The sequence below is a fragment of the Netta rufina genome (genome assembly GCF_964035555.1).
Source record: "Netta rufina genome assembly, chromosome: 1".
In the NCBI taxonomy this organism is placed as follows: domain Eukaryota; kingdom Metazoa; phylum Chordata; class Aves; order Anseriformes; family Anatidae; genus Netta; species Netta rufina.
In genome coordinates, this window is record NC_140123.1 from 42,498,712 (window position 1) to 42,570,800 (window position 72,089).

The following is a 72,089-nucleotide window of genomic DNA, read 5'->3' on the forward strand; positions in this document are numbered from 1 at the left end:
TAAACTCACTAAAGAGGTTAAGATTAAGGAGGCAGTCTGGGCTGCAGTTACCACACCCTGGTTGAGTTTGTGATATTGAATAATATGGGTCTAATGAAGAGTAAAGTCAGGACCCTGAACTTTCAAAGAGTGAACTTCAAACTATTGAAATACCTAGTGAATGAGATCCTCTGGAACACTGTCCTCAGGTTCAAAGGAGCTGAACAGACCTGGCAACTCTTTAAGTGTATTTTCCTTAGAGCACAAGAACTCTCCATTCCCCCATGTGAGAAAATGAGGGGGGAGTAGGCAGAAAACCAAGATGGCTGAGCAAGGAACTGTTGGTCAAACTGAAGTGCAAGAAGGAAATGCATGGGGAGTGGAAGCAGGGACACATGGCCTGGGAAGACCACAGGGATGCTGTCCATATGTGCAAGGATGAGATCAGGAAAGCAAAGGCACAGATGGAACTGAGCTTGAAAAGAGATGTAAAAAATAACAAGGGATTCTAAACAGACATTTTCAATGCTTAAGTGAGGCTTATAACAAAGTTGGAGAACAACATTTTGCTTCAGCAGAAAATGGCAGAACAAGGGAGAATGGCTTCAAACTAAATGAGGGGAGATTTAGATCAGATATTAAGAGGAAATTCTTCACTGAGGGGGCTCTGAGGCACTGGAACAGGTTGCCCAGAGAAGCTGTGGATACTCCATCCTTGGAGGTGTTCTAGACTAGGTTGGACGGGGCCCTGAGCAACCTGATTTAGTGGGTGGCATCCCCACCCATGGCAGGGGGATTGGAACTAGATGATATTTAAAGTCCCTTACAACCCAAGCCATTCTATGGTTCTATGGAAATGTGAAGCTTTAAAACAAACAAACAAACAGACAAACATACACACAAAACAAGTGATGCATGTTAAAGGAGGTGGTATATCGGATGAGGAATCTCTTATCTGGATAACAAGAGAGAAAATAATTTGGACAGCTGTTGAAGATAAAGTCATTAGCCTTCAGTCAAACAGGGTTTTCTCTATAGAGCTGACAATGCAAACTAGTTATACTCCTGCAATACAGCGTAATCTAACCAGCAAGAGATCATTATTTTTTTTTTATGACTAGAAACAGACAAAGAAAATGTATATATATACTTAGAACTCCTTAACAATTGCTTTGCAACACTGAAATGATTTTATCATCCTAATGCTTACAGGCATCACTTGAGATAAAGTAGGATGAAAATTGGTTAAGATAAAGTAGAGTGCAATAAAATAAAATGTATTAAATTCACGTACAAGCTTCTTTATTATAGCACATATTAAATCTTTATTGAAGAGCTGTTCAAGAGAAGTACGATAGAAACACCTCCACAGCACATACTAAAACATACTTTTACTTGTAAATCACAAAACTATTTAATATAATCAACCTGAGACTTTGTGGGTGACTTAGTAGACTTTTTAGTTCTGCTGCAAACTCCTTTTATAGAAGTTTCTTTTTCTTTAATATGTTACCTGTTTTCATTAGCTACTAATTATGCTTCATAAGCATAGGGGGATGTGTGTCAAAGTCTGATGTTCTGTGCAAAAATATATGCCTTGGTGGTAATGGTGGTAATTCCGGCATATTATGCCAGAAGAGAGTCACATAAGATCGGTTAAAGTTATTTGAAAAATTAAAATTAAACTATGATGCAGTATCAGTTTTACAGCTTATTTCTAGGAAAAAAAAAAAAAGGCAAACCAAAAACCCAACAAAATCCAACAAAAATTTATTGTTTTATATTTTTTATAAATAAATTACCAAGTATTTGATTATATGTTTGTGGTGGTTTTACCGTGCTGGGCAGCTAAACCCCACAACCGCTCTCTCACTCCCCCTCCTTTAGATAAGGAGGGGGAGAAGTAAAGCAAAGAACAACTCACGGGTTGAGATAAGGATAATTTAATTAAAGGGAAATAATTATAATAATTAAATAAAGACTACCATGAACTAAACAATTTAACTAAGGGGAAATAAAAGGGAAAGGGGAAAAAGGGAGGAAAACAAACAAACAAAATAAATGAAAGCTATATGGAAGTGCAGAGGAAAGAAATTACTCTCTACTTCCCACAAATGAGCGATGATTGACCACGTCCTTGAAGCAAGGCCTCGACGCACGCAGCCGGTGTTCGAGAGGAGGACCGACGTCTTCTCAACGAGAGCCCACCCCTCCCCTCTTCTTCCTGTTTCCACCTTTTATTGCTGAGTGTGACACCACATGGTATGGAATATCCCTTTGATTGGTTTAGGTCAGCTGCCCTAGTGACGTTTCTCTCCTCACTTTTTTGCCCACCCCCTAGGAGGGTTAGAGAAAGGCCCAATGCTGCGCCACTGCTGCTCAGCAGTAGACACAACACTGGTGTGATAACACTGCTGTTCCAGCTACAAGTACAGAGTACGGCACTGTATGGTCTGCTGCCGGGAAAGTTAACATTCCAGCCAGACCCAGTACAATGTTGCTGATAAATAATATCCTACTCTAGTCTGTTCCTGTATGATGCTACCAATACAGTCAAAGTTTTCAGTCAATGAATTAAAAAACTTAGTTTATATCACAAAGTTAACTTCAGGGTACTGTCTATGCTCATGTAACATTTAAGTTCTTTTGGAAACGTTATTGTCATTATGCACCAATTTTATGCACCAATATGTAGATTATATGCCACATGAAAACTGTCATTTTATGAGTGATGAAAAGATTTTTTCAATTCTTCCAAATTGTCTATTCTAACTTACAGTACAACAGAAAACTACTGTTACATTACATTTCTGACTAAATGCATCTTAACATGGTAAGAAGTCATACAGAAGTGAAGTGTATGGAAGTGGATAAACTTTAGCAATTGCATGTGGCTTAAACAGATATTTGTCTGGGTTATGTTCTTACTGTTGAAAGACTGAACAGAAATTTCTTCCATTTTTGTTGGATCAAACTGTACTTTGAAAGTACTGAAGAAGAAAAGTCTCAATTTTTCATCAGTGTTCCTCCTCAAATCAGCAGCCCAAACGATATAATAAATTATACAGACATTCTGGGCCATGCAGAAGAGTATTGTGTTCCCATAAAAGAAATGTATAATTGGAATATTCGGTCATATGAGTAAAAACAAACTTCAGTTTGTTAAGTGCTAGGACTTAGAGAGACTTTTAAAGGAAATTTGAATTTTGTGTTGTTCAAGGTGGTAGAGGTGATTCCCGTACTGCTCTCTATCATCTTTGATAGGTCTTGGAGAACAGGAGAGGTACCTGAAGATTGGAGGATAGCCAATGTCACTCCAGTATTCAAAAAAGGGCAAGGAAGATCTACTACAGGCCAGTCAGTCTCACCTCTGTCCCTGGAAAGGTGTTGGAACAGCTTGTTCTGGATGCCATCCGTGCTCGACCAACCTCGTTGCCTTCTATGATGGCATCACCAGCTGGGTAGATGGGGGGAGAGCGGTGGATGTCATCTACCTTGACTTTAGCAAGGCTTTTGTTACTGTCTCCCATGATATCCTGCTAGCAAAGCTGAGAAAGTGAGTAAGGTGGTTTGAGAACTGGTTGTCTGGCCAAGCTTAGAGGGTGGTGATCAGCAGCGCAGAGTCTGGGTGGAGACCTGCTACTAGTGGTGTTCCCCAGCAGCTGGTGCTGGGTCCAGTCTTGTTCAACATCTTCATCAATGACCTTGATGAGGGAATAGTGTTCACCCTTAGCAAATACGCCAATGATACAAAGCTGGGAGGAGCGGCTGACACACCAGAAGGCTGTGCAGCCATTCAGCAAGACCTAGACAGGCTGGAGAGCTGGGCAACCCTCCTTGCTAGGGTGAAGATTTGATGCAGACAGAACATCAGATGACAGATAAAGCCCTTCAGGTCCCAGATGACAGGGAATTTCTGTGATCTGTCTCTGAAACCAGGTGAGATAGTCCCCTGTTCTGCAAGAGTTGTGCCATCACGTGGAAGATTTACAGGAGAAAGTGAAGTTATGCATCATAAGAGAAGATGAAAAGGAGATAGACAGAGTCTTCTCTGAGACACAACAGCCTCAAGAGACTCAGACCTCAGTTGCAGGAAAGAGGCAATTTCCATACCTGTTGTTAAGGTAAGTGTAATCTCCAGAGATGTGGGAGGATAGAAGCTGGTGACTTCTGGCATGAAGAGATCCTGCCCCAACTAGAGTCTCTGGCCTCTTCAAAGATCTACTTGGCAGAGTCTCATGGGATAAGGTCCTGGAGGGAAGAGGAGCCCAAGAATGCTGCTTAATAGCATAGATCACGTTCTCCAAGTTCAAAAGAGGTTCATCCCAAAGTATAGAAAACCAGGTAAAAATGCCAGGAGGATTGTGTGGACAAAAAAGAGTTCCTGCACAAACTCAAACACAAAAAGAAAACATATACTAAACACAAAAAAAAGGTAGAAGACAGGACAAGTAAACTGGAAGAAATACAGAAATGCTGTCCAAGCATCCATGGATGAAATCAGGAAAGCTAAAGCCCAGATATAATTCAGTCTAGTCAGGGATGTCAGACAACAAGAAGGGCTTCTTTATGTACATCAATGACAAAAGGAACACTGAAGAAAATGTGAGACCACTGCTGAATGAGACATGGAACATGATTACACAGAATAGGGGAAAGGCTGAGGCACCTTCTTTGTCTCATTCTCTAGTATCAAAACTGGCCTTCAGGAATCCCATGTCACGGAGGCCAGGTTGAATGGCTGGAGCAAGGAAGCTACAGCCTTGGTGAAGGAAGATCAGGTCAGGGAATACTTACCTAACTGGACATGCATAAGTCTATGGGCCCTGGAACAATTGGCAAATGTAATTGCAGGGCCAACCTTGAGAATCTTTGATCAGTCATCACCATGACTGGGAGAAGTACCCAAAGACTGAAGAAAAGCAAATGTCACTCCAGTCTTCAATAAGGCTAAGAAGGAAGACCTACCCACTGGAACTACAGACTAGTCACCATCATCTCAGTGATAAGGTGATAAAAGCTAATCCTGGAAAGCATTTCCAGGCACATGAAGGAGAAGAAAATCATCAGGAGTAAAATCATCATGGATTCACCAAACAAGTCATGTTTGATCAACCTGATAAGCTTCCACAATGAAATGACCAGACTGGTGTGTGAGGGGAGAACAGTGGGCACAATGGAACAGGTTGTCCAGAGATTTTGTGGAGTCTCCCATTTTAGAGATACTTAAAAGCCACCTGGACATGGTCTTGGGCAACCTCATTTAGTTGCCCCTGCTTTAGCAAGGAGGTTGATCCAGATGACCTCCAGAGGTCACTTCTAGCCTTAACCATTCTGTGTTTCTGTGATCTCACCTAGCTCTCTGTGTTTCCTAACAACATTTCAAGAAAGCTGGCTGAACACTTGAAAATGACAATATTGAAATTGATCCTGAATCTTAGACTTTGTATGGGTTATTTCATCCTGAAAAGCTGTTTTTTAAAACATTACTATTTAATACAAAAAAAAAACAAAAACAAACAAACAAACAAAAAAATCTCAATGTTTTGTCATCAAGTGAACAAAAGGCAGAAAATGCTAATATTTAGATTGCATGTGCATTTTTATTAAAAAACAAACAATACAATTATATATTTATTCTTGATTACATTCAGTTGCAGGATCTCATTTCGTGGACTTCACTTTGCTAATTCATGTGCAGAATTCCTCCAATATTTCTGGACATATTGTCATTACTGTACCCCTCAAAAAAAAAAAAAAAAAAAAGGTTTTGGTAAAGGATTGGAAAAAGAAAACAAGGACCAGGAATAAGTAGCACGTTCTATGCCATGGTACCTCTAGAAAGAAAAGCATATTCAGAACATGAGCATAGATACTGATGCATAGAATTAGTCAAATTCTTAATCAGGTTAGTTGGATTAAAGACTTAGATTAGAAGAGATTGAATTAGAATACATCTAGAAGACATTAAATTAGGACATATAGCATTAAACCAAATTGTGTGATATCATGAGTTAATAATTAATGTTTGAATAGATCTTTTTAATATTAGATATGTTGCCTTTAGTTATATCAAGAACATATGACAGTGAATCATAAAAAATATCAAGAGAAAATCTAAGAAACACTAAATTTTAACAGAAAAGTACGAAGAAGAACTGATATTGATTTGTGTAGTCATTGTGCATGCTTCAGATATTCCAAAAGGAAAAAAAGAAATCTGAAAAGTCTGGATATGTAGTTTTGCATATTTTTTTTTTCCTCATTTAATATTTAACCATTAAAAACTCCTGTATTTAAGCGATCATAAAAATAATAAATAAAATAAAATGAATAAAATAAATAAAATAAATAATAAAAAAAAAAGTAAGATTTGCCAGTTGTTAGAAAACCTTTGCACCTATGTAAATACACACAGACTTGCAGAATCTTGGTTTTAGGTGTCCTTCTTAGAATCACAGCAGTTTAAATGAGGCAGTATTTTATTTTACAGCTTTTAACAAGATTTCACACACACAGAAAAAGAGTTCAAATACTGGTATACAGGGAGCAGGAGATCAGGATTCCCTCTGTAACACACAAAAACAGACACCTAAACATTGGGAGTGCTTAAAGATAACTAAACTGCAATGCCAACAGAGGCAATGGTGCATAAGAAATAATGGTGGGACTGCCATGAATTTAAAGGCAAGGATTCCATTTCTTACAAATGCCATATTATAATAACTGTCCTTCATCTGTCCTGAAAAAAAATGTGATGCAAATTTACAATTTACTAATCCCACTGATCATTTGTTTCATTTGCAATGATGAAAATGGATAGCTGTTTGTAAGGAAAAGGACAATATTCCAACTCTGGAGAACATGACATTAAATCAACAACTGATATCAGTGGAACTTACTAAATAAAAAAAGCATGGGTCAATGATCTTTCTGTATTCACTTATTGCTTATTACTTGTATATCCCTTCACATGTGCTGGAGCTTCTGAATGGGTTTAGCAGAGAGATTCTGGAAAGTGTAGTATTATAAAAGTAATACAAATCCAAGATTCAAAAGAGCTGTGCACCAAAGCTCCCATTCAGTTCTAGATGTTCTTATTTCGAGTGTTAGGCTGTCCTGGTTTTGGCTGGGATAGAGTTAATTTTCTTCATAATGGCTGTTATGGAGCTGTGTTTTGGATTTAATAGGAAAATAATGCTGATAACACACTGATGTTTTAGTTGTTGCAGAACAGTGTTTGCACAGAGCCAAGGACTTTCCAGCTTCTCACACTGCCCTGTCAGGGAGGAGGCTAGTGGTGCACAATAAGCTGGAAAGGGTCAGAATGAGGACAGCTGACCCAAATTGGCCAACGGGATGTCTCATACTGTATGGTGTCCTGATAACAATAAAGCTGGGGGGAGCTGGCAAAAGAGGCTACTGTTGTGCTTGGGGACTAGCTGAGCATCTGTTGGTTGGTGGTGAGCAATTGCCTTGTGCATCACTTGTTTTGTGTATTCTTTTTGTTGTTGTTGTTTTTTTTTTTTTTTCTTTTTTTCTTTTTCCACCTCCTTTTTCTTTCCTATTCAACTCTCTTTGTCTCAATTCACAAGTTTTATGACTACAGGGTGGGGGAATGAGCAAACAGCTGCATAGTGTTTAGCTGTCTGCTGGGTTAAACCACAACATAGGCTCTTGGTTTTTTTATGCTTATTTTTATGTTGCCTTTTAAGCTGATTCCTAAATAATTTTACTTTGTTTGTCTGTTTGTTTTAAGCCAGATGAGATAGAAAAATCTGTAGAAAATCTGTAGAAAAATCTGTAGATGAGAATATTGGCTAAGATATGTACATTTCAACATGTAGACTGATGTAAGAAAAAAGAGGTTACAGTTATTTTTGAAAAATGTGTCTGATAGGGCCAATGTCATCCACAAATTCAACTTTTCATAGGACTGAAAATAAAACAAAACAAAATAAAAAGAATCAACCATTGTAATATTTAACTTCAAGTCACAGCCCTAAAAAAAATGAGTTAACTTCTTAAAAAGAAAGAATGAAAGAAAGAAAGAAAGAAAGAAAGAAAGAAAGAAAGAAAGAAAGAAAGAAAGAAAGAAAGAAAGAAAGAAAATAAAAATATTAAAAGGAGCAGCCAAAAGTGTAAAAATCTGATGATAGTATGAGTAGTCTTTCAAGACCAGAGAACAAATGTATGATATTCATCAAAAAAATCTTTAAGAGGACTGAGAAAACAAAGATTTACTAAAGCTTTATTCTGATTAACTGTCAAATTAAAGGAGATGTTAGAAGTTAAAAAATAAAAATAAAAAATATGTCAAAAAAATAGAAAGCATGTCCAGATGTATAAAAATAATAATAATAATAATAAAATGGCAAGACAAATGTAAATCCATCATGAAACTGTGGGTCTTTTGTTTTAGAACAACTCATTAAAGCCAAAATAACTAACGATGAACTTTCACAGAATCACAGAATCACAGAATTTTCTAGGTTGGAAGAGACTTCAAGGTCATCGAGTCCAACCTCCAACCTAACGCTAGCAGTCCCCACTAAACCATATCCCTAAGCTCTACATCTAAACGTCTTTTGAAGACTTCCAGGGATGGTGACTCCACCACTTCCCTGGGCAGCCTGTTCCAGTGCCTCACAACCCTTTCAGTGAAGAAGTTCTTCCTAACATCTAACCTAAAACTCCCCTGGCTCAACTTTAGCCCATTCCCCCTCGTCCTGTCACCAGGCACGTGGGAGAACAGGCCAACCCCCACCTCGCTACAGCCTCCCTTGAGGTACCTAAAAAGAGCGATAAGGTCACCCCTGAGCCTCCTCTTCTCCAGGCTGAACAAGCCCAGCTCCCTCAGCCGCTCCTCGTAGGACTTGTTCTCCAGGCCCCTCACCAGCTCCGTCGCCCTTCTCTGCACTCGCTCAAGCACCTCGATGTCCTTCTTGTAGCGAGGGGCCCAAAACTGAACACAGTACTCGAGGTGCGGCCTCACCAGAGCTGAGTACAGGGGGACGATCACCTCCCTAGCCCTGCTGGTCACGCTGTTCCTGATACAAGCCAGGATGCCGTTGGCCTTCTTGGCCACCTGAGCACACTGCTGGCTCATATTCAGCCGACTATCCACCATCACTCCCAGGTCCTTCTCTGCCTGGCAGCTTTCCAACCATTCCTCTCCCAGCCTGTAGCTCTGCTTGGGGTTATTGCGCCCCAGGTGCAGGACCCGGCACTTGGCCTTGTTAAACTTCATGCAGTTGACCTCAGCCCATCGGTGCAGCCTATCCAGATCCTCCTGCAGAGCTTTCCTACCCTCAAGCAGATCGACACACGCACCTAACTTGGTGTCATCTGCGAACTTACTGAGGGTGTACTCGATGCCCTCGTCCAGATCATCGATGAAGATATTAAAGAGGACCGGCCCCAGCACCGAGCCCTGGGGGACGCCACTAGTGACTGGCCTCCAACTGGACTTGGCTCCATTCACCACGACTCTTTGGGCCCGGCTATCCAGCCAGTTTCTAACCCAACGAAGCGTGCGCCAGTCCAAGCCAAGAGCAGCCAGTTTCTTGAGGAGAATGCTGTGGGAGACGGTGTCAAAAGCCTTGCTGAAGTCAAGGTAGACCACATCCACAGCCTTTCCCTCATCCACCCAGCGCGTCACTCTGTCATAGAAGGAGATCAGGTTCGTCAGGCATGACCTGCCTTTCATAAAGCCATGCTGACTGGGCCTGATCGCCTGCTTCCCCTGCAAGTGCTGCGTGATGACTCTCAGGAAGATCTGCTCCATGAGCTTTCCTGGCACTGAGGTCAAACTGACAGGCCTGTAGTTTCCCGGGTCTGCCCTCCGGCCCTTCTTGTAGATGGGCGTCACGTTTGCTAGCCGCCAGTCGATTGGGACCTCCCCTGATAGCCAGGACTGTTGATAAATGATGGACAGTGGCTTGGCCAGCTCCTCTGCCAGTTCCCTCAGTACCCTTGGGTGGATCCCATCCGGCCCCATCGACTTGTGCACATCCAAGTGCCGTAGCAGGTCACCAACCAGTTCTTCATGGATAATGAGGGCCGCATCCTGCTCCCCATCCCCTTCCACCAGCTCAGGGTACTGAGTATCCAGAGAACAACCGGTATTGCCGCTAAAGACTGAGGCAAAGAAGGCATTGAGCACCTCCGCCTTTTCCTCATCTCTTGTAACTAAGTTTCCCCCCGCATCCAGTAAAGGATGGAGATTCTCCTTAGTATTCCTTTTTGTGTTGATGTATTTATAGAAACGTTTTTTGTTATCTTTAACGGCAGTAGCCAGATTGAGCTCCAGATGAGCTTTGGCCTTCCTAATTTTGTCCCTGCACAGCCTCGCTACTTCTTTAAAGTCCTCCTTAGTGGCCTGCCCACTTTTCCAAAGCTTATAAACCCTCTTTTTCCTCCTAAGATCAAGCCACAATTCTCTGTTGAGCCAGGCCGGTCTTCTTCCCCGCCAGCTCGTCTTTGGGCACGTGGGGACAGACCGTTCCTGTGCCATTAAGACTTCCCTCTTGAAGAGCGCCCAGCCTTCCTGGACCCCTCTGCCCTTCAGAACCACCTCCCAAGGGACTCCACCAACCAGTGTCCTGAGCAGCTCAAAGTCAGCCCTCCGAAAGTCCAATACAGCGGTTTTACTGGTCCCCTTCCTGGCGTTGCCAAGAATAGTGAACTCCACCATTGCGTGGTCACTCTGCCCAAGACAGCTCCCGACGATCACGTCCTCCACCAGTCCTTCTCTGTTTGTGAAGAGAAGGTCTAGCGGGGCGCCACCCCTGGTAGGTTCACTAACCAGCTGCGTCAGGAAGCTATCTTCCATGCTCTCCAGAAACCTCCTAGACTGCTTTCTCAGGGCTGATAACTTTTTTCCAAAGATATCAGAAGCACAACATATTCAAAATGCTACAAATAGACTAAAAAGAGATTTTTCCAACTTGACAGAGAGAAAATAAGAAAGGCTATTTAAAAACATAATATTGTGGAGAATTGAACATATATATTTGTGAATAGGAGATGATTATTTTGATTATTTCTCAATAAAAATCTTGGGAACATCAAATAAAAATGAATTATTATTTTCTCACAATGCAAAGTAATATATTAAAGATGATGGATATGAAAAAGGTGTTAACACAAAAATTAATACATGGAAAAGCCTAACAGAAGTTGTTAAATACAAAATAGTGATAAAATTTGATCACGGACTGATCAGCCGTTTACCCTCTGATGATGGGAAACAGCACTGCATGCGTATTTATGCATGTGTCACTAAGTACAGGATACAGGTACAGGATCTAAAGTATGGGTTTAGATGAATGAAGAGTTCATTTGATTTAGGAAAACCACAGAATCTCTTCACAGATTTTAATCTTCAGTTTTTTAAACCATCTTCCACCTTATCAGAACTTTTATGATACATAATAATTTGACCTAGACATCAACAGATGCAACAGATTAACTGAACAAACTGTAGTTTATTACTTCTTTTTGACATTAACTAACATTATTTATTTGAATGTGAATAAATATCATATATACCCACAAATACTTAAATCTCATAGTTTCATCCGTGGTTCGTTTTATAGTCAATGGAGTAATTAAGTACCTACTGATGTAAATTCCAGTCCAAAATGAGCTTCTTAAGTCAGATGAATCACCCTCTACATCATTTAAATTTTCTTTCTAAATTTTTCTTTCTCTTTTCACAAGGAGACTGCAAGGCAGTAGCTATGCTACTAAACTATAAGCTACTAGAGGTGTATCAAGAAGGATTACAGAGCCCTGGGAGCAGCAGTAAAAGATGCATCAATGCAGATAATTTTTTCATTAATCCTCCCAGTCAAATGGAAGTGGTTTGAAAAGGCCATTCTAATCCAGTACATCAACAGATTGTTCAAGGACTGGTGCCACAGACAGGAGTTTGGCTACTCATTTTGATAAACCTGGTCTGCTGGGAGCAGATGGGATCTACATCTCAGAGAAGGAGAGGAACATTTTGGTTCCTACCGGCTTGCTAAACTGATGAAGAGGGTTTTAAGCTAGAACTGTTGGGCGAGCGGAACCTCAGTCTATTCCACTCCTCCCAGTTTGATGACAGTGTCAGTGATTGATGCCCAGAGCCTGGAGAAATATTATGGGTCAGTAGAAGAGCACCTGATGAACAGCACAAAGAAATTCAAACACTCCAGCTTCAAAGAAATTCAAACACAGTCAGATTCACTGTGGGCCTAACTTAAATGTCTTTATGCTAAAGCTTGTAGCATATGGAATAAATGAGGAGTTAGAGATGTATGCATGACTGTAGGGCCATGACCTCATTGGCATTATGGAGATGTGATGGGATGGCTCCTATGTCTGGAGTGTTGGAGCATAAGGATACAGGCTCCTTAGGAACGACAGGCAGGGGAGATGAGGAAAGATGTTGCCTTCTATATCAATGATTAGCTGGAGTGCATGGAGCTTGGCTTGGGGATGGATGAGGAGCCGACTAAGAACTTATGGATCAGGATGAATGGGAGGACAGGGACAGATGATGTTATATTAGGGGTCTGCTACAGGCCACCCAACCAGGAAGACTGAGTGGATGAGACTCCCTATAAACAGATAGGAGCTGGTTCATGTTTGCAAGTCCTGGTCCTCATGGTGGCCTCAGGGTGGTCCTTCAACCCCCCTGATATCTTCTGGAGGGACAGCACAGTAGGGCATAGGGAATCCAGGAGATTCTTGGAATGAGCTGATAACTTTTTCTCCAAATGATAGAGGAGCCAATGAGAAGAGCTGCTGTGTTGGACCTCATTCTCACCAACAAGGAGGTGCTGGTGGGGAATGCAAAGGTGAAAGGCAGCCTTGACTGCAGTGGCCGTGAAATGGTGGATTTTAGAATCCTGAGGGCAGTGAGGAGGGCACACAACAGGTTCATTATCCTAGACTTCAGAAAAACAGATTTTGCCCTCCTCAGTGATCTGCTTGGTAGAGTACTATGGGAGAAAGCCCTGGAGGGAAGAGGGGCCAAAGAAATCTTATTAATATTCAAGGATCACCCCCTCCAAGCTCAAGAGCAATGCATCCCGACAAAGAGGAATTCAGGCAAAAATGGATTTCCTTCTAGCCACAAATCCCAAATCTCAGAAAGCATAGGCAAAGGTAAAGGGACTGGGAGAATGAAGAACTGTAGCAGAAGATCAGATTTGAGGCCATCTAAGGAACCTGAAGGTACACAAGTCCATGGGACATGATAAGATATAGGAACCTAAAGGAACTGGTAGAGGTAGCTGTTAAACCACTCTCTTTCATATTTAAGAAGTAGTGGCAGTCTTGTGAAGTTCCCAGTAACTGAAAAAAGGGATACATATACACACACGGACACACACCACTCAAAAAGGGAAAAAAGGAAGACCTGGGGAACAACAGGCCAGTCAGTCTTACCTCTGTGCCCATGAAGATCATGGAGCAGATCCTCCCGGAATCTATGTTAAGGCACATGGAAAATAAGGAGGTGATTAGTGACAGCCATCATGGCCTCACTGGTGACAAACTGTCTGACAAATCTGGTGGCCTTCTTCAACAGGGTTACAGCATAGGTTGATAGGGGAACTGTCACCATTTACCTGGACTTGTGTAAAGCATGTGAAGCAGCAACTGCCTCCACCAATGATATTCTCATCTCTAAATTGGAGAGACATGGATTTGACAGGTGGACCACTCAGTGGGTAAGCAATTGTCTGGACAGTTGCACTCAGTTGCAATCAATGACTTACTGTCCAGGTGGAGACCGGTAACAAGTGGTGTTCCTCATGGGTCAGTACAGGGACTAGTGCTGTTTAACATCTTTGTTGATGACATAAACAGTGAGACTGAGTTCACTCTCAACAAGTTTGATGATGACAAGGTGTGTGGTGTGGATGACATGCTGGAGGGAAGAATGCCATCCAGAGGGACCTGGGCAGGCTTGAGAGGTGGGCCTGTGCGAACCTTATGAGGTTGCACAAGGCCAAGTGCAAGGTCCTGCATCTGGATTGGGGTAATCCTAAACACAAATACAGACTGAGTGGTGAATGGATTGAGAACAGTTCTGTTGGGAATTGGCATAATTGTTCGATCTAAGCTTGCTTTAAGCAACCAGAGGTAGGCCTTAGAAATCTCAGGGCCTGCTGTAGCTGAGCAAACCAAGCTGCCAGAGTAACTGTGAGAAGCTCCCACTGCAATGACTCCCACATCACCCAATTAAGGAACTCAGATAATATTGTTATCAGCAACTGGCCTCAAGGACTAGGTCTACGTGACCGTTAAGCACAAAGGGGGTTGTTTTCCTAACTTCTAATCAATAGGGGGGTTCTTTTCTTGCAGGTGGTGTTATTTTCTTAACAGTTTGTCTGAGTGCTTTTGACCAATAATCTTGTGTGAAACACTGTCCACCCCTGTAAAATTCACTATAAAAGTTGGGCTATTCGGGCAATAAAAGGGTGAAGCATGATCTGACTCTGCTGGTGTCTGTCGTGCTTTCATCCGTACTTCGCAACACAGTTCTGAGAAGAATGAACTGGAGGAGATGGTTGATGAAAAGCTTAACGAGCTAGCAATGTGCTGCAATGTGCAGTATTCAGAGACTGTATCCTGGGCTGCATCTAATGAAGTATAATCAGCAGGTCAAGGGAGGTGATTGTCCCCCTCTACTCTGCCTTTGTGAGGCCCCACTTGGAGTACTGCATCCGGGTCTGGGGCCCCCAACACAAGGAAGATGTGGACGCATTACAGAGAGCCATGAAGATGGTCAAAGGGCTGGAACACCTCTCCTATGAAGACAGACTGAGAGAGATGGGAATGTTCAGCCTGAAAAAGAGAAGGCTCCAGGGAGACCTTATAGTGGTCTTCCAGTACCTAAAGGGGGCCTACAGGAGAGGGACACATTGTCAGGGACTGCAGTGATAGGACAAGGTGTAGTGGCTTTAAACTAAAAGAATATAGATTTAGATGAGATATTTGGAAGAAATTATTTACTTAGAAGGTGATGAGGAACTAGTATAGGTTTCCCAAAGAAGTGATTGGTTCCCCATCCTTGTTAGTGTCCAAGGCCAGGCTGGATGGGTCTTTGAGCAGCCTGGTGTAGTAGAAGGTGTCCCTGCAGGGAGGTTGGAACTTTATGACCTTCAAGGTTCCTCCCAACTCAAACCATTCTATGGCTGTATAGTTTTACCATTAGACTCCTAAGTTAACATAGATAGACCTCTGTGAATATCTGTCACAATTAAAGGCAGCAAGTGTACCAATGCATTGATCATTGCATTTAGATCCTTACAAGGAAGGAAACTACACAATTAAATACTGCTGAAATTGCCAGATGCATGATAAATCCAGTAACATTTAAAAATTCTCTCTGAGATGTTACTTAGCATTATTAACATAACAAAAATGAAAAGATTTTTTTTCCTTGAGTATTTTTCCTTTTGCTGTAGTACCAGTTCCCAAATATTCTCTAGACAGGTCAGCTGAATTTTACCACAGTGTCTCACTGAAACCACATGGGACCTTTCCTAGACTTGTAATTACTCTATGTGCCTACCTCTACTAGAATCAAACTTCTGTACTTACCATCAAAAAAACTAGATGACCTCTGCACTACATGTAAAAACTTGTTTGTCTCACCATCCCTTAAAACTTTGTAGTAGTTCATCACTTTTCTGATGATCTTTATTCATTAGTTAAAGGAATTGAAGTTGCTGTTAGCTGACATCACACCATGGGTTCAATAACTGAATGAGAAAATATTTGCTCTGCAAGTAAAACATTGGGAAGGACTCACTGAATTCGATATTATTAACATGAAAGACAAGAGACTTAAAGGTTACTTTTCTTTCCTATTCTAGCTACCCAATACCTGGCCTTCCTCTGATGCACTCTGCACACTCTTTTAACAACTAACTTCTAATTTATATGGACTTTATTAGAGTAAGAAAATTTTCTCTCTTTTGGTTCTGAATCACACTGCATGAATAATGAGAAATAGTTTGATTCCATCATGTTAACAAAACAGACTTGTTTATAGCCCTATTATAGCCCAGGTATAGCTTAAACTGCAACCTTGATGTCTGAACTTTTCCAAATGCTGTGAAAACATATTTAGACTCAGATTTCAAGATCATCTCATTTTGATACAAAGTTTTTTTGTTTTGTTTTAATATAAAGAACAATCTTTAAAATTTCAGGTTAGATATCTAACCTGAAACATTGAGGCTGCTTTGTTGACGAATCCTGGTCCATAATGCAACCTACTTAGAGGAAATGGATATTCTTAATCACAAGATATATTTTTAATAACCTTAGATACTGAAATTATCAAAAAAAACCAACAACATTAAAACTAAAATTTTACACCTTTTTCCTCATCCGTACTTAGGGTGCTTTTTATGTCTTAAAGCTAATGAATAATCAGTAACAATATATCAATATTGTCTTCTTCCTAAAGATGGTTGTTATTCTGTGCATTCATGTATACTTCTGGCAGAGATATTCTTTCCTTATTCACATAGAGATTAGAAGGTATTTTTAATTAAAATGATTACTGTTGTGGTTACATTATTGAGTAATATTTTGGTATAAATATGTTCAGTGTTAGAAGTGTAATTCTACTTTTCATCTTCATGCTAAATAATATTTATATAGTTCAACCTTAAACTGTGTAAAATTGGACTTGATCCCAACTGCTAGAAGGTGTTGTTTTTAAAACAAGGCTAAGCAAGCACAAAAGTTTATATGAAGATACAGATTTGATTAACATTCAGACAAAACAAGTTCAGCCAGGTTGGCTCGTGCAGTTTTTCCAGTCTGACTCCAGTGACTTTCTACTGCTTTGACCTTTAAATAGGGACTGTAGTTTGTTACATCCTATATTGCTTTTGAAAGAAAGAAATAGGGTGATATGATACAGTGTGCATCATAATGGTTGGTATCACACATTCAGCAATCTCTTACAGACGTTTGCATTGGAGACAATTTATTAACCATCATAAACGAGCTTATTAGAAATTAAAAAGAAATGTTAACAAACAAAAACTAATTATTACAGTCTGTCTTTTTTAACACCAGTCCCTAGGAATATTCAAAATACTCATCAGTTTAACATCTCCCTTCTTGAAAGACAATATGCTGAAGCAGCAATGCAAGAATTATATATAAAACTCTATTGAATCAAAGCTAATGCAGTGAGTATTAGTATGGCATTTTCATAATAGTCTGAAATCTCTACTTCAACCATGAGAAACTAGGCTTCATGCAGAATATCACAGAATCCACTACTAATATGATAATATATAGAAAAATTTCAAATCTAGAAAACCAAGTAAACACAAAAAAGGACACTCAGTGTATGCTGAAACAAACAAAACAAAAGATAAAAACAAAAAGAACAACAACCAAAACCAACCAACCAAACCAAACAAACAACAACAACAACAACAAAAAACCAACACATGCCATTAACAATGTGCTCTCCAAAAATAATGAAGACATTCCCACTGGAATGCACCACTGGAAAAAAAGTCAAAACCAAGAACATTAAGTTGCCTGTCAGTGGTGCAAAAAGCCATCTGTGCCAGCTTTTCATTTGTTTGAGATTAAACACTGTCCGAATCTAATCCTACCAAATACTTCAATGGAGCACTAGACAGGATGCACTATCTTAGTGTTTCAGATTGGATGGAGCTTTAAGCACCCTGATCTAATGAAAGATGTCTCTGCTGGGGAGAGTGAAGTGGTCTTTAAAGGTCCCTTCCAACCCAAAGCATTCTATGATTCTATAAAAGAGCCTCTTCCAGGAAAGGGACAAACAGATGTAAAATAATGTTTTTTTTTTTTTTTTTTTTTTTTTTTTTTTTTTTTTTTATCACAGTCCAAGGGAAAACTAAGAAGACTTATGCCATTGTACTCTTTGATAAAGAGGCAGAATGAAAGCCAAATTTCAATGTTATTACTAAAAGGGTCTCACCCAGAGGTAAAAAGACACAGAAAAGATGTGTCCAGGATATTTTATTTCATGCGTCAACTACTGCCTATTCCTTCCACCTGGTCTTTCAAAAGTCATGCCATTACTTTTGTCTTATCATTTATTTTGTTTATTGTTGAATTCTGTTTAATTATATTGCAGGAGGTCTAGAAGCCCCAAGAAATGATCAGAACTGCACCATGTCATTGCTACAGGAATACAAACCAGGGACTTCAGTGGGTTTTAGCTTTCTAACTTAGGCGTCTAAGATTTAAATGTGTTCATCTGATCTGGTTACCTGTCACTTGTCTCATAATCAGAAGGAAGAAACTATTCCAAGACATGATTCTTGTCATATATCTAACCTGTTTTCAATGTTTACTTAAGAATGGGATATTTATTGCCTAAACATATTTATTTGACTTACTGACTACAAATCAGAGTACATCTCTATATCACAGAATCACAGGATGGTTGAGGTTGAAAAGGATCTCCCATCGAACCCCATGCTCGAGCAGGGACACCTAATCTGAATTGAAATCTTAAAAATAAAATAAAATAAAATAAAAATTAAAAATCCATCATAAGGTCTAGATCATTAGATCTATGGTTCAATAACTAAAAGTCTCATTCTGGCCCAGAACTGTATAGCATAAGATAGCACTATTACCAACATCCTGTATAAAGCCTGTATGGCTCAGTATGGGCAAGAAATAAATTTAGATCGATACCTACAATTGGCATCAATATCCCAATTTCTGTCAAGACTGCAGCAATAAGAATCCTATTGTGTAGAGCATTGAAAATATACTTTCCAAATGCACTATTGACAAAAGAGTGGGACATAATAAGAAATTAAATGAAGCTGAATAAATACTTGCATTGAATGTTAGACATCAAAAATGCATTAGTTGAAAACACTAAGCAAAAGAACAACAACAAAAAAACAACAACAACAAAAAACAACCAACATTAGGCATCACCACTGTGAAAACAGTGGCTTTTATAATTATTATTATTATCATTATTTTGTTTGTTTGTTTGTGACACCCAATGTGTCATCATTGCAATCTAATTTTTGCGTGGATGTTTTGTCTGTTTAGAAGAACAACAAACTCATTATACCCATTATGACTGGAATTTTCTAAATCTTGTGTGTTCCAGTCCTAGCTGTTTTAATCAAGAAATTAGTGCAGGCTCTGTAGAGAAAAGTAGGGATAATAAAGGAAAAGTCAGGGACTTTGGGAGACTTGAAAGGGGAGATAGGTGTGCTAAGAACAGGATGTAATCAGAAAGTTAATATTTCCCCTAGAACAATGTGTGGACATCAGCTACCATTTGAATGTCATGGTTATCCAGTAGCATATTCTGAGGATGCTGGTTATTTTGATTATTCATATAAAACTGATTTTTAAATAATTTCCTGAGTTACATATGCTGAGATAAATACCTATACTTCCTGTGGAAATGGAAATTAAGATAAAGAAGGAAAATTCTATAAAGGTTTGAGCAACTGGAAGCTATAGTCATTAACTGAACTTCTTTCCTTTGTGTTTCCCTGTTCGAAGTTTTCTTATGATCATCATTATTTAAATTTCTTGTTGTGCAGTGCTAAAGGGGATCAATTCACAACTCATGTAACTGTAAATACCAGCTGCTGTATGTTTTAAGATACCTTTGAATCTAAAAGTTTTCCCACATCAAAATGAAAAGCAACAAATGTGTGAAATGTTATAAGAATGGGAAAAAAAAAAAAAAAAAAAAAAGTAGATTTGTAACAGGGGTGGGTATATTACCGCTCTGAGGTTATCATATATTCATTCTAATGTCCACTTCTAACACTAGGATTTTTTTTACTTCAATTTCTTCTATATGGGAATGTTCTATATTTAAAAACCAAAAGAGAGACAACAACAATGTACAGAGCTGAAGACTGCATATTACAGGCCTGATTCATTTGTGCAGTTCCAACCCATGCTTCAGGGTCCCAGCAAGAGCAGTAACCACAATTGACCTTGTGAGAGTAAAAGTACTTAAATTGCAATCCTTTGCCAGGCAGGTGTGCATCTATGGGGTAGCTATACAAACAGTGAGTCAAAACTCACAGATTGGTGGTTGTATTAGGATCATTTAATAAGATTGCTTCAGCTCCTGGTTTCTCCTTTGTAGGATTGGGTCTTTTGGACAAAAACTTTTTTCTTTTTCTTTTTTTAAGACATTTCTCTGCATTAATGTGTTGCCTTAGTTTACCCATGGTATAAACACACACCATGGCTCCCTAATCATTTTCCCCATCAGTCAGAAAGAAGGAAACACTGTGACAGAGTCTGTGCCTCTGTGAACTGGACCAGCACAGTGGATTTGGAGATGCTTATTTAAAATCTAATGTTTGTATAAAAATGCCCTTAAGTAGATAGAGGAAGACACTGGAGACTAGAACTGGAAGATCCTCTAAATTAAATAAAGCTTCTGGGTTTAGAGAGTGAAAATCAACAGCTTGTTGAAAGAACAGTCCCCAAACAAGATATTCTGTGCTTTACTGCATGTCTTATTTCCCACTCGTTCCTCCTAAGTCATTCTCCTTTTTACTACTTACATAATTCTTTAAATTGTAAAAATATGTTTTCATTCACAAAGTTCTTCTCTGGAACTAGATGATATCTACAACTTAGGCAATTAAACTATAAATCCCCAAGGTGTATGAGATCAATCTCATCATCAGTGTAAATCATGAAAATATAAGAAGCATGCACGTCATTGTATATGAGAAGAACTTTGTGAATGAAAACATATTTTTACAATCCCATATTTTTACATCCCCCTGCCATGGGTGGGGATGCCACCCACTAGATCAGGTTGCTCAGGGCCCCATACAACCTAGTCTCGAACACCTCCAAGGATGGAGTATCCACAGCTTCTCTGGGCAACCTGTTCCAGTGCCTCAGAGCCCTCTCAGTGAAGAATTTCCTCTTAATATCTGATCTAAATCTCCCCTCATTTAGTTTGAAGCCATTCTCCCTTGTTCTGCCATTTTCTGCTGAAGCAAAATGTTGTTCTCCATCTTTGTTATAAGCCCCCTTTAAGCATTGAAAAGCTGCAAGAAGGTCGCTCTGAGCCTTCTCTTCTTCAGGCTGAACATCCCCAACTTTCTCAGCCTTTCTTCATATGACAAGTGCTGATCATGGCCCACCTCTGGACCCACTGTAACAGGTCCACATCTTTCTTGTGCTGGAGATCCCAGACCTGGTGCAATACTCCAAGTGGGGTCTCACAAAGGGGGACTATCACCTCCCTTGACCTGCTGGCCACTCCTCTGTTGATGCAGCCCAGGATGCATGTGGCCTTCTGGGCTGCAAGCAGGCACTGCTGGCTCCTGTTAAGCCTTTTGTCCACCAGAACCCCACGTCCTTCTCAGCAGGGCTGCTCTCATTGAGTTCTTCTCCCAGTCTGTAATCATGTCTGGTATTGCCCCAACCCAGGTGTAGCACCTTGAACTTGGACTTGTTGAACCTCATTAGTTTCACATGGACCCAATTCTCGTCCAGGTCCCTTTGGATGGCATCCCTTCCTTCCATTGTATCAACTGCGCCACTCAGTTTAATGTCATCTGAAAATTTGCTGAAGCTGCACTACATCCCACTGTCTATGTTGTTGATAAAGATATTAAAGAGTAACAGTCCTAGGACAGACCCCTGAGGGAAACCACTCGTCAGTGTCTTCCACCTGGACATAGAGGCATTGACCGCCACTCTCTGGGTGTGGCCTTCAAGCCAATTTATTATCCACCGAATGGTCCACCTATCAAAACCATATTTCTCCAAGTAGGACATCAGGATGCCATGTGGGACTGTGTCAAAGACCTTGCAGAAATCCAGGTAGACGACAATTGTTAGTCTTCTCATGCCAGCTGATGCAGTTGCTCTATCATAGAAGGCCACTAGATCAGTCAGGCATGATTTGCCATTGGTGAAGCTGTCTTGGATCACTTCCTTATCTTGCATGTGTTTTGCATGACTTCCAGAAGGATCTGTTCCATGATCTTTGAGGACGGGAAGCACAGAAAGACTGGCTCCCCACAGGGCATGTATCCTAGAGGCTCTCCTCGAGCCTGGAACCCTCACAGGGCTCCTTGCAGCCATGTCAGGGCTGGGGAGACACCCAGTTTGGAGAAAGCCATGGGCAGGGGTCCTGCCTGTGGCAGGGTGAGGTACACAGGACCCCCCTGTGTGCACCAGGATGAAGAAGGTACCAGAGTCATGGGAGCGAGGAGAGGTTAGGGAGAGATGGCCCCTGTGCTGGGGGTGGTCAGGACCCCAGCTGAGGGTGAGTGGTCCCTTAGAGAGGGAGGGTCAGGGCTGGAGGAGCAGGGCTGGAGCCCAAGGGGCCTCAGAGCTCCTCCATATGCTCCCTGTTCCCCAGGCTTCTGCCTCTTAGTGCTGCTGGCGGAACTGAGTAGGGGCCCTGCAAGCCCAGCTGTAGTTGGGCTGCCCTAAATATCCACTAGTCTCAGCTAGTCAGCATATGGTCCACTGAGTAGAAGGAAAGCCAGAGTCACTAACTTAGAGCAGTACTACACATGTTCCTAACAATGACCATGTCTACTCCCTAATCTATTTTCAAACATTTATTGAGGCCAAGTGGAACAATAGGTTTCATTTCACACTGCTCAAACCGACTCATCTGAAGCAGCTTGTCTCCATGCACAAAACATTATGCTTGGTAATGAGTGACCCTTATCCTTGTGTGTTTCTCCTATGAACCTAAAACATTATCTTTTGTTTTATCTATTTCAAAAAGTTTGAAACAATATGAAACCTGTGTTGCAGGTTACCATGTTTGTTTATAACACAAAACTCAGGCTCCATTTCACACCTTGAGGCCTGGAAGAAGGGTGTAAGGTAGTGTTTCAGGAATAGCTTTGGAATTCTACATGGCAAAGAGAGCCAAGCCTGGCTCAGTCTTATCTTGCCTATCTTTCAGGAACAATCCATCAAAAACTCTCTCTAAAAGTATTCCAGTTTTAGTTTGGAAAGAAATAGATGGTGAACAAAAAAAAAATATTCAGAAGTGAACTAAAGTGAATATCCAGGGAACTGAGACCCAAGAGTGAACTGTGAAGATAAGTTATTTGATTGTGTAAACGTACCTTGAGAAAATATTCTTTAGGTGTTTCAGGTGAGGTGACATGGATACCAGCTCTGACCTGACACAAGGGTGAACAGATATGAACTTCATTTTGTCTATAATAATCCTTTACATAGAAGCACAAATAAAGGAGTTTCGACATTGTTTTATGATGTTAATTTTTGGGGTTAATTCGACCTTTATCATGGCAATGCACTTTTATACATTGTGAAAAACATCAGAGGGATACAAATATTCTCAAGAGAAACATCTTCTGAAAAAGTTAAAAATAATTCGAGGCAGCATTTCAAGGGTTGTAAAAATATATAACACTGGATACTCTTCAAATAGGGACCAAACTTATCAGATATTTCCACACAATTTCCTGTCTTATTTTTCATGCCATTCTCTCTCCTGAAAGCCACCTCCCCCATCCCAAAAACAAAACAAAAACAAACAAACAAACAAACAAAACAACAACAACAACAACAACAAAAGAACAAAAACAAAAATAAAAACAAAAAACACCTTTAACTTCTAAGGTAACATTGAAAAAGCATAGAACCTGGGATACTTTCAAAAATTAAAATATTAAGTAATTTGAGTGTTTTAAAAATTTTATCAACAGTCTTTAACCCAGAGATCACACACACACACACACACACACACACAAATATAAATAAATAAATTAAAAATCTATAGAAACTACTTCTCTAAAAAACACATCAACACTATTAACTTTGTGTTTTTTTTCATTTGTACTCAGTCTTCTATAGGGACTATATCTTATCCAGGCATGTGGAAAGATATAGTCCTTCTACACAGAGAAAAATGTTGGACTCTTTCTTAACATCCTGAGCAGCTATTCTGTTTCATCACTATTTGAATGGCCATTATTATTTTCTGGTGTCTTGTCTAAATTCTGACAAATTTCTGCTTCATGAGATTCTCTGGGGTACAGATTTATAGGTTTTACTCACTTGAAAATAATTTTCTTTTACTGAATGAGAATGTGGTTTCTGTATTTTTCTAAATATTTCCTCTTGAAAGAGGTATCTCACATGGCTAGCACATAAATGTGAATCATTTAGTAATTAATGTATCATAGTAATAATAATAATAACAGTAAATGATGAGAGATGGTAGTGGAAGAATCCAGTATCTTGAAGCCAACCAAACTGCATAAAGACCTGAGAAAACTGGTTTGAGCTCATTGAATCTGAAGTTGTTTTGAGCAGAAGATTGGACTAAATGACTTTCTTAGATGCCTTTGAATATGAACTATCCTATGATTTTATATACCTAAACTGCTCATTATCATCTATTTCTTTGTCTCCTCAAAACCTAAAAAATATCAGGAAAATATCATTTCTGCTTAAAAATATATATAAAAATGTGGAAAGAAGATATGTATATATACAAATATACAGATAATGTCCCATTCCTATACAGATAAAACTTATTACTTAAGGTTTCTGAAATAAAATTTTATCTTTTTCAGAGTTTGTTAGTGTTCCTCACTTACTGGTAGAACGGTAGAATAAAATTTTTGGTGTGTAAGGAGAACATTATTTCAGAAACCCTTTCTGTTTCTAGTCCCATGAAAATATATTCACTATGTTTAGTAGGGGAAATAAAACTGAAACTTACTGAAAAGTTTATTTTAGAAAATCAGAGAATGCATTAATCAGAAACCATTTTCATATACCCCTCACAAGAATGGTCTTAATCTACGATTGTTCTTGATGCTTTTTCAAGGGGTTTAGTTCCTCTAGGTCAGGTATTTTTCACATAATAACAAAGGCTGAGAGTTGTATTTTTGTACTTTTTTGGGGGTCATATTCTTACTGTGAAATCCGTAAAAACAGATTATGAGTATTCATTCAAATTCTTTCCTTTTTTTTTTTTTTTTTTTTTTTTTTTCATTTCTGTCACAGTGTGGTTTTGACACAGGAGTATCATTTAGTATGCTATTTAGTATAGCACTAAATCATATTTTGTGTATATTTTCCATTTTCTGGTAGGATTGAAGAGAACAATTTTATGTTTCAAATATAAAATCAATCTTAATGTTAAAGTTTAGCTATATGGGCTTTTTTAATATTTGAGAGCAATCATGCTCTCTGAAGAATCTGTGTACAAACTCAGATCTGAAAGAAAATGGTAGTGTTTTTACAGTATGTGAACACAACCATCTGATTTATAGTTCAATCTGTTAATGCACTCTGTTATTAGGCCACCTGGCAGTTTTATGCATTGTGAATTTAAAGAGGAGCTCAATGTAACATAAGCTTTACAAGCTGGGGAAATATTATTGAAATGAAACATGAATGAGAACCATTTAAACAATAAAATAATGTGTGTAGACTATATATTTTTCATTTTAGTAAATGCACAGCCTAGGTTTTATTTGCTGAAGTTCAATGAGGTTCTTAGAGACTCCAGTGATGAGACTTTAAACTAGTTTCTTTTTATAATACAGGCAATCCTACATGTTTTGATGTTCACATTAGTAAAATCAAAACCATATCTCTCTATCCCATTAGGGATTTGAAGTTTGGAGAATGATTTAAGGTAATGTTTAATTATTATATATGTTGAAGTACAGTCAATCAACCAGCGACATCTACATTATCTGTACCAGAAATTGATAGACACAGGTTTACCAATATACATTTTAATAGGTCATGAGCAACGACCGTAAAGAAAACCAAGGTCATGTTAATAACCAGTTAGTTAAAAGTATGTGTGCATGTGTAAGTATATTTATATTTATAAACAATGTACATACACACACGCACAATTCTACATCTTTGTTTTGTTTGGGGTCTTTATAGTTCTTGATTTCAAGCTTTCCTTTCAATTGTGATGCTAGAAACTTCCTTTTACTGTTTAAAATGAAATCTGAGCACATAAAGGTGACCTCAGGGCTGGGGTTTTTAAGTACAAGAAGAGTTGGCACAGCTGCAGATGTAAAATAAGCATTCTATTATAGAATAATAGGGTAGCCCCTCCTCACCTGGCACATAACCCTGGAGGCACCTATGTTTTCCTAGATGCTTATGGGCATGTATACATTCTCTCTGTCTTTCAATTAAATGTTTGTTAATTTGTCCAATACCCACAGGAGACCATCTTCATCAGTGTTAAGCATTACAATTAAACCTTGTCTATCATTTGTTACTTTTTCAACAATGCTAAAATAAAGTTAGATTTCTCATTCAGTGGAAGTAGACAAATTATGGGGCCAGGGTGGGACTAACTGGGAACAGGTAGAAAAGCTGCTGTGTTTTACTTGTGAACTGAGAATGCTTGTTTGAACTTCAAAAAAATGTATCAAAAACAGGGATCCAAAGGGATCTGTCCTGAGTCACAGTTCTTTCCCCGTGGCTGTGCAGATAAGCATCTCTGTTTACTGAAAGCAAGAAGTGAAGTGCTTTATTCAGGAAATCTTGCAAGTATGTTTATTAATATAAATTTCTTAGCACCTATAAAATGTGCTCCAAAAGGTAGAGAGAAGTGATTCAGTAGTGCACTGTTAAAACACCTGTGTTTATCTCCCCGCAACCTTGGTATTTAAACCATATCCAAGGCTTTGTAACTAATCCTGATGCTTAGATCCCCAAATTCTTGCCCATGTGACAGCTGATTCTGGAAGGACCCAAAGATTTGGTGAGAACAAAATCTTTCTAGTGGAGGGCAGGGCAGAGATCTCCAAACAGGGTATTATTAGTCCAGTCGCTGTGCTGTACTGATGTGTCTTTATTGCTTCTAGCCCTGAAGGAGAGCTGGGGTGTCAGCAGTCCGTGAACAGGTTTTCTGTATGACATGTACCTTTCCCATTCTGCCTAAATTTCTTCTGTTGACCGTACACATAACTACCCCCATGCAGAAGTCACTGGGCTCTCTGACATGGTGAGAAAACCTGCAGACCTGCTCACTTTGCTGACCAATCCAGATTTATTTTATAGGATTAGGTTTAGTGCAAATACCTATCAAAGGGAAGTAATGACATTTGGACCCAAGCTTGGATTGTGTTCCACTTTATGCGCAGAATGGGAAGTGAATCCAAATCTCTGATTTCCCAGGTTGACCTGCATTGTTCTAGGTATCACTTACCAAAGTTGTTCCACCTGTACTGAACATTTACATATGCACTGTCCCAGACAGTAGTTCATGCTCTCATCTGGAAGATCCAATTCCTTCTTTGAAATAAGATAGAGGAAGCCTTGCTTCCAAGTCACTCATATCTTTGATGAATGAGCTTATTGATGAACTGTAAGGTGTCAGGCAAGGATACTACTACTATTTATATATATATTTATTTATTTATTGTAAAACAGGGAGAGGCAGACATCACCACATGGGAGCTCAGCCCATCTGAAAAAGGAATCATTTCTGGCAGTACCTATAGCCACTTCTACCAACTACAGATGAAGTATAGGATTACTGATTGTGATACAGAGAGGGAAAAAAAAAAAAAAAAAAAAAAAAAAAAGTTTCACTTCTGCAAGTCCTTTGGAGAGGTCAAAGTTATAGTTTATACCATGACCAAGGAGCAAAACTGAAAGGCTGTCTGTCTCTCTTCTTGCATTTCTCTTTTTTTTCTAGTGCAAGTATTTGCTCAACTGCATCTGTTCTAAACTGTTTGTAGACCATAAGAGTGAGATCCAGTGCATGAGAATTAGGCATTTCTAGCTAAATTTTAGACATCCAACATGGAATTTAGCTAGAGACAGTGTACATTTCAATATATCTGCCTAAATGTAGCTGTCTTTATTTGAGGCATTTGTCCGAATTCTTCCTGTAGGCAATGGAGTACTACTCAAAAGGCCTAGAACTCCCCTTAAAATGGCTCTACTTTGTTGCCAAAACAGAAATGTGTAGTACTATTTAAAATTACTTAACTTCTTTGTGCAGTGTCTAGCTGACACTCCAGGAGGGTATATGTTTTCTGTAGGTTCTGTGCCATATCTGACAGTCCATCTCAGATACTCTGAGGCATCTCAGATAATAGTAGACACTTCTGTTTGGCCAAAAAAATTGACCCTTTACTTTTGACCACTTTCTAGATTTCATCAACTGCATTGGCAGAAACTTTGCTTACACATAACCAATTATCTTTGCACACCTAAATGCAGGTGTACAGTCTGGAGCTAAATGTCACCTTAAGTGAAACAGTTCTACATAGGTAAAATTGTGTAAAATATACTCTTTTAGAAGAAATACAGAGTTCATCACCTCTGCTCACAATCTGGCTAAAGTTCTTTGAAGGGCAGTACTACACTATATGGTTTCTAAAAGCCAGTAGTGGAAAAAGTTCTTAATAGAGAAATTTCACTTGTATTTGAGTGCCAGCTGAATCCAAAGTGTCAGTGCATGCAATCGAACACAGTTAGACCATACCGTGGGAGAGGTACACTGAGGCTGTCACATTTCTTTAGGCAGTGGCTCCAAACTTATTTTGGGTTTAGGACAACCACTAAAATGTCAAGGTTTAATCTCTTTTGCTAGTGTATTCTTATTAGGGAAAAAATAACACTGTAATTTTTATCTTCTTCATGTCTGCTATATACCAACAAAATATTCTTAAGCCACTCCTAACCATGTGTCTAGTTTCAGCAAACTAAGAATAATCTATTCATCTGAAGCCATATGGTGGTAAACTTCTTGCATATAAATATTAAGTGTATACAGAAACCAGTTAATGAATATTCCCCAGAAAGTGTTGTTAATGGCTGAAGAGTAACTGACATATTGTGTTGCTGCTATTTTTTGGCACCACCAGAGAAACTGTTTCTGTTTCATTGTCTTTCTTACTTAACAATATTCTATACTGTATGAATTCAAGGAGCTTTCCTGGCTTGTAGGACAAGACACTCATTTATTTGAGGGTGTTAATTTTGAGAACAGTTTACAAAGATGGAAGGCTTTACTATATCACTTCTGTCCTATTTCTGTCTCTGCTTTGTTTTTGTTAGTCATAATATGATGCTCACAGCTATAACAATAAAAATATATAATTATTTCTTCAAAATGAGCAATGTTGAAAAATCTGTTACCTATCTTGGTTAATGTCATTAATTGGGACCCTAATGTGTAAGTCTCCAGAATTAGCCAAGATGCAGAAATGCTTAGTTTAAGAATAACCCCCCAACATCAAGGTTGAAGTAAATAGATAAACATGAGGAAGAGGACACTGAACTCCCATCATAATACTGAATGGAAGAACACAGCACCTCCTCTGTGAAAACAGAGCATTTCAGTCTCTACAGTTGTCAGTTAGAGTCACCTTTCACAAGCAGAAAATTAACTCAGCAAGGCTCTTTAAAATCTTTCCTTGTAACAAAGCTGAGTTTAGAAGTTTGAAATCAATGCCTTGTAAAAAGAAACCAAGTGGGTGGCATTTTCCAACCATGAGACATGTCATTACCATTGACCTCACTACTCTTCTTAAATAGTCAGAGAAGGGCAACAAAATTGTCAATTAGATTTGCAGTGAGCAGGAGTCAACCTTACTTAACTTGTGCTTGCCTGCATAATCATGCATATCTCTCTTCTATATCAGGAGTTGTTCAAGCCTATAATAACTAGGGTTCAACAAGTCTGAACCACCTTCCTCTGCTGATGATATGGAAGTTGTTGATTTGCTACAGATTATTCAGGATTTTTGTAGGCTTGACAGAGTATCATATTTTAAATTCCACTTCTTAGAATTTGTGCTGCAGCTATCAAATAAGAAACAGTGGAAGAAATTGTATTATTAAGCATGAAGAAAGAAAGAAGAAGAGATCATATTTCTGTTTTTACTTCTTTAAAGACCATAGGTAGTTTCTTTGTTATTCTGTACATCATAAAACCACCACACTAAATTTTGCATGACCTGTAGTTTCAGCACGGGATAGAGCAAGAGATGGAGAAGATGCTGAAGATGAGAACTGAGCACCATATGCAGAGCTATAGGCAGACAGTGTTGTGAAATGTGACAGCATTATAACTTCCTTAGCCACACAATCTTAATGTCGCAAATGCACTACATTTACTCAAATGCTTTTAAAAGGTATAAGTTAAATTTAAAGCTGATGAAAACACTTACCAACTGTCACATCTGTGCAATGTTTCATCAACATGCAGAGTCCAGTATAGAAAGAGGACTTTTTCAAAATCAGTAACTCCTACTGCAATGTTGATGTCTAGCTGCTCCCCAGAGAGAAGCCCTTGTTCAATGTTATGTCCTCCTAAGCTTTCCTTTTCATAATAATAGCCTGTTGCTTCACCTAATCTTCTCAGAATTTCACTGAACTTCCTTGTTTTACAAATGTGTCCTATGGCTGAGTTGCTCTAATAAAAACCTACTCACTCATATTGAAGTCTATGTGGTTCCACATCCCAAATACTGCTCTGGATACCACTGCCAGAAATCTTTGGTGTGCACAGTAGTCTTAAACATTTACGGCTATGTTCCTCAGCTATTTGTACAATGATAATAATCTGGCCCACCTTTTTAAAATGAACTTATATCATAGAGTAGATGATGTGGCTCCTCATACATATCAAATATGCAATTGATTAGCAGTTCCATATAGCTGCTAAACTAGGTATCCATGAAGGCTACATTGCATTCTTCTTTTCCAAGACATGGTTAAAGATGTGATTAGCCTTGAGTAGGATTTGGACCCCCTTTCTCACCTACTTTGTCTCTCTTTCACATCTATCTTGGAGGTTTTTTTACCCTCTCTGTTCTTCAGGTGGTTGATCCCCTTTCTGTTGCACTCCAGTCTTCACTGAATAGCTATATGTTAAACATGTTCCTTCCTGCTTTCTTCCATGACATTTCTTATACATGAGAAGATCTTGTTATAAATACCAATAAAGACATGCCAGGGATCTCTCCTTCTGCCCTTCTTGATATGTGCTCAGTGGATACGCAGTATCTACTGCTTTTTGTGCTTACTCCTGTGGCCCTGTTGTTAGGTTGTAATCATTTGTTTGGTCTCCCAATTTTTGACAGTGGAAGCTTGAGAAAACACTAATCTAGATAAAAAAACTGAGCTCTGGAGCCCTCTTCCACGAAGACTACATGTGTTAGTGATTTCACAGAAAAGAAACACAGGCCAAATTTTTCATTTTCTGTAACACAACAGTTTTCAGATGTAATATTCTCTAACATATCTCCTGCTTTGCATATTTTGCCACAGATAAATTTTAAAATGCTATAAGACCTTGTTTGCATCAGACTAATATTTTTCAAATGTTATTCCATACAATTCATCACATTTCCTTAAAATACATTTAGTAAAACATAAAACATAACAAAATTAGTCTCAGTTATTTAAAAGTGTACAGCTATGAACTACTACATCACTGGAAGAAATCTCAATTAAGCAGAATTACCATCCCCATTAAGCAGTAGTCATTGCCATTAACTATCATTGGACTTAAATTGTTCCCAGGGAGACGTCCTGATTAAGCGGACTTCCTAGTTTAAGTGTATCTCAATTACATGGAATGTGCTGCATCAGCATTTCATTTTATGAATGCACTGAGAAGACATTTGATTAGGATTTTGAAATGGTTTGTGTGATTGTCATCATTACTGAAAATTTAGATAGGGATGCAAAAAGAACTTTTGGGAATTAGTATTTATGGCAATTAGGCACTTACCTCTTGGACACTTTTAACAATGATTTTTTAAGGTCTTTGGTGTGGTTTGTATTGACCAGTTTGGTTCTCTGTGGACATGATTAGTTGTTCTTAAGAAGGTCTGACTAGACTTACTGAAAGTAAATCTAGGAACAGGTAGAAACCTGATATTGAAATCAAATAAAACTTAACAAAATTGATTTGCCTTTTAAAATTTCTACATGGCTCCAAAGAGATGGTTTTCTGCACATGTGATTTTATATTTTAATGCTTGTTCTGAACTTTCCAGTGTCTTCTTATTTCCGTGTAATTGATCTCAAACATTTTTATACCACAGATGGAAGCATTCTATAGTTTAAACCCAGACTGAAATAAAGTTGAGCCATAAACCAGAAAGTTTAATTGTGGGACCATATTTGCTTCCAAACAATCTTTATTTGTGGAATAGGAATAGAATTTTTCTGCATTTTTATAGCAATTTGTTAATAGCTAGGTTCTCGCTGAAATATTTCTCATTTGCCTGAGTCAGATAAGTATGGGATCCAGCATAACACAGAGATCACATGAGGGTAAGAGAATTATTCTTTCAGGAAAGAAGAATGATTATGTGGATATTTTCATGGTATAAATGATTCATTCTGTTACTTCTATTTCACAAGACTTTATTCTGATGTACTTATTTTATGACAATAGAAGAGAAAGGAAACCCACTTTTGAGTAATGTTAATATGAGAAAGAATTGGAGACCACTGAGTGTCATAGCTATCTCTTCACATATTTCTAGCCAGGAGTGTAAATTTAACAATGTTTCCCCATGAGTTTGTGTAAACCTAACCATCCTTTGCAAGCTATTAGGAGTTTATTTGGAAGCTATTGACAATTTATTGTGATGAGATAATCAAAATAGAAGACTAAATACATTGCAGATGTTTTGTTTTCCCCCTCTGCATTTCAGCACTGCACTGATCTTGTTATGCACAATCATGTTCCAGTTGCACAGATGAAGTCTGCATCACCTTAGAAAAAGGGAGTCCACTTGTCCACTAATGCAAGAAGGTATTTATGTTTAACTTCCATTAGTATTAATGGGAGTCACATACTTAATTCTGCTCAACATTGGTGAGAAATGCACCTTAAATTTTCAGCTGCTTGAAATAGCAACCTGTGCAACCACACATAAGAGATTATAAATAACGAAACAATAGAAACAAAGCAAGCTCCTAAGAGGTACAAGCACTGCATAAATAGAAGCAGACAATTTTCTCCTCAGCAAGCCTTTCTGCTTAAATCATTTTAGTAAATAAATATTTAACAAGTGACAGAACTTAATTGATGTTTATATTTACACGGCAGTTAATTTATATTCTGTAAAGCTGAATTCTCCATCCACAATAATGCTTTATATCCTTCCATGGTGGCAGACACCCAAACAGCACAGTTGTGTTTTTGAAGAAAACCATAACAACAAAAAAATGCAGTACTCCAAATACTACATAAGTAAGTCATTACATTTTTTCCTCTCTTCAGCTGTCAGATGTATTGCATTATATTATCAGTTTGATAGATCTAGTGTTATTTCAACATTTACCATTTTACAACAACAAATAGAAAACATATAAGGAAGCTTCGGTAACAAATCTTCCTTAATATGTATGTGAAGTAGACAGTTATTCTAAGAGAAAATATAACTGATGACAGATTTCATTTCAATCTGCTGGTGCTTATTAAGATGTCTACAAAGAAAAAAGCCATATCTGAATACATCTCTTTCCACAAACAAAGGAAAGTTTTAATTGCTTTAATCACCATTTGCTTTGTCTTTGCAGTGACATAGAAAAACAAGTCAGGTATAATCAGCATATCTTCTAAAGAAAATTTTGTAAGCAGAGACTTTGAATGATTTCTGGTATTTGTGTCTATAACATGGTTAAAGTCTACACTACAGGTGAGATAATTAAATAAATAAATAAATTGTCCTTATTAAAAAAAAAAATAATAAAATTTTACTTGATTTAATTTTATATCATTTAATATATGGAGAAAGAATGTCAGCATAAATCTGACCAAAACATTCTCCCACAAAATGCTGAAACAAGTGCTGTAGAAGATACACCAGGTGTTAGAAGTCAGAATGCAGCCCAAGGAAACAAACTGCACGCAGCTAAAAAGACAGTAATCAGACACAACCCGTGTCAGTCAACATGGTTTGGAACAAGTGATGGCCAAAGTTCTTTATTTCTTTCAGCTCATATGCTCTTGATTTTATATCTTGATGATACATGTAGCTCATTCCTTCCCATCAGAGTGAAGATCCAGGAAAGACATTTCTTACTAGTAATAAATGACTAAATAAAAGAAACTACAATCCCCAAACCTCTATTGAGCAGGAAAAGGGAGTTAGTCCTGACATGATAATCAACACCTTCAAGATCAAGTCCCATGAAGGATTCATTATGCACATTTCTAAACCTGCTAGACAATGTGTTGGTCCTGCTGAAGAGAAGGACCATTCTGTTATTCAGAGCAAGCTTGATTTTACCCAATGTCTCCACATTTACTTGCTCTTGTAAATACAGAACTCTTGTCCAGCATAGAGGAATATAGAAGACAGAAAAGACTTATGGCTTTGCTTGCCTTTCTGCAACTAAAATATGATTACCCAATGTTAAGCCCCACAAGTTGTTCTTAACTGTGACCTATGGAGAATTCCTAGATGTACTACGTAATGCCAGTGTTTGAAAACCACTGTTGACTTTCAAGAGGTTATGCCTCCTACAGCATACAAACTGCATTTGCAGAGATGTATGCTTTAAGTGAATACTGATTTTAAATGCCTCTGGACACAGTTAATTGAAGGGACCTTACTATGTGCAGCAACTGTTATAGTGTCATCATATACTGCGTGTTAGGTCTGATTAGACAGTAGTAGGCTAGGTAAACACTCATCTGTTATAACTATGTAACTGTCTTTATTTTAAATGCATACTCCAAAATGTATCTAATGTCTTCAATGCACAATAGGATAACAGGCCCTGCCAGCCCCACCAGCTCTGATTCCCAGCATACCACTGAGCTTAATATCATGGCTTCCTTCAGATTGACAAGTAAAGAAATGGGTTGTGGAAGAAGATACCAACAAGCTCTTCCAGTTCTTTTTGTCTCTCAGGGCCATGAATTTCTCAACCTTTACCGAGAAAATTCACTAATTCTACTTTCAAGCTGAAAGGGTAATGAAATACCTCTTCACAGATCTGACATTCCCCAGTAGACAGACCAAATGTCCTGACTGTGCATACTATTTCTATGGTCTAAACTCAGCACCTAACTTAGGTTTGTGTTCTTCCCAGTCCCTCTGTATGTTCAACAAACAAGAAGAGAAACTGGTTTCCTCAGAGGGCACTTTGAAGAAAGAGGTTAATGAGGTGTTCTGATTCACCCTCTTGAGAGGACCATGAATCCCACTTCTCTCTCCATGACCTATACAGAATTTAGGAATTCCAGCCTGGGCATATCATTTAGGCACTTATTAGGAAATGTGAATTGTTCCCTCAGGGAACTGCTTGGTCCCAAGAAAAAGAACCCAACCAGTCACCAATAGAAACAGCTAATATAACAAAATAATTTAGGTTTAAAATCTATGACAAAATTCATACTGACTTCAATGGGCCCAGTATTTCACCCTATGTGATTTCAAACTAACCACAAAATGGACAGTGCTGTGCTACTGTCATTGGAGCTATCATTTTATCCCTAATTTAGACAGTAAACTTTTCACATGCTAGGTATGAGATAGACAGATTCATACAGAAATAACCCTTCAAGGATAAACACCCTTTTAAAAATCACTGAAGAGTTTGAGTGGAACCTTAATCACTAGCACAGACTGGCAGGTCATTTTTTTGACACTTCCACATGAATTTGAAAATCAGCCAGAACTGACAGATGCAAAGTTTCTGCACTCTTATACTACACAATAATTCAGTAATGAATCGTTATATATGGCCTTATTATATATATGTATATATACAGAAATGCTTTGGCAGTAACAGGTGCCCAAAATGGAGGAAGACAGTACACAATTGCACTCAATAAAACTGAAAAAGACAACTTAACATATTCAACAAATTAATGTGTTTCACATAACTCTTTTCTGTAATACTACGTGTTTTAGCACTCATGGTGCATATGAAAAATGAACAAAATAATGAAAATAGTAACAAAGTCTCACCATTTTCATGATAAAATGGTCCCTCAGAATGATTACTTCTGAAAACACCTGCAATTCAGTCAGTTTTTGCAGATAAAAGAAGGGAAGCGTGTGTCTATTTGTTGGCTCACAGTCTAATTCAGAAATGTGTAATGTAGAGGTAATCCAGGAAGCAACACTTCAGAGTGAAAGTCTTCCAGCCAAATTGTCTGGTTCCCTAACTTTCACCTGCTTCTCTCCTCACTTTCCCCGTCCCCTGCAATTATATAACAATCATGACACCCCCACCCCTCACCCTCATAATTTAATAAAGTACTGAAATTATATATTTTTATTTATTGACATTCAAAGTTTTACATAATATAGCCGTATGATTAACATTCTGCATGATTAATAAAAATATTGGTGAATGTTTAATCTTTTTAGTACAAGCTACTGATCAAATTCCCTATGTGCATCTGAACATACTTGTTAAATAACAGAATTAATAATCAGGAAAGTAATTCAACCAAAAAATCCTCCTGCGGATATCAATATTTCTCACAAACACAGCCTTTGGTCTCACAAAAGCCTTTGCAAAAGCCCAATAAAAGGATCATGGGAAACTGGAAACGGAAGATGCTGCTGAGCTAGCTGTAGAGCTCCTGAATGGAAATTCCATTGCTGAAAATACACTATCAAAACCAGTTCCTTACCTGCCTTTGGGCACTTCTCTTGGGACAGTAGCTGACACATGTTTACTATAATATTCTACCTCAGTTTTTCAACCATTAAAATGGGTGAAATTAAAAAGGTCTTATGATGGTATTCAGGGTATTTTTTAAATTAAATTCAAATTAATTGATTTCAATAATGTGTAGTTGTTCCTGTTTTGTACATTGTGCAAAAAACTTGCTGCCAGAATTTCAAGTCTGTATTCTTACATATGATACTGAATGTGTTTATATATTTTATGTATGTTTATGATTTTTGTTGCACTAATGTCCTGTATCCTATGCGGTAAGAATATTGAATCACAAAAACTACCATGTATTTTAATATGTTGGAAAAATAAAGAAAATAATAATAACTAAAAAAAAAAGAAAAGTGTTCACATTTGTCATAATCGTACAATAATTTACATTCTAGTTAAGTAAAATATCTGTTAGGTTCAACTGGATTCAAAACATTTATTATATACCTAATCACAGGTTTTCAATATTTTTCTTTTGTTGATGCTCTAATCTAATAACTAATATAATCATTATCCAAGCAGCCATTGTATTTCATCTGAAAGAACAAGTCAGACAAAAGGTGGACAGGTTCCATTAAGCTTTATGCATCATTCCCCTGAACAGTTGATCTTTTTTATCAGAATATTAAAGGCACTTGCATATTTGTGTATGAGGTCCAGAAATACAATTGTTAAATTGATGTTAAATTACTAAAATTCCATAAAAGATGATGAAATATTTCCATTAAATAAGACTTTGGCAATACATATTGGTAGCAGAAGGGAAAACAATCACTTTTTTTTTTTTAATTCTATATTTTAGATAAAACTGAAGGATTAAAATAAGATCAATAAGCATGTTATCTTGTTATGAACTGTAAACACAGTTACATTGAACTATAATAAATAAATGACAGGCAAAATAATCAACATAGTTGGATTAAGAGTCATATGATACTTTGTATAAAAAGCAAAAACACTCAGTATAGAAATCCACAAATTAGTATTATGCTATCTACCTAACAAAAATCCATTGAAAAAATGCAAGCTATTCACTAAATAAATGAAAATATATGAAGAAAAACAAAGGAGAATAATATTTCATACCACACAATTTTATTTATTTTAGTCTTCTCTCTGGTTCCTAAAATAGTTAAGTGCTATACAATTACCACTGTACAAAACACTAAAAACACTGAAACAAAACTCAAAAAGCTCAGATATCTAACCAAGACAACATCAATAAAACTTCTCATCAAAAGAAATCAATTGTGTACAGGCTGAAGAGACAAGAGTGGTCAAGAATAAGGCATCCCAAATTCATGATGAGTGTTTTTACAGCGCTGTAGATATTAGAGGGGAGAAAAGGGGAGAGGAGGGGAGAGGAGAGGAGGGGAGAGGAGAGGAGAGGAGAGGAGAGGAGAGGAGAGGAGAGGAGAGGAGAGGAGAGGAGAGGAGAGGAGAGGAGAGGAGAGGAGAGGAGAGGAGAGGAGAGGAGAGGAGAGGAGAGGAGAGGAGAGGAGAGGAGAGGAGAGGAGAGGAGAGGAGAGGAGAGGCAAAAAAAGAAAAAAAAAGAAAAAAAAAAAAAAAGGGGGGGGACCAAAGACCAAGGCCTGGCTGTGAGGTCTCAAGTCTCCAACTGGTAGATGTTGTAGTCCTTAAAAGGAGCTTCCTCTGGAGTAGATTTACCCAGCAGGCAGCAAAAATATGGTGTAAACTAAGAGTTAAGAGGCAGTAAAGATTCAGTGCTGAAGCCTGCTCTGCCATTATCTTTTGTTTAGGAGCACAGGAGTATTGCATGGGAGGAAGGAGCATTGTTCACCCTCCATAAGAAAGTTTGCAAGAAAGAGGCAAAGCTGGTAAGAAGGGATAATATATTGTATTACACCATCTGCCTGAAATGGGGAAAAAAGAAGCTTTTGGGACACAAACTTTTAAAAATGTCTGTTGCAGAAGCTTCAGTCTTCAAAGCTAAATATACACTGGAACAATCAACTTTCATTTTTACTTGTTTATAAGATATTTCCATACTACACCAAGGTGGATTTGAGATTCATTGGGCCAGAAGGAAAAAGTAAGGTGGGAGTATAGCTTTCTAGAAAGCCCAGTGAGGAGGGCTGCTTACTGATTCTATGTTCTGTCTCCAACAATATTTGGCATTTTGGCATATTAGCCAATAATAGTTTAATCTAAAACTCAGCAATGGAACTACAATCAGGGGCAAGAAACCCAAGTCTCTCCCAATGAAATACGTACTCTAAACTTTCACACTCAGATCTGTGAATGTTGCAGTCCTAGTGAATAGTGTTCCCCCAGAAGGATATGAAGGAAGAGAAACTGGCTGTATGAATGCTCTAGCCAGTAAAAAAGACTATCATCTTGTATTCTGTGACAAGCTTGGTAGTGCTTAGACAAAATCAGTATGAAAACTCAGAATGGAGCCCCAAGGAAACTTAAAAAGAGGCTCCATTTCTCAAATGAAAGGAATAGTAGGCAGAAACTAGGACTTGATGGTGGACCTCCTGCTGTTCCTAGAAAGTGATTAAGGTGCCCAGTGAGCAACAAATATTTCTAACAGCAAAGCTTTGATCATATTTCCTCCTAAATCTCAATATAGGTTGCTTAAGTCTAGTCTCGCGACTAGTACTGCTCCAAAAGTATAGTCACCCAGGGTAAAACATGTCTGTACATCTGTAGTAGCACACACACATATCTGTATTCTACTGTAATCTCTGCTATCAGTTTAGACAAAATCATTGAGTAAATCACATTAATATTGTCTCCTATCATTACCTAGTTTAGATGTTATGACTACTCATCACCACTGAGAGGACAGAAAAAGCGAAGATTTGGCAGCCTTGGATGGCAGGCAGGCTTTCTTGAATTTAGATGCTGTAGTCACAGTGACTAAACATTCTGAATAATGTCTGGCTTATATCATCATTTACAAAACAAGGAATTGATATCAAGCTATGCAGAGAAGTGTATGTTGATAAAGCAGACAAAAGAACTTAATCGATGCCAAATACCATTATAATTTCATGAATGGCAGATAGGTACTGACCATTATCCACCCATTTTTCACAACTTTTTCCTTACCATCCCAGAGTGACACTAGCTTCATCAGGCTTTCATTCTCTTTTATGTGAAGTCTCAGACTCTGGGTGACTTGACAATGCCATAAAGAGTATCTTCATATGATGCTGTTCATCTAACAGATGCAACAAATGAGAGAGTTTCCTTATCAGCAAGTAATTAAAATTGTGCAATATTGTCCATCCTAGCAATGATCTATTAAGTTTAGTCAGGAGGGTGCCAAATTCCAAACAATTGCATTAGTGTTAAACAGAGGAAGACCTTGGAAAAAAAAAAAAAAAAAAAAAAAAAAAAAAAAAGTTATCTATGTATACTAAGGTAAGTTCAACCATAGCCCATGGATTCCTAATTAATTCCTAAAAGTTTCCTTCTATTTTTACTTTGGCCTCCCATATAAATTCACCACATACAAGTAAACAAATAAATAGGAGAGAAATAAATGACTCCAAAGTCATCAGTAAAAAAAAAATAAGAAAAAAAAATCAGTAAAAGAAAGAAAATAACCACAGGAATGAACACTTTGTTCTTTCTTGGAACTGATCTGAATAAGTATCATAATAAATATCCTATTGGAAACAGTAACTAGGACAATGATGCCTGTATGAAGACAGCTTAGATTGCACTAAGTCACAGCTACAGTTGTGGTAAAAATGATGTTCTAACCACCCAAGAGTTTCATGTACAAAATACGACCAAACTCTTGGCAAGTTCTTATACAAGTTTAAGACTAAGGTGAATATAAATGTGTTAACATTCACCAGATCCTTCATATAGATAATCCATAAATATTACTTGTGATATGAACTATATACATTATTCCAGCTCGTGTGAACTTCTGAATAATGAAGGTGTTGTATGAATATACATAACCTTACATTCATATTTGTACATTTTCTTTGTTAAAGGATCCTCATTTCATTTAGTGTAGAGCACTTTGCATGATGTTCAGCTACAAGATTCTTGACATCCTTAATTCTGAAAAAGGTTTGTCCCATGATTCTACATGCTATCATGAGATTGTCCCATTTGCTAAATGGGGTAATATTATTTTAGTCATGTGGTAAATCACTTTGAGGTTCACAAAAGAAACAGGCACATTTATTTTAACTGTTCAGTGTTAGACTCTGCATGAAGTCACAGTAATTATTTCTTTCGCTATGCTCCTATCCAAGCACACTATATGTATATAAATATATAATGTATTTATGTATATAAATAAAATGGAATGTAAATTTGGCCTTTAAGTCTGGGCTCTGGTATGTTGTATTACTTACTTGATGTCAGTCCTGTGTAACACGATACAGATCTGCATTCTGGTATCACTAGTTCGGTCAGAATCAGTGTTTATTTTACCATCTTGCAAAAGCAATAATTCTTACAGCTGTCCAGATAGATACAAATCTCACTTGAAATATTCAAAATAAATCCTAAGATGGTTTGCTGGCACCCAGAGGGGAAACTGGAGTGCTCTTGCTCCATTCTGCTACCAAGGCCTGAACATTGAGGAAAAAAAAAAATAAAAAATTACAATTGAGTGAGTTTCCAAACTGCCTAACTTTTCAGTTGTGTGTATTTTATATGTTAAATATGGTTCAGAAGATTAAAGTCTTCATTTTAGGCAAAGAAAGGAAATAATGTTTCCTGTCCCATTTGCCAAGCTAAGTGAACAACTGTTCCAGCACAATTAGAATTGTTAATTGATTTGAAAACATAGGGCTTTGAAGGTGGAAAACTGCTGACATTATTTCAATGGGGAAATGCACTCCTGAGAGAGAACACTGCAGTACAATTTCTCTCCTTGTTTTGTTGAATATACATCTATAAAAACACAGTGATTCATGCAGTAAAAACTGCTGTGCTGATATCATAAATCTCTGATACTAAAAATTTCATTGTTGAAACAATAAAATAGACTTTTATTATAACACAGAGTATCCACCTAAACATTGTCCTTTTAGCTTCTTCGAGTTAAATGTATGCACAGTTTTACAGTCTATAAACAGATCTGGAATAAAAGTTAATAAATGTCAAAATTTGCATTTCAAAAAATTCTTGCTGCATTTTAGGGAAGATCAATCTATGAACCTTTCAACATTATGTCAAATGAAATGCTAATTGTACCTTTAGGAATTTCAGAGACAGTGACAAGAAACTAAATGCTCTGTTCCTTTGCATCAGCAAGTCGAGGATAATTGTATATCTACTCTTGTGAACTTCTAAGAAAAAAAAAAAAGAAAAATACTAAGAAAAAAGGCTTTTCTATTCTTTAACTCAGGAGGGTAAACTCCTTCAGCCACCCTTCATCAATCTACCTTCAAATAAAGTGTGTTAACATGTTGACAATGGACAAATCACACAGAGCTGCATTTATTCATTTTATAATAGGTTTGTCAAATGAGCTTCTGATAGAAATTTAAGAGTGAGAAACATTTTCATCCAGGAAAGACTGACATTCTGTTCAAGTTGCTAGAATGGTTTGCAACATGTATTTCTTTTTTGGGAACCAGCATTTTACTCCTCCCTCCCCAAATATTAGTAAAGTATTCCTTCTTTGAAGAATAGAATAAAAACACTAAAATATAAAAGCAAGAGGCATAAGAGGTTTCTTATATCCTCTCTAGACAAATCTGTAATGTAATCTTTTTTTTTTTTTTTTAGTAATCAGCCTTAGCACTTCATCTCTAAGCAATACAAATTATATGCTGTAGTTGTAAGTGCACAAACACATTCGTGCAATAAGCAAAACTCGCTGAAAAGTAGCACCTAATTCAGGTTTGCAACATTTTCCTTGATGTTCTCTTACGCACACTATATTGAATATATTTCCTACAGCTATGCTGGGACTGTTGAAACATTCACTTACTGTGCAGAGATTGAGAGACAGAATAAAACTGTGGAAGTGTTTATGCTCCTGTTAACCTATTCAGTCAGCTTTATTGTATTCAGGCCTGGATTAGGCTTTTTCTAACTCTGTAAATGCTTTTATAACAATCTGTGGTTTCCAAAACAGAGACTATTCTCATCATGCCTTTCTGGCTGATGGTCCATCAGTCTATATTTGTATGTTTTAGGTTATTCAGTATAGAGCTGCTGAAAACTATATTTCATTTAGAAGCTATATAACTCAGACATACTTCAGAGCTCAAATTCATATTAGAGAATCTACTTCTATTTGTGCTACCACTACATATCTTTAACGGAAACTGCAGATCCTCTTGTAAGTATTTAGGCCTGATCCTGCTGTCATTAAAGTGACAGGCAATTTTCTCTTTGGTTTGAACAGGAATTACATTGCATCTTTTTATTTTTAGGTCCACCAGACTATGTAATGACTGACATATTTTTGATTTGCACTAAGTATATTTAAAATTATACATTTGTAAGTATTTTCATGTAACACCTCTTGTTAGAACTTAAGCTACTTACAAGGTTTGGAATATCTAAAATTGTGATCAATCCATTTTGTTTCAAAACTTCTAATCCTCACACCATCTCCATGTTGTATAATAGCCAGCTAATCAGAATACTTGGTAGACATAGACCACCATTATACGGTATTTTTATAGAAACTGTGTCTGAGTGTTTGATTGTTATTTTTTTTTTTTTTAAGTATAAACCAATTTCCAACTCTCCGTTCCAACAAAATATTATTCAGCTCCATATTCACCAGAAAATGTTAAGGTTTATTGGAGCAAGAACAGATACATATTAGAAAGGAAAGGATAAAAGAAAAAATCTGCTGTGGGCCGTGTAGTTAGTAAGTATCCCATGCCATAAACAACACTGTACTACAACATCTACAGCTAAGTGAATTCCATTGTGCCAGTCAATTTTTACCCATAATTTCAACATAAACTGAATGGATTTAGTCAAGTCACTGGAGCTCTTTCTCCTCCTGTATATCCTTCTCAACAAAAAAGTTTATTATTAAATGGATTTTTATTTATATTTCACTTCATGCCTTCATGATGAAGAAAAGATATGAAATTGACAGAACTTTCTTAAGCACAATGTTCATCTTTTTTTTTTTTTTTAAAGAGTCAAAACTGCAGGCTAATAAAGACCATTTAAAATAAAAGGGACCATTACTCCTCAGTTTTATATGAGCTTACATGCTTTCATTGTGCAAAGTGTGTTATTAATTTAACATGCCAGATTCATAGGTTTCTGCAATATCAGGTTTGATGTATTCATTATCGGCACTCAGTACATTAATTCACGCTGAAGTCCGGTAAATCAAAATTATACCATCTGGCTTCCTGTTCTTAATGATGAATTTGATGTAGGGGTGATTAAGATTGTTAGGCTTTTGAATTTTAATGTAAAAATTAGGGGATTAAAAAGGCATTTAGAAATGACCAATAGTTAGAATAAACTTACTGACAGGATCTAATTTGTGTACTTGCTAGTAAAGCTCCATTTTAATTAGCAGCCACAGTCTTTCAGCACAAGCTCAAAGAGACAGAAGTTTAGTGATTAAGAAGATGAAGCTGTTAAATTGATAAATTGACCTTGAAATACATGTAACTGTGGGGGATGGCCTAGTAGCTGTATGGTTGGTATGTTGTGCTACCACTTGGGGGACAGAGTTTTGGGACTGACCCTGGTAATTCTGCCTTTTTAGTTGATTGACCAGCTGAAGATTGGGAAAATCACTGAGGTGACCTGTTCAACGCCTAAATTCAATTGCTCAATTTGTAAGCAAACAAATTTCATTATTATTTAGCACTTGCTGGCAGATAGCCTGAAATACCATCTCAGTTCTTCAAAATCTTGCTCAGTCCCTTTGCCAGAGAGAGGTGCTAAAACAAGGTAAAAAAGATAATGGGGTTGAAATGACATCATAAGGTGAATAATGACCTTTCAGCCTCCATTGGGAGCAAAACAGTTAGGGACAAATTTGGCTCTTACTTGTCAAATGTTCTTGATAACAGTCAAGCAAGCAAATCTCTTTGCCTGACAAGAAGATTCCAGTATACCTATGATACTTACTAATCTAAAACAAAGGCATTGCATATTGCTGCAGGGAAATTGCTAGAAATCTTTAATAGGACAGATATGTAACAGCTATAGCAGATGAATGAAAGAAAGCTCTGCTTAGGGTGTATGCTTTTTTCAGAGCTATGTGACACCGCATGGAATCATATGAGGGCCAACAAGCTAAGGCACCTCATATTTTTATACACAGTAAAATTGAAATATAAAAATATTGCTCCCATGTTTTGGCAATGTTCCAGTTATTTGTTCCATCTCAGAAAAAAATGTGAAAAGATGTTAGGTTTCACCTCCCCTTTAAAATTCATAAGGATAGCTACTAATATTGGTACACCATAGCGGGTATAACTTACAACAGAAAACGTGTACATTTGTACATATCAACAGTTTGAAGGATTCTTATTCCTTGGCAAGTCAGGGAATATTTTAAGTCTTATATTTTAGAGGAAATCGAATCTTGACTAACCACTGCAATTTATGTCATTTTAAATAAGATATATTTGAATAAGTATATTTTTCATGCCCTAAAAAGACTGATGTCTTCTTTTATAAGCTCATCCTGTGACACACTTGAGTAGGTAGGTATATTGATTTTTTTCTTTTTCTGATGGCAATGAAGTGTAAATGGAAAATATCAGACTTGGCAATCACTTAAACCATGTGAAAATTTCAGAGTGAAGGCTATTAGAGTCACTTTGTGATCTCCCTAGATGACCAAGGAAAAAAACATTTCTACATTTCTTCAGATCCTTTGTGTGACAGCTAAGGAGAATAACATTTTTTCTAATATGCCAGTTTTAGTCTCTAGTTGAGAATAACCTCAGTGCTTTCTTATGTCACTAGCTGAGAGAAGATGAAAGACCCAGCCTTGTGTAAATGGCTTTGTCTAACCATCAGTCTTTAGCTCTGCATGGCAGCTGTACTATTGACATTAGCTTGTGCACTGGGTGAAATTGAAGTGAGTTAAATGTGACCTTGGCTTAGTTGTTGAAGTAGAAATGAACTCTACTGGGAGTGAAAAAAAATAAGACCAGTTTCTCTAACTTCATTTTTTCTTTAATGAGTTTAACAGCACTCTTAGGATTTGATACATTTTATAAAAAAGCTTTTATTTCCTTTTCTATTATACAGTGAGTAATCACCATTAGTAAGGTTAGCTTGCCCTTTTCATATAAAATCCTGATTTTAGGTGTTTATATCCCAATTACTATAAAAAGCAAATCTCCCTCTCTCTCTCTCTCTCTCTCTCTCTCTCTCTCTCTCTCTCTAAATCCATTCTTTTTCTCTTTGTTGTTCTTTGTAACATTTCACAAAACCCCATTAACTATACTTATTATTTATATTTAAAACATCAAAAATATTGCAAAGCGTTCAGTGTGTCTAATGACTTTGCTTTGTCTATTAGGTTTCATTGAAATTCCCTGAACTACCTGCTTGTAAATCACATGCTTAGAATGTGAGAGACATGCAGGTAAGTGTGGATGGTTTGGAGTCAGCCCAGGATTTCTATCTTGTTTATATTCTGTGTTTCTTCCATATGTACACAATAACAATAGCTATCTGAAGGCAGAAAGAAGAACTGCGAATACTAGTCACATTTTTGTACAGGCCTTTGGTTTATTTTGTATAGGGGTTTATACTGGAATTGTACTGGGGTATGAACAACACAAACTCCCACCAATTCACCAGATAGTCTCAGAGAAATAAAATAGAAGTGTAAACCTCACATTCAACATTGAGGCAATAAACTAGATAGAAGAAATAAAGAAAGACTTCAGGGAAGCTACACAGATGACTAGGGAATGAAAAGAGAAGCCATTCAGGGGCTGTGTGGCCCCAGGACAATTACAGAAAAAAGAGGCCAGAAACTTTCAGATGAAGAACCAGCCACTGAGAAACAGATCTTTCTCTGCCTTTGGGGACACACATTTCCTGGCTGCTGCTGAGATATCTCAGTGCTGCTGCTCCAACTGAAAGCAGAACACTGATATCATGGATAATCTATACCCAGGTGCTACAGTCCCAAAAGTGAACATACCCCTGGACAACTTGTTCCTGGAGGCAGACCTACTAGAAAGGTACAACAATAACAGCGTGGGGAGATTAGGCACAGGGATGGCTGCAGCCATCTATCAAATGACAGCCTGTTTCTTCTGGGCATTGAGAGAAGCATTTGTTACCCAAAAAGCTGAACTCCAATGAACTTGAATTCATTGAATTGAATGATACAATATAAAGAACTACCTGAGTTTTTCATTAGAGTAATCAGAATGCTAGCTAAAAACAAGTTAAAGCTATCTGAATAATGTCATCTTTATTTTTTATGGATACACGTGCAGAAGCCCATTCATCTCAACAAAATCTCTCCCAAGACAGAATTTAGTCCTTATCAGAATTTCCTTATCTGACATTTCCAACTCATTATTTGTGGGTTTTATGCCCAGCAAAACACTCTTTTCTTGGCCCTGTTTCTGTATCAGTCAAATAATTACCACTCAGTTACATTTCACAAGCCTTCTAATGCAGCCCTAGTTTCACTTTCTTACAATTTACTGCATATAAGCAATGGGTCAAAGGTTTACATGATGTATTCCACTACCCCTAGAATTTCTATATTGCTATTTGAAAATTGAAAATCTTTTAATCTTCAGTGTCTTTCTCTTACATTTTTCTGTATTATTTCATAACCATATATCTGTCCTTGGTCTCAGCCTTCCCAACTGCTCTTTACTTTAGTGTCCACTTCCTTCATTTTGACTTATTTTCCAGTTTTGTACAGTCATCAAATTTCACCCTGCTATGGCACATTCTGTGTTTCAGGTTACTTCTATATAAGGTGAATAAAATCTGTCTTAATAGTGATACTTTGGCTTTATACTTGTCTGATACTTCCCTTGTTCACAACTGTTAGAACTTATAACTATCCTTTATAATATACATGTCAATTCTTTCGACATTAAAGTAACATACTGCCAGTACCATATATCATCAGGCTTGCAGAAAACTTCTTTTCGGTTCTCTGTGAAAAAAAAATCTTTGCTAGGAACTCAAGAAATAACTTATATATATATATGTATATATATACATATATATATATACATTTATATGTATATATATACACCATTTTGTATTCTTTTAACCTATTTTTATTTATTTATTTTTGCAAACTAATCAAAATATCTTCCAATTCTACACTTGTCATAGTCTCTTTTTGTTGAATTTAATGAATTTCAGAAATTTCTGGATTAGATGTTTATATCATAGGAAATTCCTTTGTTAAAATGAGAGATCAGTGAAAATTTTGGTGAGCTGTTTTTTTTCTGAGGTTTAATAAATTATACACAGGTCCAGATTTATGTCTTTAAAGAAAAGCTGTGAAGCAACTCTGAAACTGTGGACTGGAAAGCGCAGCCACCTCTAGCAGCCTGCAGGTGCACAATGTGGACCTAGTTGATTAGTTGTGGACCTAGTTGATTAGTTGATTCTGGTCTGGGCTACAGAGAAAATGCCTGTCAATATCAGATTCAGTCGTAAAAAAAAAAAAAAAAAAAAAAAAAAAAAAAAAAAAAAGAGACATAGATAACTCTCTGGAATACCTAAAGTACTTCTTGTACTTCATGGTCACAGAAAAATAAGAATGATGAAAGAAATTTTTCTGATGGTTTTTTTTTTTTTTTTTTTTTTGTAATTTTCAGTTCCATTTCATTGTTAACTGTGTTGTTTGACTTCTTACAGATTTTTCTCTCTCAGAGGATACGATCCACTGCTTACAATGTCTTCTTTGTTTTAGAACTACATAGTAAAGCCTCCACTGTTTATGTATGCTAATAGTAATCACCTGTCATACTATAGAGCTTATTAACAGAGAAAGAATACAGAACTTAAGAAACATAAAACTTGAAAGTGTTAGTAGATAAATAAACATTCATATGATTTTTAGATAGAAATGTACATTTGAGTGATAGTTACATTCACACACAGCCTTGTACAGCTTGAGAAAATCTATGTTAGAAATTAATGTCTTTATCACAGAATCACAGAATCATCTAGGTTGGAGAGGACCTCCAAGATCACCTAGTCCAACCTCTGACCTAACACTAACCAGTCCTCCACTAAACCATATCACTAAGCTCTACATCTAAATGTAATGTAAGTGGTTCACCTTTCATGTTAGAAGACAATCTTTCTAGATTTTAGCTAGATCACTTCTTAAATATGTGTTACTTTGCCCTTTTCAATTCCAAAGAGATTATAAATAAACTTGCTAAAGGTTTTCCAATCTCTTTTGGGACGCTTCATCAGATGTGTACCTTATGGTCCTTTAGTTTTGTCAGTCTTTAAATGTTCTAATTTTTAGGTCACCTCTTCTGGCACGATCCTGAGTTTCTTCAGCATGCTTTCCATCTCTGCTGCAAAATTTATGTCTGTTTCTGGCATCTGTTCCCAATCCTCCTTTGTGAACACTAAGGCTCAGAATTCATTAAAATTTTTAGCAATGCCTACCTGGGCTGTCAATAAATTACTTTCAGTATCTTTTTGAGGCCTTATTGTTTCTTTCACTGATGTCATGTTCTTATTAGTCTATTTATCCTAATTTAATCCTATCTTGTCCTCTCTTTCACAATAACAAAACTCAGAACGCACTGTTAAAAATAATTGTAGGAACAGTGCAAAAAAAGGAAAGCAATCAACTTTTTTTTTCAGCCTTTCTCCTCTTTTTCCCTTCTGTTGTTGCCTAGTTTGTGTTCACTTTGCAATTTTCCCTGGCCCCCAACCTGCTATAAATCAGGGGATTTCCATTAGCCATTTCACATCTCTAATGTCACCCAAAGATGTTATGCCTTTCAAAGATATAGTAGATTGAATTCTAATGTACTCTGTACTTTGTCAATTATTTTAATTCATGCAAATGAGATGTAAAGAACAACAGAAAAAGCTCTTGAAACACTCTCCTTGCCATAGTATCAACATTTACCAGACCTAGCTCAAGTCCATTGTATCTATGAAGCTGTTTTAGACTGGTATCTTTTTTATTCATGCCAAAGGCTATTGAGAATTTTGAGCAAAAGTACCTAAATTATAAATGAATTCAAAAGTTTGTAATGTTGTAACCTTAGAGTCCACTGAAAACTAGATACAGTTGTTGTCAACTAGTAATATCTGAAAATCAGCTTAACTATGGTTTATCGATGCAGGAAATCTGCATGATGTCAATTGAATGTTAAAGTTACTGTCTGTAGCAAGAAAATCAGTATGGTTTTGTGCATGGATCCTTCTATACGTACTTAAACATGTTGCAGATTTTTATTTGTATAGCTCATCTTAAATTTTCCATGGACTTTAAGCTTCATTTTCCAAGAAATACCTAAAAAGATTTATTTGTTTTTACCTTTCATCTTGCAGGCATACATTACTCCAGATACAATGATACACCTGTCATTGACATGTTTGAGACCCTGCTAAATTCATAGCCATAACTATTATTATTGCATAGTTAAAGCATAGTTATCTTTGCTATGCTTCTTGAATGTGCATGCACACAACTTAGAAAAAAAAATGATAGTGACTCATTATTAAAATATTTTCAAATTTACCTTTTATATTTTCAAGTATTTTGAGCCCTTTCTTCTTTTTTTTCCTCTTTTTTTCTTTTTTTTTTTTTCTTTTTCTTTTTCTTTTCTTTTCCTTTTCTTATTCTTTTTCTTTTTCTTGGCATTTTATTGTCTATTTTATTGTTTAATATTATTGTCACCTTGTCCACCCATCTGCTTCTTCAGGTTACTTCTTTCTTCATTTTTGACAGTTCCTGTATAATATTACTCACACATCTGGTTTCTCTCCTATATACTGGTTTAAACCCTCCCTCATGTTTCTTTGTATCCTCTTAGCATCTGGTAGATCACTGTATGTACGAGGAGCAACTTATTCAGAAACTAAATTTCTGCTGCAATGTAGTGAAATTCCATATAGGCTGGGTTGAAGCTACAGTAGACAATAATTATAACTCAGTGACTGATGCAAAATCATTGTACATAATGAAAGGGGATAGTGTGAGGGTTTCTGAAGAAACCTTTGGTCTAAATCTTTCAGTTAGAATTTCATTCTTAATGTCACAGTAATGTAACTTTTGCATTTAATGAGAACATGATTAAGCTTTGAGAGTACAACTTTTATAATTCTCCTGTTTATTTGTTCACATTTGTACTCACAGAATGCTTTTCACTTTTATTTGCATACTTTAGGAAGTTCAGCCATCTAGAACTAGTTAATAACATCATAAGAATATGCATTCTTATACAGACCGTCATATCTGCCCTGTGTTTTTTCTTTTTCATATTTTTGCTCTAGAAACAGACATATCACAGACGCTTTTTGTTCTTTCCCCATTGTTGTCCTATTTACAATGTTACACTATGCTACCAGAATCACTTTAATGCAATTCTTTTTATTAGAATAGCCCTAACATAATACACATTATTTTTACATAAAATACAATTTTGTGTACAAAATTACAATGCAATACAAAATACAAAATTACACATATGTAATATTAATTCACATTTACTCCTCATATACACTGCATTTTTGCAATGCTGCTTGACTTGAAGAATTTACTCTCTTTTTTTTTTCTTTTTTTTTTTTTTTCAGGAAAATATTTGTCATACAGAATAGAGAAGATAGCCATGCACAAAAATGGAGTGACAGAGTAGAATCTGGGGGAGTAGGACAATCACACATGCACACTACAGACAGAGTTTCCCAATTAAGTGTGCATATTTTGCATTTCAATTTATTTGCAGCCCACAGCTTGCATCATGACTTTGGTGGTTCAGCCCTCATACACACTGCTTCTTCCTCATTCCTTGGTCCTGGGAAGAACATTGATGCCTATCGTTGTTCTGTGTGGTACATAGGGAGAGTTGGAAGCACCCTCTATTAGTCATTGCTTGCCTGGCATTAAAATCACTTAGAGGACTTGTTTATCTTTGTTTGAATAACTGTTTATCTATCATCATAAACACTACCTTGGTCCAATAATGGCAAGCACACCAGATCTAAATTCCATCCGTGTGACCACTCTTGGCAGGTCTATACGCCTCCTGTGCTGCACGAAGTGAAGTAAGAACAAAAATGGATTTATTCAAAGTTTGTTTTCCCTTTTCTAGTCATGCATATCAACCCAGTTTGGTAGATCTAGATAACTATTCTTCAAGTTTACTCTTAATTTATATATTAAACCCACTTCTTTCTTTCTCAATGGAATGAAAAGTCCATCTTTACCTATCTTTTATGTTCTGCTATTATACTAATATTTTGTCCATTACCTTATTATTCTTGCCATTCCATGTCTTAACCTAAGCAGTTTATCTCTGGTATAGAACTTTGTTAGATACCTTTTAAAAACCTAAGTATAGTACATGCATTGAATTTCTATCATGGCAGTAATGTCTTAAAAAATCAGTAAGTTAGTTATGTGACCTCTTTAAAGCAAGTCCACACTGATTATCGCTCTTCCAAGTGACATTCATTAGAAACCAGAAGGTGGTTTTGTACATTTTGGTTACAAAAATTAGTCAAATTCTATTTTCTTTGTTTGCTTCTTTATGTTTTTTAATAACTAATACTTTTATAGCTGTTTACACCTATATCGAATGTGAAAAAAATATGATTTCACTGAGATCACAGTGGCAAATTTAACTGGACAGTTTACTTCAGCAGTATTGTGTAAATAGCAAATGTTGGAAATAAGCTGACACAAACTTAGTAAACATCCTCTTCTCTAGCTCACTATTCATGCCCAAGTTAGTGCCTCTCTATTGTTAACATTGTACTTAAACCCAGGGGAATTTAGTCAACACAGGAATTTTCTTGCTCCTCTGTGCTTCCAAGCTAATCTTCATGGAAAGATGTTACAGGAAATATGTTGCATTAACAGCACCCATGTTTGTTAAAACGTTTTGCCAGTAAGTATGGGCTTGCAGTAGTGTCTGAAACTGGCAAACTTTTCTTTCTCCAGATTCCAGTAAATATACCTGCACTGCAGGCTTTATCTTTAGTGCTCATGAGCTTTATCTAGGCCTTTGGAGACTCCAGAGTTCCACAGAGAGTTCATTGTTTTGGCTGGATGAAACAATGAAAATGTGCAGCCCACTGAGGTAGTACACACTTGATCTGCTATGGACAATTTAAAAATTTCCATTATATTTATGTAGTGGCTTGTTGTTTTAGTTTTTGATTTTTATTACTTATATCTTCTCCTTTTGAGTCTAATCAAAGGAAAACATGAAAGTAATGACTATCTTGGACTAAAGGACTTATAAAACAAAAACTATATTTGGGCCAGAATCAATGATCAACAGAGTAAAATATGATTTCACATGATCAGAACACACTGAATTTGGAATCTGATCTTCTCAGCTTATCCATCCAAAAAATACAATTCTGACAGCAAATCTGGTTTAGTAAAATAGTATTCTATGCAAAATTCACTACTGGAAAACAGATCAATGTGGAGACAAGTAAATGAGAAACCTCAGGTTGAGGTAAAAATGCTGTATATGTGCCTAAACACCTCAAATTATTTATTTTCCACATCTTCACATTTTTTTTCTAATAGTAGCTTTTTTTTTTTTTTTTTTCTAACAGTATCTCCTTCTATTACTACTCATTTAAATTAAGCGGAATGTTGCTGAATGCAACAGAGTTACAGAGGGGTAAGCCTGACACTAGTGAAAGGAATCAGACCCATCATCGGCTACTCTATTGAATATTCTATTGAACTCTTGCGAATGACATCCAGAGCTGAACTGACGATAACTGCATTTTATAGTGATTTAATATTATTATGTTTCTGAGTGGGGCATGTTCCTTATGCCCAAATGCCAGAACTATTACTGAGAAAGGCTCCTTGATGTGGAAGAAAAGATGAGGTTATAGGAGAGAGCAAGGAGAACAATATGACACAATTGTAAGGAGAGACAGAAGAGCATAAGGTGGTAAAATTGGAGCCAAGAGGTGTCATGATGAAGAGAAGAGAAACAATAATAATTTGCATTTTTTGCAGCACCTTTAAGTCAAAAATATCAAAACACTTTGCAGCTTAGCTTAGCTATATCTCTTACTATAAATAAGTACTAGTAACCCATCTTACGAGTGGGAAGTAGAAAACTGTAAGTGGCTACCCTACAGAGCAAGACCACGAGAAAACTGAACATACTGTTCTGACTCCTAACACTTTGCCAATAAAACATGCTCCTCTGAAGGACAGGGAAATATAAAGTAACAAAACTGGAAGAAACAAAACTTCACCCTAGGCTTTGTTTTCATAAAGGCCTACAATTGAACCTTCTCTGCTGCTCTTACAGCACAGCCATAATTACCAGCATTAATGAGATTTAATTTTTAGCTTTCACTGCTATTTCACTCTGGAATGTAGTTACTAGAGGAAAATATGAGGAAGCCATTTAGTAGATCTAACCTGAATTCTAACTCATTCTTACTCATTCTGGCACACTGTGTGTGTGTACTGTGGTACACTTGCTCTTGGATAAGAGGAAGTCATTTAACCTTAACAGTCAGGTCCTTGAATTCTAGCTCAAATTAATAGCTTTGAGCATGACTACTGGGGAGTAAGTGCATCACACGGACCTCCAGAAAAGCATCTATACCCATTGGGAATCCATAGACATAACTTGTTTTAGAAAATAAGTGTCACTGTCCTTTATTTCAAGGAACTGAGGACAGCTCACCATTTTCTTTCTGAAAACAACTGGTATCAAGCTCCGCTTCATCTTACAACTTAGTGGTTAGAGGATTCACTAGGGAGACACTAGACTTAATCACCACTTCAATTTGAGGACATTCAGAATAATGATGCAAGGATTGTTATTTTGCCTTGTAAGCACAACTAGCAATCAATCTGAAAGAAAACAAGAAAAATAAATTCTTCTCACCTGCCTAAAGGATTTATTTCTCTCTTAGTTACAGAAGTGCCACACAAACAGTTCATCTGTTGGCCTGAGTAGTAGACTAAAGTCTGACAGGACATGGAATGAAAAAGAAGCTGAAGGAGTGACAAAATCTCCTGAGGTGGGCCTCCTACTTATGCGTACATTTATTCTGTCATTGGCCAAAACACTTATGAGCCCTCCTCCTTCATCTTCCACATAATTCTTCTCCCTGTCTCTTGATTCCTTCAAACATTTTTTTCATTTCCTCAACTGAATGAAATGCCAAGCTAGCTGGCTTTGTATGAAGGAAAAAAAATAAATCATACAGGAAGTGGTAATAACCATTTGTGAATGGGAGTAGGGTTATGATCCCATGACAAAGGCAAAAGGGTAACTTGATTACAGTTTGACAACCTTGGTTCAAAGTAGCATCACCAACTTTTCCTAGATATAGTCCTAACCAGGAGGTATGAGGCTACTATGGAAGGGAATGTCCTCTACTTTCCAGTTTAAGCATTTATCTGGTATAGTAAATTGTTCCGTAACTGAAATACAATGAGACACACATAAAAAAAAATGTTTGTGAATGCTGTCATGCTACTTAAACATACATTCAGTTACTCATAAGTATAAATGTTGCAGTGTCACTGTCAGAATATTGACAGGGTACTACTGTACCCCTGTCAATGCTCTTCCTTTAAATACGTGCACACAAAAGATTCTTCAATTCCATGTGAAACAGCAAAGCACAAAACCTTACTGCTGTTGGGTTTAAATTGTTCATCTTTCACGGTAAACTACAGATGAACATCATATTTCTTGATGCCGGGGAGGTACTGTAATCCAATGGATTATGGGGTATTTTGGACTCAGATATGGTTCTTTGTGTCTTCATGTGACTGTGCACAGCAAAGCATTCACTGAAATGTCTAAAATTTTGTTCTGCTACCAAGGGGGTGAAAAGTTTAATCAACTGCTCAAAAGTCAATTTTCAGTCTCTTGTTTTTTTCATCTCAATTACACACACACACACACACACACAAAAAAAAAAAAAAAAAAAAAAAAAAAAAAAGACAATTCCAACAGAAATACTGATGAGGTCTCTACCTTAGATCCACATTTAAGTCGATAGAAAAGACTACTACACTAGGGGAAAGAAAATTAATTTTTTGTCTGTGTGTTACTAGGTAGAGAATTTTGTCCCATCAAGAATTGTAACTCAGAAGAAGTATATTATTAGTGAAGGTAATGGGGAACAAAGCAAAAATATTGGGGAATAAAGTCTGAAGAAAGAACATGAGAATTAGAAAATGTCATCTTTTCAGTAACAGCATCTGGATGCTTTTAGATGCAGTTCAAGGCATTCGTCTCTTTAATCTGATTTACCTGAAGCTGGACATACACATTATCTGTAAGGTTTTTATGAGGAAAAACAAAACAAAACAAAGCTACAACAACAAAAGCAAAAACAGTGAAATGTGCGGGAAAAAGATTAATATGATATATTGAAAAATATGCTGCCATAACAACAGAGAAGAGAAAACATTTGCTTCTGCAGTGATGTATTGATAAAAGAAGGACTATTTGATAGCAATGTGAACTGCTAAATTTTCATTCCAAAAATAAAAACAAACAGTAAGAGTCTGAATCTGAACTCATTTACATAAAAGTAAATATATTGGCTTTAGTTGGTGGAATTGCTCTGAGATTAAAATCTAACTTAAAGTTCTCTTACTGTGATCAGATCTACTTTAGCTGTAGGAGCTACACAGGACTTTAACAAGATTAGAAATTAAATGAAGTAAACATAAATAGTGAAAGAATAGAGCAACCTGACTAGCATATCTGTCTCTGCTGCTTTAGCTTTGACATGTATTATAGAAATAACAAACCTGAGCTTCAGCTCCAGTGAGGATAGCATGTATGAAATCTGACTTGCCACATCTTACAGAAAATTTTCTGCATGGTGACCTTTTGCCAAAACAAATTGTATGAAGTTGCTAGCGTTTGCAGGTAGTTGGCAGTTTGCTGTCTAAAGTAAACATAAGAAACTGAATGCACAGTGGCAGTTACAAAAACTGTTATGTCTAAACAAACTAATCATAACACAATTCCTAAGACACAGTGCTTTATAAATTGTTTGTTTAAGGTGTGAGTTTATGGAAAGAAACATTCCATAATGCTTTCATAAAAAGGAAAGAATCCATGGGAAATTATATAATTGTTCTGAATCCATCTTATTAAAAATATATAGGCATACATGTAAATACATGTATACACAACACGTGTGAAACATTGTCTCTTCTTGTAAGGATGATATCAGGGACAAAATTATGTCCCTGCTTCAGTCAAAGTAACATTTTCAATTGACAAGGACAAGATTTTTTTTGAAATTTCTGATGGCAAATGAAAAGAAATAATGGCTCTAGTGCTTTTGGGTAGTATTAGTATTTTAATTAAAAAGAATGATGTATTGTACTGGCAAAAGTCCCAGTAAGACCAAAATGACTTATAGACCATTTACTTGTATAACAAGTGAAGATCTCCCCAATATCCCATTTATTTTCAGCAAAAAGCTTACAATGGATTCTCAATATTTTACTTTTCCCAAAAGTCCATCCTTAATTCTTCACAGAGAAACAACAAGGTATAGCAATTGGATATAAATCAGTATTTCCCATTATATTCACAACTTCAAATGCAGGTCTTCTGTCTTAGTGTGTCACCCAGACTCCATTTACAGTTTTCAACTTTTTTCAGCTTGTGGATCTCACAAATTTTCCAAAAGCAGTATGAATCCTCATGTCAGCAATTCTGCTGGCAGTAGGTTTACTTTTTTGTTTTCCTTTCCCAGATCAAAAGTTGAGAACCACCACTCCTTCATTAGCCTGAGAAGAGACAGACACTACTATTAGGTAAATCCAACCTATCTCAGACACCTATCTTAGGCTGGAACAAATCACCTTCCAGAAGCAGCTGTCCTCTTCCTTCATTGTAGGTAGACCCAATTAGCAAATGTAAATGGAGGTGAATCCGTAAAGCAACATCAAAAACACAAAAACACTGGTGACCAGTAACTAGTGGGGTTTCCCAGGGCTCCTTTTTACAGCCACTTCTCTTTAATGTTATTTAACATGTGGAAAGGGATCTGGGGGTTCTGTTTGATGGAAATTTGAACATGAGTCAATAGTGTTCCCTGGCAGACAGGAGGGCCAACCATAACCTGGCGTGCATCAAGCATTCCAATGCTAGCTGGTCAAGGGAAGTGATTGTCCCACTCTGCTCTGTGTTAGTGTGGCCTCACCTTGAGCACTGTGTGCAGTTTTTGGCACTGCATTATTAAAAAAGGACATAAAACTATTGGAGAGTGTCCTAAGGAGGGCTGCAAAATATGTACGCAAGTCATATGAGAAGCAGTTGGAAGTCACTTGGTTTGTTCAGCCTAGAGCAGAGCAGGCTGAGGGAAGGCCTCATGGCAGCCTGCAGTTTCCTCACGAGGGGAGCAGAGGGGCAGGAGCTGAGCTCTCCTCTCTGGGGACAGCAACAGTACCCAAGGGAATGACATGGAGCTGGGACAGAGGAGGGTCAGGCTGGGTGTTAGGGAAAGGTTCTTCATGGAGTGGGTGGTTGGGTACAGAACAAGCTCTACGGGAAAGTGGTCACAGCGCTTAGCCTGCCGGAGATCAAGAAGTGTTTGGACAACACTGTCAGACACATGGTCTGATTTTTGTGTGGTCCTGGGTGGACCCAAGAATTGGACTTGATGATCCTTGTGGTTCCTTCAAACTCAGGATATTCTGTGACTTTGTGGTTCTATAGATACGTATGTAAAGCAACAGAGCAGCCCTGAAACCTCTGTGTCTCACAAGTAAGACTGTGAGTCAATGTGATAAGCCACATGACTAAACACCCTATGTAAATATAACTTCAAAGGCCTAGTCCTACATTCCTGCCTTTAAAATTTTAGATTAATGTTATGAAACTTTAGTTTCTTAATAAACATAGATGGATGGGAAATCTCCTCCATATTTTTGAGATTTGTTTGAAAGCAGTTTCCACTTTATGAGAATTTATTATTATTATTCCAGTCTAAAGAACTGCAAATCTCCAAATTTCCAAAATCCCTATGAATGAGAAATTCTGATAAATATATTGTTGCACAAGCACATACTGATAATCAGCACATGACGATTCTAAAAATACTATCTTGCAGGTTTTGCACCTGTGTCCACTGATTGACCTCAAGGGTGCAGAGAGCATGGTTGATAGGCTGCAATATCTGGGCAACCTCAGAGTCACCACAGACCAGGGAAAAATATTTATATTGTAAAACAAAAGAAGAGAAAAAAACTATTTGAATGCTTACCAGCCACTCAATTTAATTATTAGCTCTCCACTGACATGGCTATGCACAACTTTAACTAGATCTCTCAAACAAAGCTTGGGTCCTTGTAGTGGATTTACGTGGCAAGGTTTTTGTAGCAGGGGGCCACAGGGGTGGCTTCTGTGAGAAGAATCCAGAAGCTGCCACATGTAAGGTAAGGACCCCACTGCTGACCAGAGCCGAGCCAATAAGCGATGTTGTTTGTACCTCTGTGAAAACATATTTAAGAAAGGGGAAAAAAATAAAAACAAAAACAACACTACTACACAGCATCTGGGAGAGTGAGAGGAGTGAGAAACAGCCTTGCAGGTGCCAAGGTCAATGAAGAAGGAGGGCGAGAGGTGCTCCAGGCGCTGGAGCAGAAATCCCGTGTGGCCTGTGGTGAGGACCATGGTGAAGCAGGCTGTCCCCCTGCAGCCCAAGGAGTACCATGGTGGAGCAGGCTTCCATGCTACAGTCCATGGAGGAGACTAGAGTGGAGCAGGTGGATCTGCACTGATGGAGGCTGCAGCCTGTGGAAGACCCCTGCCAGAGCAGATTCCAGGCCGGACCTCTAGCCCGTTGAGAGGAGAACACGCAGAAGCAGGTGAGCTGGCAGAAGCCACTGCCTATGGGGGACCCAGGTTACAGAATCACAGAATCACAGAACTGTAGGGGTTGGAAGGGACCTCGAAAGATCAGCGGGTCCAACCCCCCTGCCAAAGCAAGTTGGAGCAGTTTGCTCCTGATGCATGGGCCCCATGGTACAGACCCATATATGGAGCAGTTCCTGAAGAGCTGCTGCCTATGCGAAGCCCAGGCAGGATCAATTTGGCAAGGACTGCATCCCATGGGAGGGACCCCACAGCACAGGGAACAAGAGTGACTGAGAAGGAGTGGCGGAGATGAAGTGCTATAGCCTGACCACAACCCAGTTCCTCTGTTCCCCCGCACCGCACTGAGGGGAGGAGGTGGAAGAGGGTGGATGGGGGGAAGGCATTTTTGGTTTCTTTCCTTTCTTTCTCACTGCTCTAGCTTGTTAGTAATAGGCAATAAATCTTACTGTCTCTCTACTCTGAGTCTGTTTTGCCTGTTATAATTGTTGAGTGATCTCCCCATCCTTATCTCAATTCTTTAGCCCTTTGCATCGTATTTTCTCCCCCTTCCACTGTGAGGAGGGGGAGTGAGAGAGCGGCTGTGGTAGAACTCAGCTGCCCACCTGTGTAAAACCATCACAGTCCTTCTGGGGACAGTTCAACAGTGACTACTTCCAAAAAGCATAATGGTCAAATCTGCATCAGGTTCAGCTCCTACCATCTTATCTAGTCTTCCAGCATCATCTCAACAGGCCTTGCCCCTTGAAACATGATACATGATTCCCCCCTCCCCCCCCCTTTTTTTTTTTGATGCAAACACTTTTGTGGAGAGCCAGCACAAAGATTTAACATAATTTCAAATACTTTGAACAGAGACTTACTCACACATCCTCAGTGCTGCATGCTATAGGCACAGCAGTACGGATGTCATACTAGCAGTATACAGCTAGCAGTATGGATGTCAATCATCCTGCATTATTTGGCAAGGGATCCCTCCTGGTCTTTCTTACTCAGAAATACAGATGCCTCCCAGTGTACATCCCAGGGTTTGAATGCTCTGTGCTGCAGAAAGGCCAAGAGTCCTGAGCATCTCCCTCCTACCTCAAAGGCTGTCAGACTGTCTAGTAAAATTTGTCAAATAAAATTTTAAAACAATTTAGCCAACTGACAAGGCAGGAAAGCACAGAGTAGTTTTAGGCTTAGTTCTGGAAATTCCAGCTGTTTTATATTTACACAAAGTAACAGCTTGTAAGATGAATCTTTAAACCACTATTTTCCAGTTTGGGAAAAAAGAGAAACTCATTTGGCTTATAATAAAGGGAACTATAATACACTTCTCATCTTGCAGAAAACAGGCCTCAAAAATAGCTCAGAATGTCCACGTTCAAGAACTCTGGCAAATTCTTGCTTTGGAAATGAAAGCTTCTCACTTTGCCTTAAAACCAGCAGATGTAACCAATCAACTGATAAATTTTATAGTTTATATCTCATAGCAGAACATTTCTCTTTGTAATATCATTGGTGTTGTACTAACATAACACACTTCTGCAGTTCACTTGTGTAAGTTAGGAAGAAATCAGCACTTGTACTAGAACATCATATCTTCTCTTAGTCATATACTGAAATCCACCACCAACTTCATCAGTAAATCTCATAGGCAGATGTTATCTTTAAAATTGTCATGTATATGATATAATCCTATAATCCACATACAGAGGACATGTTTCAGAGCACATTCTATTTGTTTCTTCCTTGGCATAGATAACCTTTAAAGGGCCTACCTAATCTCAAAACTGAAAACATTTTTCTATTGAACAAGTAGAATATCTCAGTAAACAGATGACTCCTAACAGACAAAACCTAAGGATATCCAGGGTTTATGTAACGCAGGTGAAATAATGGAGTTGAATCTAGCTGAAAACAGAGGTATGTAATGCTAGAGTGTTTTATGTAAGTGTCTTGTGGCCACATCAAAAAGAATTTCTCAAGCTTTAAATATTTAAGACCAAAAGAATTACAGGGAGAAATCAGTCTGAACGGTTCTTGTTTCCATGAAACAGGAAAAAAAAAAAAAAAAAAAAAAAAGGCAGAAAAAAGCAGATGTCCATAATGTCCATATTACTCTAGACTGGCACTTCAAGATTGTCTAGTGGGAAAAAAAATTAAAAATAAAAATAAAAATAAAAATGCTGATTTCTTAATGTCAGGGAAAAGCTATTTCAATTGCTTTTCTGTGGGAAAATGGTGATACTTGGTAACCAGTTAGGTCGATCACAGCTGGCTATTTCCTATGGATATATCAGGAGATACTGTATTGATCCACTGTCAAGTTTTCTAATTTGAAGAAAATTGTTTGACTTCAGGGGGGCACTACACATTGCTTGAACTCCACACTTCCTGGTGTGGGGGGTTCTTATTTATTTATGTTTAACACCAGAAACCTCCATTAATCAGCTGTAGAATACAAGCAGAATTCCAGCTGGCCTTGGCAAGAGACTCTGCTGGGAAGTAACCCCAGACAGCTTCACTGTGGCAATTAAGCACTCATTCATTAGTAGTGTGAAAATATAAAGGCTGTCTGATGAAAACAGACATATATTACATCCAAACTTTTGAAGGAAGGAATTCTGTGTTAATTTCACAGATTGTTTTGACCAAATTAATTTATTCCAACCCTGCAAGAAGGTGGCTTGAACTGTAAATAATGGATTGTGAAATCTAGTTTCAGTTTTCCTAATGAAAAGTTTCACTGGGTAACTCTCAGGAACAAAAACAGGCCCACATTTTTTTCCAATCTACATGCAATCTTCAAGTTCACAATTTCCATGAACATTTTATAAAGGGAATTAATCCAATATCATAGATAGACCAGACCAGCTGCTATTGCAAGTTGCACATGCTGTTATTTAGAATTAAGCTTAACTAGTTAAATTAAACTTAGAGAAGTTAAGAATTAAACTTAGAGGAATTTGCAGGTTTTGGTAACATTTGTGTTTAGAGCTCAAATACCAAGGGCTAACTATTTTAGCCTCAGTAGGAAAGCATCATTTACAGACAGAGGAATGAGGGATAGGGTATGACCAAGGTCCTGGAGAGAATCAGTGTCACTGAGTGCAATTTTGTTGTCAGCCATCCTTCAAGAAGGATGCGTCTGACCTTATTCTTATGAAGAGCTTGATGGTAACCAAATGGGCTGCATTTGTAATCACTCTTGTACTTTGACTCAGGAGACGATTAGTCTTGTAGGCTTTAAAAGAAAGTAAAATGCAACCTCTGCCAAATGCTCAGCCACTGGAGACATACATGAATTCTACTATTGAAGTATTTTACATTGTATTAATTACTGATGGAGAATAGTGGAAGGGCAATAACTAAGACCTCTTTAAGACCCTTTAGTTCTGAAAATAATCTTGCAGAAGTCTGAAATACTTTAAAGTAAGCTGTGGTTACGCTAGTTGGCATAAAGAGCCAACAGACAATTAGCCAGATGAAAATTGCTGCAATGTGACAGATGTTTGACTCCATTTCTGCCTGAAGGCTGGTGTAAACTAGTAACATCAGTTCTTTGCCAGCTGGATAATATTTGTATACACGATACTATCTCTTGCTCAGGTAATACAGTGACTGTCCATTCCATGTTAGCCACTGGAATGAAGGAAAGGATTAGCCTAGGCAAAGGATAATTAATCTTATTAAAACATACCAAAACACAACAACTGGAACTCATTAGACTAAAACAAGATTGAACTTCTGGTCTCAGTTTAATTCCTTGAAGATAAGTGTCCAGAAGTAAGCACTTTTATCCCTGTGGCACATTTATTAAACATCTTAAAAGAGAATTAACAATTGAGAATCAGCAAAAAGTCCAAACAACTCATTTTAACCATGCAGAAGTATTCTAGGTCAGCACAAATAAATCTGACAAGGTAGGGTGGAGAAAATTGTGTTGAAGTGTATTTGTTCTGTAGTAAAAGAACAAGCCATTCAGTAAAATTATTTGGGAATATTTACCGAGCCAGGTACATTTCACTTGAAATAGAAAATATTTTAATATTTTGTTTCATATGCTGAGCAAAACTCTATATTTTTATCTTGAATCTCAGTATTTTAGTGATCAAATCTTCTTGGAATTTACATTAAAAGGCAAATATTTTATTATTCACTGTCTGTATGTCTTGCTTCTGTCTATAAAATCTTTTTTTTTTTTAATTTTTTTTTTTTTTGATAGTTTTCAAACTCTTCCTTTAGAATCTGTCTAGGACAAGAAAACCTAATGTGTATCACAAATGTATTCCAGCAGCTCAGTACAAACAAAATGTTGCAAAATTCTTTACTGAATCCTGCTGTAATCAACCAACAAAAACCCCTTCTCTCCCTTCTCTAATGGCTATACAAACTGAATACTCTGATTCTTTATAATCATTATTCTAGGTAATATTGCTCTCAAAAAAAAAAAAAAAAAAAACAAAAAACAACACAAAACAGAAAAAATACTCGTTTGCAGTCAAAAGTAGCTTGCATTCACTGGTACAGAACCACTGTCATTTTCAGAGTACCAGACGCATGCAACTACAGAAGCTATATAATTATAAGGCTGTTCTTTGGAATGTAATATTTGAAGAGTAACAAAACTCATAGTTTATTCGACCTGCATATAAAACCATAGAAGTATAATACATTTATCATATTAAAAATGCATCATTAAAGTTTAAAAGCAGGTGCAGTTACTCAATAAGTTAATGGTATAGTCTGAACACTCCACTCAAGATTGTATTGTTGAATTCCCGTTGGGATAAAACAGAAAGAGAAAAACAGAGGGAAGGAATTAAAATGACCTTGCACCAAGGTGCTGGTGCCTGAGCCTGCATTGCTGGTAGGCTGTGGTTGAGCTCCACTCTGAGGATCTTTATAGCACTGCATTTCAGTACTGTGAATGGATGAACGCTACAAGTGAACGTGAAAAAAAGCAACAGTCACTATGGAGAGAGATGTGGGTGACTCTACATGTACACTAGGGCACAGTTTTTCATGACAGTAAGCCTTAGGCAGTCTGTTGAAGGAAGAATAAAAGAATATATATCAACAGGAAAATATTAAAAAGGGAGCAAGTGAAAATTTCCCCTACCATTTAGGACTCATGTACATATATATAATGAACCTGTATGATCCCTAAGGAAATTGAATAAAGAATAGGATTTCCAATTTATATAGAAAATAAATCAGTGACATTATCAAAACATCTGTGGTTTTGAGCACATGCCTTTTTTTTTTTTTTTGTTAGCTCCAAAACAAATTTATTTCATATCATTTAACTAAAACTAATAATTTAATTTAAAAAACTATTATAATTTCTTTAAAGGACCATTTGTTTGGCTTCAGATATAAAATTGTCATCAGATGAAACATGTCAAAACTCCCTTTTCCTTCATCTGTTTTAGCCAAGAGTTCAGCATAATAGGAGTGGTTAAGTAGATCAGAGCAGTTTTTGCTGGGATCTTTACATCCTCCCTATTTGAAATTCATGATTTTCTCATTTAGATATGGCTTAAACTGAAGACCTTAACTGTATCTCCTCAGCATGTGCCTATCTAAAGAGTGTGTTTGATATGCACTGCCACAGAGCTTGTGGTTAAGTTTCCTCTGAAAGGTATCTGACTTGTTCACATCATTGCATGTTAAAAATGGACCCAAGCATGTGGGAATATTTGTGGGATCAACCTACATACTTCACCAGAATGACCATGGCGATGTAACCACAGACTTCAGTGGGAAGCAATGCTGGATGAGTTTCCAACAGAGACAAAATTTAATTTGATGAACTTAGATGGCAGTAAACCATGTAAACCACACTACCTACATGATAGTGACTTGAACCACAGAAATTTGAGGGAGCTTCTTAAGCTCTCTCAAACTTATGTGAGGAAGCTAGCTTGTTATCTTATCAGGACAAGGCTGATAGTAATAAAATAGCTACCAGGCAGCTAGATTGTTTCTAAAGAAAAAAGATAGAGCTGGAAAACTGGCTTGGAATTGAAAGCCTCATTTCTGTTCAGCCTGCACTCATACCACAGGTGTTTAAAACCCATGGGTTTTCAGGGTCTGCTTTATTTAAGACAGAACTGCAAGTATGTAGGCCACTTAGTACCAGGTAACATTAATGGTTTTATTCACAGATAAAGTTTATAAATAATGAAGTGGCCAGCTCAGGAAAAAAAAATAAATAAAAAAGGAGGAATCGTGTTTATCTTCTGTTCAGTCTTTTCTTTTCTTTTCTTTTCTTTTCTTTTCTTTTCTTTTCTTTTCTTTTCTTTTCTTTTCTTTTCTTTTCTTTTCTTTTCTTTTCTTTTCTTTTCTTTTCTTTTCTTTTCTCTTCTCTTCTCTTCTCTTCTCTTCTCTTCTCTTCTCTTCTCTTCTCTTCTCTTCTTTTCTCTTCTCTTCTCTTCTCTTCTCTTCTCTTCTCTTCTCTTCTCTTCTCTTCTCTTCTCTTCTCTTCTCTTCTTTTCGGGTGGCATCACAAAAAAAAAATCACAAAAACTAAATATCATTTTTGACAAAAAGGAGGTGAAGGGGAAAGAGGGGAAAATAATTAATTTAAAAATACTACTTCAATCATTCTGCTGAAAATTATTGAATGCTTCATCAGTGATAAATGATGTTTTAGCTGACCCCTGATATTGGTTCAAAAAATTTTGTAATGTCTGTAAGGCATTATGAAACATGAAAGGTTTTTGAAACTGCAAGTTCCCACAGCTTCTGGACATACTTGCATACTGGGGCATTGCTTTAGTAGTAGAATCCTCAGTGGGAATATATAAAGAGCTTCTGAAAAAAAAAAAAAAAAGGCACAAGGTTGTCCACTAGGCCATGGAAGAATTTGTGTCCCTCTTCCTCCTTTTCAGAAACCATAGTTCTCTGGAAGAGATGAAGAGATATTTTGATTCTTTTTCTTCAAATGTGCTTAAACAGGAATGTACAGAAGTAGCAAACTAAGCACAAAACTAAATTATACATGTATATGCATGTGTGTATTATAGAAATTGTCTCCTTCGATAAGCAAAGCTGTGTTTTGGAATGGATATGGATATACACTTTCAGAACATAGGTCACATATCACCAGGTTATATTGATTACAATACTATCACTGTGTAAAGAGACAAAACTGAGGCAGACTTTATAGACCAAAATCATATCATTGAAATGCAGTGTATTGATTGTTGTTTAATTGAAATATAACCCACAAGCTAAAAAGAAAAATATTTTAATGTGCAAATTCTTTAACAGTAATTTGCACACATGCATCAAACACAAAAGCATTTAAGGTGGGATTTAATACCTGAAGCATTTAATACCCAAGTACGCACAACCTGACAGTGTGATGATACATATGCGTATTCATAGTGATACATTCCTTTAGTTTCCGTAGCTCTTTCTCTGTATGAGTGTTTTTCAAGCTTCAAACTAAATAATGCAATGTATGTTTGAATTTCCAAATAAGTTTATACTTTTAAAAGAACACAGCTAAAGTCTAGAAGCAAACAAATTTCTAGTCCAATTAGAAGTTCAGAAAAAAAATCACTAGAATATTCATTATTCACATTTCCTTAATTTCACTGGACAAGTACACTACAAATTAACCCAGAACTCATTATTACTTTGGAGGCCAAAATTATTATTCATTTTCTGCCCTTCAAACAAGAAAACTTAGTTTGGTATGCTCTTAATTTTTCTACTAACATAAAATGGAATGGCTAATTTTTCAGCATTTGCTGTTCATTATTCACTAAAGAAAATTATCTGTTTTATAATTTATCATTGATGTTCTATTTATGTACCATGAGTGGTTGTCATGGTTTGTTTTTCATCTTTCAAAAATTAAAGATGAACTAGTTCTTTTGTTGTTATCCACAAATGAAAGAAATGAAAACTTGTTCTTCAGGTTTCAAAATCCACATGTTTGTGCTGACAACATATTTCACTCTAAAGAGAAGTCACCTTCATTGTGAACTTTGCCTAGTTCCTGGTTTATTGGCTAATACTTTAGATAGTACATTTTGGGGAACACTACATAAATTACTGTTTGATCCTGAAAATTTGCATTATTTTATGAATACGCTTACAATAAAGTTACATATTGATCAGTTTTAAAATCCTTTCATAACGATTTTCCAAAGTAGAAACAAAGATTTATAGACAGATACCTGTATTGAAAACTTAGCTTTCATAACTGCTACTCCTGATTTCTGTGTTGTCCTTACAACTGTTTGTAGGAAATAATAATAATAATTATAAAAAAATCAAGATGTTCAAATTCATAAACAATGATAAATTTTGCTGTGCATACAGAAAAAGTTACTGAATAGTCATACCACAAGTTGGTGTAGACATTATCCTGAAGACAGTACTTCATGTATAGAAAGCTTAAGTTTGAGAATCTATCCTATGAATGACACTACAGCAGAGATGCAGGTGCCTATTCAAATGACTAAATATACATGACCAAAGACATCTTTGGTGTTTTAAATAATACAGATTTTTTACACAAAGTTGGCAGATGTGCCACAAAAAGTACAGAAGACTGCATCCTTTCTGAGCAGTAGTGAAAGGAAGGATACCCTGTGGAACTGAATATGGTCATCACAGCTGTCATTAGGAAATCAAATCGTTTCTCCCATGATGATGCTGTAGTTTGAGTTGTAGTTTCGTGATGGTGCTGTCGTAACACTGATGATACAGTAGTTTGGTATTTTGTCTCTGCCAACTCCACTTCTATATTCTATGACTACCAAAGAGTTTTTGGATAGACGCGTAAAGTTTTTAGATGGTAAAAATAATAATAATAAAATCTGAGTTCAGTCAAGCACAAGAAATGCCAAGATCAGTTCTGAGAATGTCTTCCAGTGATATATGTCAAATTCATGTAAGTTCTAGATTCATGCTTCTGTTATTTTATGAGCACTGATTCCCAAGAATCGCTGATGCCTACCTTAATCGTGTTTGCCACAACCCATCTATGTGATCACCACCTGTGGTGTAGCAAGACTGGTCAGGCAGGAGATCCTTGGCTGATATCTGTCTTAATTCCTGTATAAAAAGTTACATGGGTACATCCAAATTAGAAGCTAGTCCATCAGATTATATAGTTTACTGGTGTAATTTATATAGTAGATTATTATATAGTTTATTATGTAGATTATACAGTTTACTGGTGTCTCAAAAAACTTTGTTTATTGACAAGATGTGAAACTGAGTAGTGACAGACATGCATTGCAGCAAAAAGTTGATATTTTGAGATTGTCATTTAGGGAATTATTCAAAACTGTAACATTGTATTTAAGTATGGTTGATAATTGGTGATAACACTACCAACATGCCTCTTATATTTAAGCACTCAAGGTATGTAGGAGTTAGGCATTCAAGTGACTTGTTCCAAGAAATTCAACTCCACGAAAGTGGAGTCTCATCAGAAAATGAGTTGACTCCAGAGGGAAAGAAGACATTAACGATCCCAAATTCTTGGTAGCCAAACCAGATCCATATATTTTCTTAAAAAGAATTCTTCACAATAAACATCTGAAATAAATTTAATAAAAATGAAAAAAAAAAAGAGAGAGAAAAATGTATTGTGATACTAAAGCTTTTTATATGAGATTCCCAACTAATCACTGATAGTCATCTTAGTAACAAGTTTGTTCATTTACCTCTGCTTCAATAAACAGTAAAACAACCACAAAGATATTAATTACTTTCTGGGATAGTAAAATACTATTATCTTCAATTTTAGTGCATATTTACAGTATCATTTGCAAACCAACTGTGTAGCACACAAACAATACTCATTTTGTAACACAGAATTCCTTCTTGAAAATCACAGTATTAACACCCCCACGCTTGAAGAACTAATTTAACTGGGCGTGCAGCAAAGGTTTCACAATGTAGGTATTATAAATAAATAAATCAAAAACTCAAGAACATCAACATGTTCCACACCACATGTCAAATATGTTTTAGAACATCATAACATGTATTCCAGAGTGAGTTCAGCAAAAATTCTGCACAATGCACCAGTATCGTAATACTCTTTCCTGTAAAAGTAGTTGGCAACAAATGCATCCCAGCAAGTCTCACAGTCCCCATGCAACACAACACATTATTTGGATTGCAAGTATTGTGTAGCAACTGTGGCACACCCCGTATGTGATTTCTACAACTACTCAAACGATGGATTTTTCCGTTCATATCTATTATTTATGTCAAGGGTGGCTTTTCCCTTGGTAACCATTGATAGGCCTTCTAAACAGTTTAGGTGAGCTACATATTAATACATGCTAATGTTCTGAAGCAATAACTCTTCTGAACTGATACTACTATGGACTGTAATGAAATACATTGCAGACTATATTCAGCCCACAATGGGTGGAATATGGATTCTGCTGTCCTGATTTACATTTAAATAATGACTTGACTTATTGCTAATGAGATTCTAGAACTCTTATTTTGTTTTTTGTTTTAATATAGTTTGCATTATACAAATTTGTAGTTTTGATGGTTACTTTAGGTTTTTCATACTGAAAAAATACCCTTCTCTCTCTTTTCTCTTTTTCTTTTTTTTTTTTTTTTTTTTTGCTTGTTTTAATGTAAATTCATTAGTGCTGGCAACTTTCTCTTCAGTTCAGTTTTGAAAAATGGTGTCTACAGTGGATTTTGAACAATAAAAGAAGAAGAAAACATCTTGATTAATTTTATGTTGATCTAAACCTGCCCAATAAAAGGTCAATTTTTAATAAAATTATTGATAACATTTAATTCTACAAATGTGAGGAACTCATGCACTCTCTAGCTCTTCTGTTTCTAAAACATTGGAGATAAGAAGGAAGGAAGGAGTATATTTGGAATTTAAGTTGCCTTTTTTTTTTTTTTTGTAAATATTTGCTTACTGTCTACTTCGTTATTCTATTTTCTTTCCCCTGGAGCTGTATAATATTTTTGTACTTATCCTTGCAGTGCCAAGTGAAGAGGGATGGAAGGATTTGTTCAAGGTCACCTGAGCAGTCTAAAATGATGCTGGAAAATGAATTTTACTAGTCCCAAGTTAACAAGTTATTAAATCACACTTCTCAGTGTAGCATTACATTCCAATTTGAATTTGGGGGTCCATGGACTATTTTTGATCTTTATTTTATGAACGCATGCAGAAAGATGGAAAGGATTGAAAGCAAGATGTCAACAATAAAAATAAAAAGGCCTTCTGTTATTGCTAAGATGTAAAAATAAATAAATAAAATAAAGAGCCACAAACAAGTTTAATTTCACATGAGAGAAAGGCAGGACTACCTGGCACAGAGCTTCTCTGTGCAACAGAAAAGTATTAAATCCCATTCTCTCAAGGATGCTACCAATTTGTATCAGTTCACTACCATATACAAAGTAAAAATCCCCTTTCAGTCTGCTGTTTGGTTACCAGCATTAGTCTAAGCATGTTAGTGATCCATGTTCAAAATAAGGAAGTAAATTTTGGCAAACATAATATTATTGCTACCTGATAATGAGGTCTTATTTAAAAATAACAGAGCACGTGAAAGCATATGGGTGTGAATTTCCCTCTGAGAAAAGGGAGCAGATCAGCTCTCTTTCCCTAGCTCTTTTCTCCCTTTGCAAGAATGAGGATACTTAATGATGTATTCATAAAAAATGTCCCAAAAGCTATGGTTTCGGAGGAGAGGAAGGGAAGTGCAGCTTTGTACATTAAATATTAAATGCTTGAACATGTTTACATTTCCTTTGCCCTCTTACCTTTCGTATGTCATTTTTTCTTTTTTTTTTTTTCTTTTTAATATATTTATTTTTTTTTCCTGCAATATGAACTATATCTGAGTTCTTGTCAAGCCTGGGCTCTTTTTGTAGAACCTACTACGTGGACACAGCTGGGGCATGTGAATGCTTCTCAGAGATTTGGGAAGGAGACTTTTCGCCCTCTTTTTCTTATAGAATAAGATATGCCCATAGCCTCTTATATATTTCAGGTTTAGTTTTGTGACTTAGAGCTAACTTATACCTTTAAAGAAAGTAAATACATAAATTAAAAAAAAAGGAAGGGAAGGGAAGGGAAGGGAAGGGAAGGGAAGGGAAGGGAAGGGAAGGGAAGGGAAGGGAAGGGAAGGGAAGGGAAGGGAAGGGAAGGGAAGGGAAGGGAAGGGAAGGGAAGGGAAGGGAAGGGAAGGGAAGGGAAGGGAAGGGAAGGGAAGGGAAGGGAAGGGAAGGGAAGGGAAGGGAAGGGAAGGGAAGGGAAGGGAAGGGAAGGGAAGGGAAGGGAAGGAAAGGAAAGGAAAGGAAAGGAAAGGAAAGGAAAGGAAAGGAAAGGAAAGGAAAGGAAAGGAAAGGAAAGGAAAGAAAAGAAAAGAAAAGAAAAGAAAAGAAAAGAAAAGAAAAGAAAAG